General features: G+C 44.0%; 2 protein-coding genes across 2 annotated transcripts in view; both read left to right on the top strand.

Annotated features, from left to right (window-relative positions):
• GLP2R (glucagon like peptide 2 receptor) overlaps positions 1-20,891 on the top strand; it is a gene marked incomplete at its 5' end in the record, with an annotated part of 144,815 nt that extends 123,924 nt beyond the window's left edge. The window contains 4 exon segments of the mRNA XM_073606793.1: positions 7,284-7,372; positions 11,431-11,569; positions 13,983-14,024; positions 19,609-20,891. Of these exon segments, the coding sequence (XP_073462894.1) occupies positions 7,284-7,372; positions 11,431-11,569; positions 13,983-14,024; positions 19,609-19,938 (600 nt within the window). The 3' untranslated portion in view covers positions 19,939-20,891.
• An 18,669-nt stretch (positions 20,892-39,560) lies between these two features.
• RCVRN (recoverin) lies at positions 39,561-67,808 on the top strand. Its single transcript, XM_073606790.1, has 3 exons — positions 39,561-40,263; positions 46,295-46,406; positions 66,925-67,808. The coding sequence occupies exons 1-3, from the start codon at positions 39,883-39,885 to the stop codon at positions 67,038-67,040; spliced, it is 609 nt and encodes a 202-aa protein (XP_073462891.1). The 5' UTR covers positions 39,561-39,882; the 3' UTR covers positions 67,041-67,808.
• The last annotated feature ends 4,281 nt before the right edge of the window (positions 67,809-72,089 follow it).

Below are 72,089 nucleotides of genomic sequence, written 5' to 3'. Positions count from 1 at the left end.
GATACATCTTTATTAATTTTATTATTCATTTTTTCACATCCGTGGAAACTTTTTGTCACTATATTGCTCATTTGCACATGTTTATCATTATTAATATTTAGACACTTTTTGTCACGTTTGCACATTGTATATTTTGCACAGTGCTCTATTTCACGTGTTCACTTTATATGAGTACTTTATAGTTTTTTGAGAGTGTTTTTTATGGTTTTATCACTGTATTTTCTAGTGAGTATATCTTTTGCGCTAGATCACTTTTATTGACACATTTTTTTAGGGTTGGTGACTTGTGATTCACTTTTAGGTTTGGCAGCATTCGTTTTATCTTTCACTAGAGCTGTGTCACTGGTTACATTTACCGCTTACTCGCAGTAGCGCAAGAGACACTTTCACATGATCAGACAGGGATGCCAGGATGGAATCTCGCCAGGTGAAGGAAGCCGGGTCTCACGCCAGTCGTTCACCCGAAGTAGTGGGGAACCCGGCTGATATCTCCCTGGATGTCTATGAAGCGCAGCATGGAGCGCGGCTTGGCGGGATGACGCCACCGGAGACCATGATGCCTGAGAAGGGGGGGTTGCATGCCCAGTCATGGCATATAGACATGTGCATGACGAACAGATTTGTTTAATTTAGTTTAGTTTAGATTTGTTAACCACTTCAATACCGGGCACTTTCCCCCCTTCCTGCCCAGGACAATTTTCAGTTTTCAGTGCTGTTTAAATGACAATTGCGCGGTCATGCTACACTGAAGCCAAACAGAATTTTTATCATTTTGTTCCCACAAATAGAGCTTTCTTTGGGTGGTATTTGATCACCTCTGCGGTTTTTATTTTTTGCTAAACAAACTAAAAAAGACCAACATTTTTGAAAAAAATAAGTTTTTCTTAGTTTCTCGTTTTCTCCTTCACTGACGGGCACTGATAAGACTGCACTAATGGGCACTGATAAGGTGGCACTGATGGGCACTGATATGTAGAACTGATGGTCACTGATAGGCGGCACTGATGGGAGCCGATAAGCTACACTGATAGGCAGCACTGATGGGCACTGATGGGCACTGATAGGCAGCACTGATGGGCACTGATAGGTGGCACTGATAAGCGTCACTGATAGGCGGCACTGATGGGCACTGATAGATGCCACTGGATAGGCAGCACTGATGAGGAGCTACTGACAGGCATTACTGATGGGGCATTGATTGGCACATATATGGGCACTGACAGGCGTTACTGATTTGGCACAGACTGGCAGCTGATGGGCACTCCCTGTCAGCGTGAACCAAGGAAAGCCGTTTACCGGCACTTCCTGGTTCACGCTGTGATTGGTCACAGCTGATCACGTGGTCACAGGACATGTAGAGGGCACGCACAGGACATGTAGAGGGCACGCACAGGACATGTAGAGGGCACACATGGGACATGTAGAGGGCATGGCTGGGACATGTAGAGGGCACACACGGCTGGGACATGTAGAGGGCACACACAGGACATGTAGAGGGCACACAGAGGACATGTAGAGGGCACACATGGGACATGTAGAGGGCACACATGGGACATGTAGAGGGCACAAACGGGACATTTAGAGGGCACACACGGGACATTTAGAGGGCACACACGGGACATTTAGAGGGCACACTCAGGACATGTAGAGGGCACACACAGGACATGTAGGGGGGACACACAGGACATGTAGAGGGCACGCACGGGACATGTAGAGGGCATACACGGGACATGTAGAGGGCACGCACAGGACATGTAGAGGGCACACACAGGACATGTAGAGGGCACGCATAGGACATGTAGAGGGCACGCACAGGAAATGTAGAGGGCATGCACATGACATGTAGAGGGCATGCACAGGACATGTAGAGGGCATGTACAGGACATGTAGAGGGTACAAAGGACATGTAGATGGCATGCACAGGACATGTAGAGGGCACGCACAGGACATGTAGAGGGCACGCATAGGACATGTAGAGGGCACACACAGGAAATGTAGAGGGCACGCACAGGACATGTAGAGGGCACGCACGGGACATGTAGAGGGCACGCACGGGACATGTAGAGGGCATGTACAGGACATGTAGAGGGCACACACAGGACATGTAGAGGGCACGCATAGGACATGTAGAGGGCACGCACAGGAAATGTAGAGGGCATGCACATGACATGTAGAGGGCATGCACAGGACATGTAGAGGGCATGTACAGGACATGTAGAGGGTACAAAGGACATGTAGATGGCATGCACAGGACATGTAGAGGGCACGCACAGGACATGTAGAGGGCACGCATAGGACATGTAGAGGGCACACACAGGAAATGTAGAGGGCACGCACAGGACATGTAGAGGGCACGCACGGGACATGTAGAGGGCACGCACGGGACATGTAGAGGGCATGTACAGGACATGTAGAGGGTACAAAGGACATGTAGATGGCATGCACAGGACATGTAGAGGGCACGCACAGGACATGTAGAGGGCACGCACAGGACATGTAGAGGGCACGCATAGGACATGTAGAGGGCATACACAGGAAATGTAGAGGGCACGCACAGGACATATAGAGGGCACACAGAGGACATGTAGAGGGCACACATGGAACATGTAGAGGGCACACACAGGACATGTAGGGGGGACACACAGGACATGTAGAGGGCACGCACAGGACATGTAGAGGGCACACACGGCCAGAACATGTTGAGGGCACACACGGGACATGTAGAGGGCATGGCTGGGACATGTAGAGAGCACACACAGCCGGGACATGTAGAGGGCACACACAGGACATGTAGAGGACACGCACAGGACATGTAGATGCCACACACAGGACATGTAGAGGGCACGCATGGGACATGTAGGGGGCACGCACAGGACATGTAGGGGGCACACACAGCACATGTAGAGGGCATGCACGGGACATGTAGAGGGCATACACGGGACATGTAGAGGGCACACACGGGACATGTAGAGGGCACACACGGGACATGTAGAGGGCACACACGGGACATGTAGAGGGCACACACGGGACATGTAGGGGGGGGACACAGGACATGTAGAGGGCACGCACGGGACATGTAGAGGGCATACACGGGACATGTAGAGGGCACGCACAGGACATGTAGAGGGCACACACAGGACATGTAGAGGGCACGCATAGGACATGTAGAGGGCACGCACAGGAAATGTAGAGGGCACGCACATGACATGTAGAGGGCATACACAGGACATGTAGAGGGCATGTACAGGACATGTAGAGGGTACAAAGGACATGTAGATGGCATGCACAGGACATGTAGAGGGCACGCACAGGACATGTAGAGGGCACGCACGGGACATGTAGAGGGCACGCACGGGACATGTAGACGGCACGCACGGGACATGTAGAGGGCACGCACGGGACATGTAGAGGGCATGCACGGGACATGTAGAGGGCACGCACGGGACATGTAGAGGGCACGCACAGGACATGTAGAGGGCACGCACAGGACATGTAGAGGGCACGCACAGGACATGTAGAGGGCACGCACAGGACATGTAGAGGGCACGCACAGGACATGTAGAGGGCACACACAGGACATGTAGAGGGCACGCACAGGACATGTAGAGGGCACGCACAGGACATATAGAGGGCACACAGAGGACATGTAGAGGGCACACATGGAACATGTAGAGGGCACACACAGGACATGTAGGGGGGACACACAGGACATGTAGAGGGCACGCACAGGACATGTAGAGGGCACACACGGCCAGAACATGTTGAGGGCACACATGGGACATGTAGAGGGCATGGCTGGGACATGTAGAGAGCACACACAGCCGGGACATGTAGAGGGCACACACAGGACATGTAAAGGACATGCACAGGACATGTAGATGCCACACACAGGACATGTAGAGGGCACGCACGGGACATGTAGGGGGCACGCACAGGACATGTAGAGGGCATGCACGGGACATGTAGAGGGCACACACGGGACATGTAGAGGGCACACACGGGACATGTAGAGGGCACACACGGGACATGTAGAGGGCACACACGGGACATGTAGGGGGGGACACAGGACATGTAGAGGGCACTCACGGGCCATGTAGAGGGCACACACGGCTGGGACATGTAGAGGGCATGGCTGGGACATGTAGAGGGCATGGCTGGGACATATAGAGGGCACACATGGCTGGGACATGTAGAGGGCACACACAGGACATGTAGAGGGCACGCACGGGACATGTAGAGGGCACACACGGGACATGTAGAGGGCACACACGGGACATGTAGAGGGCACACACGGGACATGTAGAGGGCATGCATGGGACATGTAGAGGACAAGCACAGGACATGTAGAGGGCACACATAGCTGGGACATGTAGAGGGCACACATGGGACATGTAGAGGGCACACATGGGACATGTAGAGGGCACGCACAGGACATGTAGGGGGCACACACAGTCGGGACATGTAGAGGGCACACACAGGACATGTAGAGGGCACACACAGGACATGTAGAGGGCACACACAGGACATGTAGAGGGCACACACAGGACATGTAGAGGGCACGCACAGGACATGTAGAGGGCACGCACAGGACATGTAGAGGGCACGCACAGGACATGTAGAGGGCACACACAGGACATGTAGAGGGCACACACGGGACATGTAGGGGGGCTACACAGGCTATGGGGCCTGTCATGGGTTGTATCACACAGTCAGCTGCTTTGTCTGTTAATACATTTGCTCCAGGCTGTCTCTCTCTCATTTCTTTTCAAATTTCTACAAATATAAAAATGAACCCGGACAAATGTCTTCTGTATAAAGATTTCATCATTTGGTAAAAGTTACACGATTTAAAAAGAAATTCCCAAATTTTACTCCTCCATAAACCAGGCCTAATCCTTTAGACCTCGTGCACCCTCATGGGTATTTGCCCGGCTCTCCTGAGCCCCTTTCACCTGGCAGGAGAAAAGCAGCGTCAAAAACGCGCCTAAAGCCACGTTTAGTAAATGCACTTAGGCGCCTTTTGGCACTTTTAGGCGTGTAAAGTGCTTGTCATTAATTTATTTAATTGGCCAGAATAAAATTTTTGTGTCCCCCCGTCGGAAGATTTTCGCTCTATTGCTGTTCTGAGGACAACCCAAAATTTGGGATTCACTTTCACTTTCAATGAGAACGGTAAAAATTAAAAATAGAGAGAAGGAATCTCAGGGGCACAAACAGCAATAAAAAAACCTGATAGGTGTTCCAATCCATCTTCGTTCATTCCAAAATTTAAAAAAAGAAGTTTAGCCTATAAATATTTGGGAACTGGGTGATGAGAGATCAAAGTTCGGTACTGTATCCTATATGAACAAGAAAGTAAAAAAAGAAAGGGCAGGCGGGACTTTTAGACCCCTTTCACACTGGGGCGGTTTGCAGGCGGTATTGCGCTAAAAATACCGCCTGCAAACCGCCCCTAAACAGCCTCCGCTGTTTGTTCAGTGTGAAAGCCCGAGGGCTTTCACACTGAAGTGGTGCGCTGGCAGGACGGTGAAAAAAGTCCTGCAAACCGCTTCTTTGTAGCGGTGAAGGAGCGGTGTATTCACCGCTCCTAAACCGCTCCTGCCCATTGAAATCAATGGGACAGCGCGGCTATACCGCGGCAATACCGCGGCTATAGCCCCGCTGTACGAGTGATTTTAACCCTTTTTTGGCCGCCAGCGGGGGTTAAAACTGCTAGCGGCCGAATACAGCTGCAAGAACGACGGTACAACAGCGCTAAAAATAGCGCTGTTGTACCGCCGACGCCCCCACTGCCCCAGTGTGAAAGGGGCCTTAAGGTACCAAAGGATATATTAGTCAATCAAAGTAGAAAAATATAATAATTTTATTTAAACAATTCTATAAAATTGCAATAAACATTTACAAGAATCACATATTATCTCTTTTGACATGTACAACCACTTCTTACTCTACATGTTTCACCCAGAAGAGCTTCTTCAGGAGTTTTTGAAAGTGTTGCATGAAGTTATATATATACTATAAGAAAAACAACAATTGTAAATGATTATGCTTGAAAATTGCCATGAATAAAATCGCATGGCATGTCAATAAGACATACCTGTATGTGTTTTGAAGAAAAATATTTATACAGTGGAACCTCAGATTGCGAGAAACACGGTTAACGAGCATTGCGCAATACGAGCACTTGTATTTTTAAAAATCGTAACTCGGTTTGCGAGTGTTGTCTCGCAAAACGAGCACGATTCAGGCCAAAGCGTGTGCAGTACCGCATTTGGCCTGAGGTGGGGGGGGCACCATTCGGAAATGCATGGAAAGGCCCGAGGACAGCTCGGCTGACCTCGGCAAACCTCAGGGAGCGGAGTCTTTCCGAGGTTTGTTGAGGTTAGCCGAGGTGTCCTCGGCCTTTTTCGGCCGTTTACGAGGTTCTCCGGCGCCCCCCCCACCTCTGGCCACATGCGGTATTGCATGCCATCGAAGTCAATGCGGAACAAATTATTTTAGTTTCTATTGACTTCAGTGGGGAAACTCGCTTTGATATGCGAGTACATATCAAAGTTTGTTGAGGTTATTGGTTTGTTGAGGGTAGCCGAGGTGTCCTCGGGTCTCTTTGGCCGTTTACGAGGCTCTCCGGCGCCCCCCTCACCTCTGGCCGCATGCGGTATTGCATCCCATTGAAGTCAATGCGGAACAAATTATTTTAGTTTCCATTGACTTCAATGGGGAAACTCGCTTTGATATGAGAGTACTTTGGATTACGAGCATTCTCCTGGAACGGATTATGCTTGTAATCCAAGGTTCCACTGTACATTATACAAAGTACATTTTATACAGAATAATGGTAAACTGAAAAATATACATTCTAAAAGCACAGGATTACAGCCTAATAACATTTGTTCCCCAACACCCCCCCCCCCCCCCCCCCACCCAACCCCCTGTTCACACATAACAAATGTACATGATTTTTCATGGAGTGAATGGTTGTGTAAATTCTTTATAAATGTCCTAGGAAACAGGTGAAGAAAAATAAACACTCTGGTATATACTGTATACCAGGCAATGAAGTACATATTGAAAACAGTTCATGATTTCGCTTTAATTGATTTTGTATATTGCATTCTTTGCACCTCAATACATTTCAACCTTTGTGAAGGTGCAGAAATATTTCTTCTAAACCGCTTTGAGGTCTTCACAAAATCCATATACAATTCTATCTACATTATAGAACGTAATTCTGTAAATGTAGCATAACGTAACCCAGGCCGGTGTCTTCTGTCTGTCTGCAGATAAATTTCATGGTGTACATCCGGATATTACATCTTCTACATATGAAGCTGAAAGCCCAACAGCTAAAGTTTACCGATTACAAGTACCGGTGAGTAAGAACAATCATAAAATGTCCTGATAAGGATATTCTGTAGTTAATACTGATATCTAGTAGACATGTGCTAAAAAATTAGTTTGTTTTCGTTTCATTCGTTTTTTGCTTTTTTTTCGGAAATTCATTAATTCGGAAATCCGAAAATTCTGATTTTCAAATTTCAGAATTTCAGAATTTCGAATTTTCGGAATTTTCGAAATTTAGAATTTTCGGATTCCCAAATTTTCGAATTTACGAATTTCAAATTTTCGGATTTTCGAATTCCGAATTTTCGGAATTTGAAAATTCAGAAATTCGAAAATCTGGAAAAAAAAAAAGAAAATCAGTAAAATTTGAAATAACTAACTATTAAATTTATAGGTATTGGAATTTCCTTTCAAATTTGGCTGTTTGGGAATGTAACAAATACGAATTTATCTGAAGTTAAGAATTATCCAAAATAACGAATGCCGCATCTAAACAAATGGAATGGAGCAAATGAATAATAAATAATAATAATAAAAAGGTTTTATTATTAATGTTATTTATTATTATTAGATCGTTACGTTCCAATTATTTAGATATGGCATTCGTTATTTCAGATAATTCGTAACTTTGGATAAATTCATACTTGTTACATTCACAACACAAATTTGAAAGGAAATTCCAATACCTATAATTTAATAGTTAGCTATTATTTCAATTTTACAGATTTTCTTTCTTTTTTTCAGATTTTAAAATTTTCGGATTTTCGAATTTTTTAATTTCCGAATTTTCGAATTCCAAAAATTCGGAATTCAGAAATTCGAAATTCGGAAATTTGAAAATTCGGAAATTCGAAATTCTAAAATCTAAAATTTGGAAATTTGGAAATTCAGAAATTCGTATTTCTGAAATTCGGAAAATCGAAAATTTGTAAATTCGAAATTCGGAAATTCGTAATTTGTAAATTCGAAATTCGGAAATTCGTAATTTGTAAATTCGAAATTCGGAAATTCGTAATTTCGGAAATTGAAAAATTTGGAAATATTGGAATTAACCAATTTGTCAGAATTCATTAAAAAACGAATTACGAATTGCACATGTCTAATATCTAGTAGTAACAGAAGTATTATTAGTAATAGCCATTGTTACCTTACTGGTAATGGATGTACTCCTAGTGGTGGGCAGTAGCTAATCTTCAGACGCAGTCATACCTGAGGTAATATTAGTAGTAACACTTCTGGTACTGGGGGTATCATTAGTAATAATTTCAGAAAGAGTGAGAAGTAACAAAAGTGATGATTGTGGTTGTCGTACAAAAACAGAATGTATAGTTCCAGCAGTCATAGTGCCTCTAGTGGTAGCAGAGGAGTAGTGGTGGTGGAGGTATTAGTTATGATATTGATATTTGTAATGGTAAAGTTAATATTATTAATAGTGGTGGACGGTGTACAGATTGTACTCTTTCTATCAGTAGTCTTACCAGTCCAACACACCTTTACCAACCAAATATATTGGAGGGAAGTAGGTGGGGAAGGGCAGTGGGCGAGGGAGGGAAATAGATACAGTGCCTTGCAAAAGTATTCACCCCCCTTGGCTTTTTACCTATTTTGTTACATTACAGCCTTTAGTTCAATGTTTTTTTTAATCTGCATTATATGTGATGGATCAGAACACAATAGTCTAATTTGGTGAAGTAAAATTAGAAAAGTATATACATAAAACTATTTGCCAGAAATAAAAAACTGATAATTGGCATGTGCGTATGTATTCACCCCCTTTGTTATGAAGCCCATAAAAATCTCTGGTGCAACCAATTACCTTCCGAAGTCACATAATTAGTGAAATGATGTCCACCTGTGTGCAATCTAAGTGTCACATGATCTGTCATTACATATACACACCTTTTAGAAAGGCCCCAGAGGCTGCAACACCTAAGCAAGAGGCACCACTAACCAAACACTGCCATGAAGACCAAGGAATTCTTCAAACAAGTAAGGGACAATGTTGTTGAGAAGTACAAGTCAGGGTTAGGTTATAAAAAAAATATCCAAATCTTTGATGATCCCTAGGAGCACCACCAAATCTATCATAACCAAATGGAAAGAACATGGCACAACAGCAAACCTGCCAAGAGATGACAGCACACCAAAACTCATGGACCGGGCAAGGAGGGCATTAATCAGAGAGGCAGCACAGAGACCTGAGGTAACCCTGGAGGAGCTGCAGAGTTCCACAGCAGAGACTGGAGTATCTGTACATAGGACGACAATAAGCCGTACGCTCCATAGAGTTGGGCTTTATGGCAGAGTGGCCAGAAGAATGCCATTACTTTCAGCAAAAAAACAAAATGGCAAGTTTTGAGTTTGCGAAAAGGCATGTGGGAGACTCCCAAAATGTATGGAGGAAGGTGCTCTGGTCTGATGAGACTAAAATTTAACTTTTTGGCCATCAAAGAAAACGCTATGTCTGGCGCAAACCCAGCATATCACATCACCCAAAGAACACCATCCCTACTGTGAAACATGGTGGTGGCAGCATCATGCTGTGGGGTTGTTTTTCAGCAGTCGGTACTGGGAAACTGGTCAGAGTTGAGGGAAAGATGGATGGTGCTAAATTACAGGGATATTCTTCAGCAAAACCTGTACCACTCTGTGTGTGATTTGAGGCTAGGACGGAGGTTCACCTTCCAGCAAGACAATGACCCCAAACACACTGCTAAAGCAACACTTGAGTGGTTTAAGGGGAAACATGTAAATGTGTTGGAATGGCCTAGTCAAAGCCCAGACCTCAATCCAATAAAAAATCTGTTGTCAGACTTAAAGATTGCTGTCAACAAGTGCAAACCATCCAACTTGAAGGAGCTGGAGCAGTTTTGCAAGGAGGAATGGGCAAAAATCCCAGTGGTAAGATGTTGCAAGCTCATAGAGACTTATCCAAAGCAACTTGGAGCTGTGATAGCCGCAAAAGGTGGCTCTACAAAGTATTGACTTTAGGGGGGTGAATAGTTATGCACATTGACTTTTTATGTTATTTTATCCTATTTTTTTGCTTCACAATAATAATAAAAAAAAATCTTTAAAGTTGTGGGCATGGTCAGTAAATTAAATGATGGAAATCCTCAAACAATCCATTTTAATTCCAAGATGTGAGGCAACAAAACACGACCACCTCACCATCAGCCTCCCGGAAAATCAGTGTAGGCACTACGGTAGTAAAGGAAAAACAGTAGGCAGGGCAGGGTCGCAGGTGGGGGGGAGTACAGTAGGCAGTAAAGGGCCATATGCAAGGAGGCAAAATAGGCAGAGAAAGGCAGAATGCAGGGAAGTGCGGTGGGCAGGAAATGGCAGTGGCAGTAGATAAGGAAGGACAGTAGGCAGTGGATTGCAGTGGGCAAGGTAGAGCAGTAAGCAGGGAAGGGATAATGGAACTCATGCCACCTTATTCCCCATCACACAGCCCATCATTGGGATTGGACATATTGTAATAAATACAGTGGAACCTCGGATTACAAGCATAATCCGTTCCATAATCCAATGTACTCGCATATCAAAGCGAGTTTTCCCATTGAAGTCAATGGAAACTAAAATAATTCGTTCTGCATTGACTTCAATGGGATTCAATACCGCATGCGGCCAGAGGTGGGGGGGCGCCGGAGAGCCTCGGAAACGGCCGAAAAGGCCCGAGGGACACTTCGGCGGACCTCGGCAAACCTCGGAAAGACTCCGTTCACGAGCCTTGCCGAGGTTTGCCGAGGTCAGCCGAACTGTCCTTGGGCCTTTCCGTGCATTTCCGAATGGCACCGATCGTCGACTTTCGGCTCTGCTCGGCTCCGTCGCCCCCGAACCTCAGACCAAAAGCAATACTGCACACCACTTTTGGCCTGAATCCTGCTCGGGTTGCAAGACAACACTCGCAAACCAAGTTAGGAATTTTAAAAATACAGTGCTCGTTAACCGCGTTACTTGCAAACCGAGGTTCCACTGTATCTATAATTTGTGCTCTTTGATTGATCGCCATCTAGTGGAATCAGAGTAAATGATGTTGTACACGGTTACCTTTTTTTTTTTTTTTTTTTTTTGTCTCTTAAGATTCGCTAAAGCAACGCTCATCCTCATCCCTCTGCTGGGGACACACGAAGTCTTCTTCACCTTTGTCAGCGATGAACACATTAAAGGGCTCACCAAACACATCCTGCGCTTCATCCAGCTGACTCTGAGCTCCTTCCAGGTAGACGCTGATGGGAATCCAGCGGTTGTGCAGGGAATGGGGTGACTTTTGTCATTAATAAAGGGGAAATATAAGGCAACTAAATTATGACAGACAGAGGAAACCTATCTACGATGTTTTGTATGACTGGAGAAGCATGCTCTCTTAGAGAAGGGAGGAAGCTAAGCACTGAGAAGGAACCCTGACTCACCGTTCAGAAAGACTGTACATGCGTATCCTCACCATTCTGCCTGTCCTACTTCTACTTGGGTCCATTTACTTTTCTGCATCACGGTAAAGCATGTGTTACCACACTGAGTGATAAGACACACATTACTGCAATAAGTAGTAACATATGTAACATGCAATATGGGCCGTACACACAATAGGATTTTCCGACAACAAATGTTGGATGTGAGCTTGTTGTCGGAAAGTCAGACCGTGTGTAGGCTCCATAGAACATCAGTTGTCGGAATTTCCGCCAACAAATGTTTGAGAGCAGGTCTCCCAAATTTTCCGACAACAAGATTTGTTGTCGGAAATTCCGAGCGCGTGTACACAATTCCGACGCACAAAAGTTCCATGCATGCTGGGAATCAAGCAGAAGAGCCGCACTGGCTATTGAGCTTCATTTTTCTCGGCTCGTCGTATGTGTTGTACGTCACCGCGTTACATAGTTACATGGTTAGTAAGGTTGAATAAAGACACCAGTCCATCGAGTTCAACCTGAGCAAGTGTGGGTGCGTGTCTACAACTATTCCTATTTTTATCTAAGGTACCCATATAGCGCTGTGTCAATTTTTACGCAGCGCTCCACACATATATCGCACACTCACATCAATCCCTACCCTTAAGGAGCCCACAATCCAAGGTCCCTAACATTCATATACTAGGGCCAATTTTGGACAGAAGCCAATTAACCTACCAGCATGTCTTTGGAGTGTGGGAGGAAACCAGAGCACCCGGAGGAAACCCGCGCAGGCACAGGGAGAACATGCAAACTCCAGGCAGGTAGTGTCATGGTTGGGATTTGAACCATCGACCCTTCTTACTGCTAGACGAGAGTGCTACCCACTACACCACTGTGCTTCCGAACGTTCTTGACGTTCGGAATTTCCGACAACATTTATGTGACCGTTGTGTATGCAAGACAAGTTTGAGCCAACATCCTTTGGAAAAAAATCCATGGATTTTGTTGTCGGAAAATCCTATTGCGTGTACATAGCATTACAGTGTTGTGCTGCCAGTCATAGGAATCCTATGCACTAAAGCGACACCTGCACCGTAATGTGTCCCGCAAGGCATTAGGTTGTGGAGTGTTGCATTGGGAAAAAAGGGCCATTATTGCTGCCCTATTGCCTTAACGCAACACACATTAACACACAACATAACACCAAATAGATACAATATCACTTCTGCCTTAAGGTATGGCACCAGTCTTTTTGGGGAGGTTCTCGCTAGATTCCAGGCATCTCCAGCACAGGACCCAGGTCATGGTCTTCTAAGTTCCACTTGGCCTTGCTGCCCATCCTTAAGAACTATGCATAAAAACTGAAAAAAAAGGGAGACACACCAGCCTTGTGCATTAACCGAGACACCATTTATTTAAAAATAAAAAGTAATGTATTCACAAAGAAATGTAGAGCATCAAGTCCACCAAAAATTTCCAACAGATCAACCAAAATCGGTAGTGCACCACTAGATGACCCGAGAGGATGTCCCAGAGTTCTGCAGTCACTAACGTGCTGGTAGAAGAAGAGAGGACACCCTTGAAATGCATTAACATCTGCTGAACTCTGGGACGCTCCTCTTGATCCATCTACCAATTTTGGTTGATCTGTTGGAAATTTGCTATGGGCCTGATGCTCTCTATTGTTTGAGAGTATATTTCTTTTTATTCTTAAATAAATGGTGTCTTGGTTAATGTACAAGGCTGGTGCCCCCCTTCCCCCTTCCCCACCTTTATTGGTGTTTTTATGTACAACATAACACATGTTAATGCATGTACAGTAAAACCTTGGTTTGAGAGTAACTTGGTTTGAGAGCGTTTTGCAAGACAAGTAAAATTTTCCATTATTTCTTATGGGGAAATTTGCTTTGATATACAAGTGCTTTGGGTTACAAGCATGTTTCTGGAACGAATTATGCGCGTAATCCAAGGTTTTACTGTACATTAACACACCACAAAGAAGTAAATGGGCTGCCAAGATCTTTCTCACTCTTTTCCACAAGCACATCCAAAGGATGATGAAATCTCAAATTGTTCATGTATGAGAGAAATAAACACGGGCAATCAGCATTTATTTGACTTGGTAAGGCTGTTTTATACAGAACTGGAAAATTCTGTGATAGGATTATAAAACATGAACAATTTTAGTTTTATTTATTTTTTGGTTAATTTGAATGAATCATCTCTTTTTATTCTTATTTTTAGGGCTTTGTGGTTGCCTATTTGTATTGTTTCACCAATGGGGAGGTAAGTAAATGCTTTACGGGTTTTTTGCATTTTCAGCCAAATGTTAAAGTGTATCTAGAACCATTTGTTTTAGTTTTGGATGCACTAAGAAAGGGTTTTTATCGTGCCCCCACTGAGGAGATTCACCCTGTATTTTTGTCCTGGTGTCACCACTGTGCCCATAGAGAAAGTGAGGGAAAATACAACATTTGGAATTGTCACCAGAATAAGACTATCTTCTAAACTTCCAAATTTTCCAACTATCTTAAAGGAGATTTTGCCTCGCTTTCTAGAGATTTTATCTAATTTCCTGTTTGTTTAAAGGACAGGAAGGGAAAACTCGCCAGTGGGACTGTCACGGACAGGGGTCCATATCCACATGGAGAGAGACAGTACAGAAAATAAAGGAGTGTGCCTGAGATTGTGGAGACACAGGTGTCATGGAGGTTCTCAGTGCTCACTGGGGTCACAAAATGACTCAGGATGCATAGGAGTCTAGGGAGGCACAGGGGTCACTGGGGTCACTAGAGACAAAAGAGTCACTGGAGACACAGGAGCGCTGGGGTCGTTGGAGGCACGGAGATCACAAGAGTGCACAAGGGTTACAAAGCCACTGAGGGTACAGGAATGTTGGGGTCTCTGGAGACACTGGGGTCAAAAGAGTGCGCAGGGTTCACTGATTCCCTGGAGGCATAGGAGTGCACAGGGGTTACAGAATCACTGAAGGGGCAGGAGCACTGGGGTTATTGGAGACATGGGGGTCACAGGAGTGCACAAGGGTCCCAAAGTCACTAAGGGCACAGGGTTGTTGGGGTCACTTGAGACACTGGGTGCTCAGTACAGGGTTCACAGATTACCTGGAGGCAAAGGAGTGCTCAGGGGTCATTGGAAGCAAAGAGGTGCACAAGGGTTGCTAAATGCACAGGGCTCACTGGAGGCATAGGTGTGCACAGAGGTCACTGGAGGCATAGGCGTGCACATAGGTCACTGGAGGCATAGGCGTGCACAGAGGTCACTGGAGGCATAGGCGTGCACATAAGTCACTGGAGGCATAGGCGTGCACAGAGGTCACTGGAGGCATAGGCCTGCACAGAGGTCACTGGAGGAATAGGCGTTCACATAGGTCACTGGAGGCATAGGCGTGCACATAGGTCACTGGAGGCATAAGTGTGCACATAGGTCACTGGAGGCATAGGTGTGCACAGAGGTCACTGGAGGCATAGGTGTGCACAGAGGTCACTGGAGGCATAGGTGTGCACAGAGGTCACTGGAGGCATAGGTGTGCACAGAGGTCACTGGAGGCATAGGTGTGCACATAAGTCACTGGAGGCATAGGTCTGCACATAGGTTACTGGAGGCATAGGGGTGCACAGAGGTTCGCTAAATGCACAGAGCTCACTGGAGGCACAGAGGTGCACAGGATTCGCTGGAGGTACAGGAGTTTACTGGGGTCGCCGAATGCACAGGGCTCAATGGAGGAACAGGGGTACACAAGGCTCACTGGAGGCACAGAGGTGCATAGGAATTTGCTAAATGCACAGGGCTCACTGGAGGCACAGAGGTGCACAGGGGTTGCTAAATGCACAGGGTTCACTGGAGGCACAGGGGTGCACAGGGTTCACTGGAGGCACAGGGCTCACTGGAGGCACAGGGGTGCACAGGGTTCACTGGAGGCACAGGGGTGCACAGTTGTCACTGGAGGCACAGGGATGCACAGGGTTTACTGGAGGCACAGCAGTGCTAAGGGGTCACTGGAGGCATAGGGGTGCATTGAGGTCACTGGAGGCATAGGGGTGCACAGGGTTCACTAGAGGCATAGGAGTGCACAGAGGTCGCTAAAGGCACAGGGGTCATTGGAGGCATTGGAGTGCACTGGGGACCCTGGGAGAGTAGCCCCATCTGTAGTCACTAGGCCCACGACCCCCCTCCCCCCAGACCCTGTGACAATAGCCCATCAGTGGTCACTAGACTCTCAGATCCCTTCGAACTCTGGAAGAGTAGCCACATCAGCAGTCACTAGGCCCTTAGGACCCCTTAAACTTTGAGACAGTACACTACACTACACTACTCATCTGTAGTCACTGGGCCATCAGATTCCCCCAGACTGTGGTGCAATGGCCCCATCTGTAGTTGCCAGACTCTCAGATAACCCTTCAACCCTGGGACAGTGGCCCCATCTGTAATCACAGTCCACAACAGTGGCTCTATCTGTAGACACAGCCTAGAACAGCCTCTACAATCAATGTCTTCAGACGTTTTGTGTCTATACTCAATCCCTCTCATGTGTCTGAGCTGTTTGTAAAATAAAATGTACATAATGCTCTGCAGTTAGCAGCGATCCCTCCGGCTCCCCCAGGGTTAATTAATCCTTAGCACAGTAACAAGCGTACACAGATTACACTCAGCCGAGGAAGTTGAGTCATTGATCTATAAACCGCCTTCTTCATTTACCCTCTTATCGACATCATCTGTTTTCTTCTCATTAGGATCCAGTAATTAAATGCTAATATTGATTCTGCGACTTCTATCTGGGCTTGACTAGAAATCCAAGGCTTAGAGGAGAATCTGGATGATGGGCCCCTCCAAATTCTCCAGTGAAGGACCCCCAGTTCCTCCAGGGAGGGTGTGAAATGATCAGTTCATTAGATAGTTTGATAAAATTGTGTCTCTGCTTGATGGCAACGGGAGGACAGAGAGGACCTCCACCTAGACAATTACACTGAGCAAAATTATAAATGCTACACTTTTGTGTTTGCCCCTATTTATCATGAGCTAAACTCAAAGATCCACGACTTTTTCTATGTACACAAAAGGCCTATTTCTCTCAAATATTGTACACAAATCTGTCTAAATCTGTGTTAGTGAGCGCTTCTCCTTTGCCGAGATAATCCATCCACCTCACAGGTCTGGCATATCAAGATGCTGATTAGACAGCATCATTATTGCACAGGTGTGCCTTAGGCTGACCACAATAAAAGGCCAGTCTAAAATGTGCAGTTTTACTGTATTGGAGGGGTCGGGGGGAGGGGGTCCGAAAACCAGTCAGTATCTGGTGTGACCACCATTTGCCTCATGCAGTGCAGCACATCTCCTTCGCATAGAGTTGATCAGGTTGTCAAAAAGGGGGCCCAAGCACCTGCTAAGCAGGAGGGCCGGCTGTGCTGTCTTATTGCAGAAACCAGTCCTTTTCTGCCTCCCCCTGCAGGGCTGCCAGCTTCTCCTCCTCTTTCTCCCTCCTGATGCACTGCGGGGGGATTGGTCTTAGCACATGTGCCCCTTTCATCTGTGGTCGGGGGCCCCCCCTGTGTGCCCCTTTCCTCCACAATGCTGCCGGCTTCCCTCCTCCCCTCTCCCACTGGCAGCTGCTACGTGCACACAGGGGGATGTTTCAGAATGGGGAGCAGGGGAAGGGGCCAGTAAATGTGTAATTTGCTGGCCCCTTCCTTTCCGGAATGCACACAGTGAGCAACCGGTACCAATCACTCCTGTGTCCATTCATTAGAGTTTGTGAATGAGCAGGAAGCCTCAGAGCACTTCCTATTCATTCATCTGTGCAGATGAGAAAGGGATTGATACATCTATGTCCTCAGGGGGGCTGTTAGAAATCACAGGGCCCTATACAGCCTACCTAACAGCAGCCTTGCTCATACAACTCAGGTTCATTGTGCCCCTTCCCTTTTAGCTAATGTTGATGGCTCTTTATATATAAGGCATTATGAAAATATTCACTTATAAATGTCACAGATCAGCAGCAACTTTTAGATGGAGCAAAATTGCCACACTCCCCCCTACCATCCCATTGCCATTTTTGGAGCTTCACCGCTTTATCACTGCTACAATATTGGCATAGAAGCGAAACCACAACTCATGTTACATTGTAGGAATAGTCAAAGCCCAGTCCCTCCATGTATATACAGGGCACCTAGAAAGTATTCACAGCGCTTCACTTTTTCCACATTTTGTTATTTTACAGCCTTATTCCAAAATGGATTAAATTCATTATTTTCCTCAAAATTCTGCAAACAATACCCCATAATGACATAATGAAAGAGGTGTGTTTAAAATCTTTGCAAATTTATTAAAAATAAAAAATGAATAAAATCCCATGTACATACGTATCCCAGCCTTTGCCATGACACTCAAAATTGAGCTCAGGTACATTCTGTTTCCACTGATCATCCTTGAGATGTTACTACAACTTGATTGGAGTCCACCTGTAGTAAATTTATTTGATTGGACATGATTTGGAAAGGCACACACCTGTCTATATAAGGTCCCACAGTTACCAGTGCAAGTCAGAGCACAAACCAAGCCATGAAGTCCAAGGAATTGTCTGTAGACCTCAGAGACAGGATTGTATGGAGGCACAGATCTGGGGAAGGGTACAGAAAAATTTCTGCAGCATTAAAGGTCCCAATGAGCACAATGGCCTCCATCATCCATAAATGGAAGAAGTTTGGAACCACCAGGACTCTTCCTAGAGCAGGCCGCCCAGCCAAATTGAGTGATTGGGAGAGAAGGACCTTAGTCAGGGAGATGACCAAGAACCCGATGGTCACTCTGACAGAGCTCCAGCGTTTCTCTGTGGAGCGAGGAGAAGCTTCCAGAAGAACAACCATCTCTGTAACACTCCACCAATCAGGCCTGTATGGTAGAGTGGCCATACGGAAGCCACTACTCAGTAAAAGGCACATGACAGCCCGCCTGGAGTTTGCCACAGGGCACCTAAAGGACTCTCAGACCATGAGAAACATAATTCTCTGATCTGATGAAACAAAGACCATTCAGGACAAACTCTTTGGCCTGAATGGCAAGTGTCATGTCTGGAGGAAACCAGGCACCGCTCAACACCTGACCAATACCATCCTTACAGTGAAGCATGGTGGTGGCAGCATCATGCTGTGGGGATGTTTTTCAGTGGCAGGAACTGGGAGACTAGTCTGGTTTGAGGGAAAGATGAATGCATCCTTGATGAAAACCTGCTCCAGAGCGCTCTGGACCTCCAACTGGGGTGAAGGTTCATCTTCCAACAGGACAACGACCCTAAGCACACAGCCAAGATAACAAAGGAGTGGCTACGGGACAACTCTGTGAATGTCCTTGAGTGGCCCAGCCAGAGCCCAGACATGAACTCGATTGAACATCTCATGAGAGATCTGAAGATGACTTTGCACGGATGCTCCCCATCCAACCTGATGGATGGAGCTTGAGAGGTCCAAAAATAGGTGTGCCACGCTTGTAGCATCATACTCAAAAAGACTTGAGGCTGTAATTGGTGCCAAAGATGCTTCACCAAAGTATTGAGCAAAGGCTGTGGTACTTATGTACATGGGATTTTTTTTTATTTTCAATAATTTTGCAAAGATTTCAAACAAACTTCTTTCACGTTGTCATTATGGGGTAGTGCTTGTAGAATTTTGAGAAAAATAATGAATTTAATCCATTTTGGAATAAGGCTGTAACATAACAAAATGTGGAAATAGTGAAGCGCTGTGAATGTATATAATTGGTCCAGCGCTTTTGTATTGTCCAAAACAACATGCCATAAAGGTTGTATTCAGCCCAAACTTCTCCTTATGCAAACACTTTCCTTATTTCTCTGCAGGTCAAAACAGAGCTCCGTAAACAATGGAACCTCTTCCTCCTCCAGTATTTTCCGTGCAAAAGCTGTTTCTTCAGGAGTCAAGTCAAGTATAAACCCAAAGCTGCTAAAAACTCAAACGCATTTTTCACACACAACGGGGTCTACCAGAATGGAAAAAAAAAGAGCAAAGTCCAGCTGCTTCCGGCCCCCAGCAACCTGACCTCTGACCTGGACCCCAACCACAGCGCCACCCTGCAGTACTTCCGGGGAAGCGTTTCCGAGAGCAGTGATGGCGGCTTAACACTGGGAGAGACATTTGAGGAGACGGTGGAAGAAAGTGAGATTTGTTAGGGGCAAAATTATGATTTTAGAACATAGTTGTAGAAGAAGGCAGAGAATCGACGTACCAAGGAATTAACCAGGAAAATCAACAGGACCTCAATATGAAGGATGACTCCAGAAATGGATCACTTTTGAAAAGGAATTCTAAAAACTATTAAGAGGCTGATTCAGAATGTAGCAGTGGCCAGATAGAAACGTTAAAACTAAGATTTTGAATGTTTTTATTGGAAATTTAAATTTTTTTTTTTGTATATTTTGCCATATTGCAAGAAAATATTTGTGTATATTAGTTTGTTGGTGACCTTATAGGCTCTTGACCCCACTTAATACTGTAGAGTCAGGATAGGCCATTTTGGAATGTTTACCTTGTATGTCCTTAAAATCTTTAATTAAAACTAAAATTTTTCTACACATTTATTGAATAAATATCACAGATTTCGTAAAGTAATATGTAATATATGTAGTGAAATAAAATAATGGAATGTCCTGTTTGTAATTTTGAGATTATTTTTTAAATTTTTGGCCTATTTTTTTTTTTTTTAATTTTTTGCATAAAGTAAAATACTTTGGAATTTTAAAAATTATGATTTTTTTTGTAAACTCACCTCTTCACTTCCCCAAATCATTGAACACAAAAAGGACAATGGAAATATATTCACACATTTTCTCTGCAGTTTTCGTGTTTGTGGTGGTTTACAGTTTCTGGTCAGCGGATTCTATTTCTACTGTAATTACAATGTTTATATTTCCTACAACTTGCACATTATATGAACTTTGGGTATTATTGTACATTTTTTATGAATTAAAGGTAAAGATTATACGATTTTGTGTAATTAAATTGTAGATATTTCTGTTTTGTTTTTTTTTTTTTTTTACAAGATTTTTAAATTGTTTTTTTAAAATGTTCACAAACCAATTTTATGGTCACTTAAAAAAATAAAATTAAAAAAAATGTTAAAAAATGTGTGATTTAATTGTAATTGGTCTCTAGTGAATGGATAGCTGCATTCTCAGTGATGTCACCGCTCTCTAGTGAATGGATAGGCTCCATTCTCAGTGATGTCTCCAGTCTCTAATGAATTGATAGGCTGCATTCTCAGTGATGTCACCGGTCTCTAGTGAATGGATAGGCTGCATTCTCAGTGATGTCACCGGATTCTAGTGAATTTATAGGATACATTCTCAGTGATGTCACTGGATTCTAGTGAATGGATAGGCTGCATTCTCAGTGATGTCACCGGTCTCTAGTGAATGGAAAGGATGCATTCTCAGTGATGTCACCGGATTCTAGTGAATGGATAGGATACATTCTCAGTGATGTCACCGGATTCTAGTGAATGGATAGGCTGCATTCTCAGTGATGTCACCGGTTTCTAGTGAATGGATAGGCTGCATTCTCAGTGATGTCACCGGATTCTAGTGAATGGATAGGCTGCATTCTCAGTGATGTCACCGGATTCTAGTGAATGGATAGGCTGCATTCTCAGTGATGTCACCGGTCTCTAGTGAATGGAAAGGATGCATTCTCAGTGATGTCACCGGATTCTAGTGAATGGATAGGCTGCATTCTCAGTGATGTCACCGGTCTCTAGTGAATGGATAGGATACATTCTCAGTGATGTCACCGGATTCTAGTGAATGGATAGGCTGCATTCTCAGTGATGTCACCGGTCTCTAGTGAATGGATAGGCTGCATTCTCAGTGATGTCACCAGTCTCTAGTGAATGGATAGGCTGCATTCTCAGTGATGTCACCGGATTCTAGTGAATGGATAGGCTGCATTCTCAGTGATGTCACCGGATTCTAGTGAATGAATAGGCTGCATTCTCAGTGATGTCACCAGATTCTAGTGAATGGATAGGCTGCATTCTCAGTGATGTCACCGGTCTCTAGTGAATGGATAGGCTGCATTTTCAGTGATGTCACCGGATTCTAGTGAATGGATAGGCTGCATTCTCAGTGATGTCACCAGTCTCTAGTGAATGGATAGGCTCCATTCTCAGTGATGTCACCGGTCTCTAGTGAATGGATAGGCTGCATTCTCAGTGATGTCACCTCTCTCTAGTGAATGGATAGGCTGCATTCTCAGTGATCTCACCAGATTCTAGTGAATGGATAGGCTGCATTCTCAGTGATGTCACCGGTCTCTAGTGAATGGATAGGCTGCATTCTCAGTGATGTCACCGGATTCTAGTGAATGGATAGGCTGCATTTTCAGTGATGTCACCTCTCTCTAGTGAATGGATAGGCTGCATTCTCAGTGATGTCACCGGATTCTAGTGAATGGATAGGCTCCATTCTCAGTGATGTCACCCGTCTCTAGTGAACAGACAGGTTGCATTCTCAGTGATGTCACCGGTCTCTAGTGAATGGATAGGCTGCATTCTCAGTGATGTCACCGGATTCTAGTGAATTTATAGGATACATTCTCAGTGATGTCACTGGATTCTAGTGAATGGATAGGCTGCATTCTCAGTGATGTCACCGGTCTCTAGTGAATGGATAGGCTGCATTCTCAGTGATGTCACCGGATTCTAGTGAATGGATAGGCTGCATTCTCAGTGATGTCACCGGTCTCTAGTGAATGGAAAGGATGCATTCTCAGTGATGTCACCGGATTCTAGTGAATGGATAGGATACATTCTCAGTGATGTCACCGGATTCTAGTGAATGGATAGGCTGCATTCTCAGTGATGTCACCGGATTCTAGTGAATTTATAGGATACATTCTCAGTGATGTCACTGGATTCTAGTGAATGGATAGGCTGCATTCTCAGTGATGTCACCGGTCTCTAGTGAATGGATAGGCTGCATTCTCAGTGATGTCACCCGTCTCTAGTGAATTGATAGGCTGCATTCTCAGTGATGTCACCGGTCTCTAGTGAATGGATAGGCTGCATTCTCAGTGATGTCATCGGATTCTAGTGAATTTATAGGATACATTCTCAGTGATGTCACTGGATTCTAGTGAATGGATAGGCTGCATTCTCAGTGATGTCACCGGTCTCTAGTGAATGGATAGGCTGCATTCTCAGTGATGTCACCCGTCTCTAGTGAATTGATAGGCTGCATTCTCAGTGATGTCACCAGATTCTAGTGAATGGATAGGCTGCATTCTCAGTGATGTCACCCGTCTCTAGTGAACAGACAGGTTGCATTCTCAGTGATGTCACCCGTCTCTAGTGAATGGATAGGCTGCATTCTCAGTGATGTCACCGGATTCTAGTGAATTTATAGGATACATTCTCAGTGATGTCACTGGATTCTAGTGAATGGATAGGCTGCATTCTCAGTGACGTCACCGGTCTCTAGTGAATGGATAGGCTGCATTCTCAGTGATGTCACCCGTCTCTAGTGAATTGATAGGCTGCATTCTCAGTGATGTCACCGGTCTCTAGTGAATGGATAGGCTGCATTCTCAGTGATGTCACCGGATTCTAGTGAATTTATAGGATACATTCTCAGTGATGTCACTGGATTCTAGTGAATGGATAGGCTGCATTCTCAGTGATGTCACCGGTCTCTAGTGAATGGAAAGGATGCATTCTCAGTGATGTCACCGGATTCTAGTGAATGGATAGGATACATTCTCAGTGATGTCACCGGATTCTAGTGAATGGATAGGCTGCATTCTCAGTGATGTCACCGGTCTCTAGTGAATGGATAGGCTGCATTCTCAGTGATGTCACCGGATTCTAGTGAATGGATAGGCTGCATTCTCAGTGATGTCACTGGATTCTAGTGAATGGATAGGCTGCATTCTCAGTGATGTCACCTGTCTCTAGTGAATGGATAGGCTGCATTCTCAGTGATGTCACCGGTCTCTAGTGAATGGAAAGGATGCATTCTCAGTGATGTCACCGGATTCTAGTGAATGGATAGGATACATTCTCAGTGATGTCACCGGATTCTAGTGAATGGATAGGCTGCATTCTCAGTGATGTCACCGGTCTCTAGTGAATGGATAGGCTGCATTCTCAGTGATATCACCGGTCTCTAGTGAATGGATAGGCTGCATTCTCAGTGATGTCACCGGATTCTAGTGAATGGATAGGCTGCATTCTCAGTGATGTCACCGGATTCTAGTGAATGGATAGGCTGCATTCTCAGTGATGTCACCGGTCTCTAGTGAATGGATAGGCTGCATTCTCAGTGATGTCACCGGTCTCTAGTGAATGGATAGGCTGCATTCTCAGTGATGTCACCGGATTCTAGTGAATGGATAGGCTGCATTCTCAGTGATGTCACCGGATTCTAGTGAATGGATAGGCTGCATTCTCAGTGATGTCACCGGTCTCTAGTGAATGGATAGGCTGCATTCTCAGTGATGTCACCGGATTCTAGTGAATGGATAGGCTGCATTCTCAGTGATGTCACCAGTCTCTAGTGAATGGATAGGCTGCATTCTCAGTGATGTCACCGGATTCTAGTGAATGAATAGACTGCATTCTCAGTGATGTCACCGGATTCTAGTGAATGAATAGGCTCCATTCTCAGTGATGTCACCGGTCTCTAGTGAATGGATAGGCTGCATTCTCAGTGATGTCACCTCTCTCTCTAGTGAATGGATAGGCTGCATTCTCAGTGATGTCACCAGATTCTAGTGAATGGATAGGCTGCATTCTCAGTGATGTCACCGGTCTCTAGTGAATGGATAGGCTGCATTCTCAGTGATGTCACCGGATTCTAGTGAATGGATAGGCTGCATTTTCAGTGATGTCACCTCTCTCTAGTGAATGGATAGGCTGCATTCTCAGTGATGTCACCGGATTCTAGTGAATGGATAGGCTCCATTCTCAGTGATGTCACCCGTCTCTAGTGAACAGACAGGTTGCATTCTCAGTGATGTCACCGGTCTCTAGTGAATGGATAGGCTGCATTCTCAGTGATGTCACCGGATTCTAGTGAATTTATAGGATACATTCTCAGTGATGTCACTGGATTCTAGTGAATGGATAGGCTGCATTCTCAGTGATGTCACCGGTCTCTAGTGAATGGATAGGCTGCATTCTCAGTGATGTCACCGGATTCTAGTGAATGGATAGGCTGCATTCTCAGTGATGTCACCGGTCTCTAGTGAATGGAAAGGATGCATTCTCAGTGATGTCACCGGATTCTAGTGAATAGATAGGCTACATTATCAGTGATGTCACCAGTCTCTAGTGAATGGATAGGCTGCATTCTCAGTGATGTCACCGGTCTCTAGTGAATGGATAGGCTGCATTCTCAGTGATGTCACCGGTCTCTAGTGAATGGATAGGCTGCATTCTCAGTGATGTCACCGGATTCTAGTGAATAGATAGGCTACATTATCAGTGATGTCACCAGTCTCTAGTGAATGGATAGGCTGCATTCTCAGTGATGTCACCGGATTCTAGTGAATGAATAGGCTGCATTCTCAGTGATGTCACCAGATTCTAGTGAATGGATAGGCTGCATTCTCAGTGATGTCACCGGTCTCTAGTGAATGGATAGGCTGCATTCTCAGTGATGTCACCGGATTCTAGTGAATGGATAGGCTGCATTCTCAGTGATGTCACCGGATTCTAGTGAATGGATAGGCTGCATTCTCAGTGATGTCACCTCTCTCTAGTGAATGGATAGGCTGCATTCTCAGTGATGTCACCGGATTCTAGTGAATGGATAGGCTGCATTCTCAGTGATGTCACCGGATTCTAGTGAATGGATAGGCTGCATTCTCAGTGATGTCACCCGTCTCTAGTGAACAGACACGTTGCATTCTCAGTGATGTCACCGGTCTCTAGTGAATGGATAGGCTGCATTCTCAGTGATGTCACCGGATTCTAGTGAATTTATAGGATACATTCTCAGTGATGTCACTGGATTCTAGTGAATGGATAGGCTGCATTCTCAGTGATGTCACCGGTCTCTAGTGAATGGATAGGCTGCATTCTCAGTGATGTCACCGGATTCTAGTGAATGGATAGGCTGCATTCTCAGTGATGTCACCGGTCTCTAGTGAATGGAAAGGATGCATTCTCAGTGATGTCACCGGATCCTAGTGAATGGATAGGATACATTCTCAGTGATGTCACCGGATTCTAGTGAATGGATAGGCTGCATTCTCAGTGATGTCACCGGTCTCTAGTGAATGGATAGGCTGCATTCTCAGTGATGTCACCGGTCTCTAGTGAATGGATAGGCTGCATTCTCAGTGATGTCACCGGATTCTAGTGAATGGATAGGCTACATTATCAGTGATGTCACCGGATCCTAGTGAATGGATAGGCTGCATTCTCAGTGATGTCACCGGTCTCTAGTGAATGGATAGGCTGCATTCTCAGTGATGTCACCGGATTCTAGTGAATGGATAGGCTACATTATCAGTGATGTCACCAGTCTCTAGTGAATGGATAGGCTGCATTCTCAGTGATGTCACCGGTCTCTAGTGAATGGATAGGCTGCATTCTAAGTGATGTCACCGGTCTCTAGTGAATGGATAGGCTGCATTCTCAGTGATGTCAAAAAATCGCCGCCATTACTAGTAAAAAAATTAAAAATGCCATAAATCTATTCCAGGTTTTGTAGACGCTATAACTTTTGCACAAAGCAATCACTATACGCTTATTGTGATTTTTTTTAACCAAAAATATGTAAAATATATAACAGCCTAAACTGAGGAAGAAATTTTTTTTAATATTTTTGGGGGGGATATTTATTATAGCAAGAAGTAAAAAAATATTGTTTTTTTTTTCAAAATTATTTTTTCATTTATAGCGCAAAAAATAAAAACCGCAAAGGTGATCAAATACCACCAAAAGAAAGCTCAATGCGCAATGGTCAGTTAAAGCGACGCAGTGCCGTTTTGTAAAAAATGGCCTGGTCATAAAGGGGGGAGGTAAATCTTCCGGTCCTTAAGTAATAAAAGTAATGCAGTGCCTTATTGCAAAAGATGGCCTGGTCATGAAGGTGGGCAAATCTTCCGTAGGTCAAGTGGTTAACATATGTAATTTAAAAGGTAATCAATTACCAGCAGAGAAGCCCCCAGCTCATTCTAATGTGACCGCTTTCCAATACCCCATTACAGCGAGCTCAGGAGTAAAAGATCAATAAGGTGGGCCAAGTCCGTAAAGAGATCTCATTTACCAAATATTTGCAAATTGGGTCATTTGAATTCTCTCCGTATTCCCCCAACGAATGACCTGAAAACACAGATGGTGACTTAATCCACCTAGCATCCCATAGCATTTGTTAAAGCAGAATTAAGGGACTAATGCTGCCTACACAAGACGTAAGCAGATTACTCTACTGGTTCTTGTATGTGGATGATAATTGTGCAGTCTGCTGTAATAAGGGTTATTATCCTCACCACCAAAACCGCATCAATTCTGAGTAGAAAGGCTGAGCGCAATGAGTGCGGCATCGGAGGAGCATCCGGAGTCCAGGACGGAGCAATAGAGCTTCCAATGGGCCAATGAACGAAGAGCATAGACTTACACTATATTGCCAAAAGTATTGGGACACCTGCCTTTACACGCACAGGAACTTTAATGGCATCCCAGTCTTAGTCCGTAGGGTTCAATATTGAGTTGACCCTCCCTTTGCAGCTATAACAGCTTCAACTCTTCTGGGAAGGCTGTCCACAAAGTTTAGGAGTGTGTCTATGGGAATGTTTGACTATTCTTCCAGAAGAGTATTTGTGATTGTAATTCATCCCAAAGGTGTTCTATCTGGTTGAGGTCAGGACTCAGGAGGACAGTCAAGTTCCTCCACCCCAAACTCGCTAATCCAGGTCTTGATGGCCCAGCGCTCCAGTAAGCAAGGGGGGGGGGGGCAGAGCAGAGAGAGATTGATGCCCCATACACACGATCAGAAATTCCGCCAGCAAAAGACCGATGAGAGTTTTTCGTCGGAAAATGCGACCGTGTGTATGCTCCATCGGACTTTTGCTGGCAGAATTCCAGCCAGCAAAAGATTGAGAGCATGTTCTCTATTTTTCGGTCGGAAAAAGTTCCTATCCCAAAAATGTGTTATAGGGCGTACACACGGTCGGACTTTGTTCGGACATTCCGACAACAAAATCCTAGGATTTTTTCCGACGGATGTTGGCTCAAACTTGTCTTGCATACACACGGTCACACAAAGTTGTCGGAAAATCCGATCGTTCTGAACGCGGTGACGTAAAACACGTACGTCGGGACTATAAACGGGGCAGTAGCCAATAGCTTTCATCTCTTTATTTATTCTGAGCATGCGTGGCACTTTGTCCGTCGGATTTGTGTACACACGATCGGAATTTCCGACAACGGATTTTGTTGTCGGAAAATTTTATCTCCTGCTCTCCAACTTTGTGTGTCGGAAAATCCGATGGAAAATGTCCGATGGAGCCCACACACGGTTGGAATTTCGGACAACATGCTCCGATCGGACATTTTCCATGGGAAAATCCGACCGTGTGTACGGGGCATTAGTCTGTATGCAATTCGGACGAGCTCTGAGAACTGAGCGATGAGCGGCGTTTGATCGCTCGGTTCTCAGTGGAGAGGCCCATAACACGATCGGACTTTTTGACAACAAACATGCAAATTAGCTGTTTTAAGGCAACATCTGACCGTGTGTACGCTCCATCGGACAAACTTTTTCGGTTTTCATCGGACAAATGTTGGCTGTGCGAACAGACAAACAAAAGCCCGAAGGCGGCAAGTCCGATTGTGTGTACACAAAACCATCGGACTTCAGTACAAAGTAAAACACGCATGCTCAGAACCAATGCAAAAGATCAGACAACAATACACAAGTTGACCAAAGGGTGGCGCCGGAGAATTGAACGTCCTCTTTTGAAGTGTCGTCAGTATGTTGAAACGTCATTACGTTCGTGCTTGTTGCCTAAAAAGTCCTTCCGTGTGTATGCATACCAAGTTCACGGCCAACGCCCTTTGTACAGAAATCCACAGAAAAGTTTGTATAAAGTCCAATCGTGTGTACTAGGCTTTAGAGGCGCCGGGAGACCGATGCAGCATCCAACTAGGTAAGGCAGGCCATACATGGGTCGAATTTTGAGAGAATTTTCTTTCGAAAATCTTATCTAAGAATTTTCGTTCGTATTTCGCACCATTAGTGGGGGTGCAGCAACAGGACATGTTGGAAATTTTTTGAAAAACGAACGATTTTCTAATCAATAATGGGAGAATCGTGTGAGAAATGTAATTGAAAAAGAAATGCGCATGTGCAAGAAAAGAAAATTCCCGGAAAGAAAAGAAGATTCCCAGCCACAAAAATTCTTTTCTGTAGCAACATGAGGTGAAATTGAAGGCTTGGTTGGCCGAATTTTGAAATCAATGGTGGCGCCACCGGATCACAAAACGCACAAATTTCTGATTTTCAAAAGAAAATTCTTTTGAAATTTGACCATTTATGGCCAGCCTAATGCTGGCCATACATTATACGGAATATCGGCCGAAATTCGGTCATTTAGACTGTTCGTTCATTTTTCGGCCAGTTAATGAGCACAAAATTGATAATCTTTGGGACATTTTTGAGCCGAAAAAACGAAGGAAATTTTCTGCCGAATGAACAATAAATTGAAAGGTTAATGTGTTTCTTGTCCGAACTGTTTGCACTAGGTATATGTAAAAAACAAAAAACAAAAAATGCATTAATTTATGTCTGCTGAACGATTTATCAGTCACTACATGATGGCATTTATCGTTTGCGCTCACGTCCAAATGTTCTTTTTTCGAAAATAGGTTCGGCCGATTTTTTGTATAGTGTATGGCCAGCATAAGTATGATAGGGGGAAAAAAACTCCCATACTTCTCTTCTAGGCTGGGTTCACACCTATGCAAATTCGCAGAAAATGTTAAAATCTATTACTTTCAATCAGTCTGGTTCACATATGTGCATTGCATTCGCACTCCGCATTGCCCAAAAGCCCCGTATGTATCCAAATTTCTGAATCACAATAGTAACGGATTTCAAGAATCTAAAATAAATTATACCAAAACGAATTATCCAAATTCGAATTTGAAAATGAATTTGAAATGGAAACATTGCAATAAAAACAGTATAAAAGTGAAATAAGATGATGATTCCTACTTATAGGAATCCTTTATAGAATAGAATAGAAAAAATAAAATAGAATAGAGAAAAAAATAATGGAATAGAATAGAATAGAATAGAATAGAATATAGAATAATAGAATAGAAAAGAATAGAATAGAAAAGAAAATATAGAATGGAACAGAATGGAAAAGAAAAGAATAGAATATAAAGGAATAGAAAATAAAAAAACTAAACAAATTTTCGTTCTTGCACATCTGTACTAGTTTCTACTTACTCCTCTATTCTCACTAATATCTCCATAGATAGATATCAACAAGCCCAACACAAGTGGTCTTCACCTCTTCTCCAGCTTGCCAACCAAGACTGGTCGGATTGTGAAGATCCGTACAGGGGTTCAGTGATTTCCTCTAGGCACGGACTAATACAGCTGAAACTTTACCACCATAGCCACGTCTCACCTGTTAGATTTCATAAAATGGGCCTAAAATGGCCCCGGTGGTCAACTCTCTTTATATGGGGAGCCTCAATTGCGGCACCCAATATCACCAAAGGCCGAACCAAATTCAATGAATATTCAGCGTCAAGACAGCAGAGACACACAACAGGACATATTCAGATGTTATGGGCATGATACAAGAGACGATCAGAGACTGTGGACATGGTATAGGACAGGGGTGGGCAGTTCATTTTCCCAAGGGGCCACATGAAACACTGGGTTGTGGAGGGCCGGGCTTAATTCTTCTCAATGTTAATATTGGACCTGGGAAGGTCTGTAAATACGTCAATTTATAGAAAACTAAACCTGGTATGAAGAGAAATAGCTACAACTGCTTGGGAAATAGGTCTCTTTAAGATGTGTGGCCGGGGGTAGTAAAAACAGGTGGCCGAGCTGCGGATTTGACGCCCACCCAGACTATACAATAACAGCTGGATGGGGCTGGTCCTGGCAAATTTTAAACTTGGGCTGCAGATTCGGACAAGTGGCACAGCTTGTTAAGCTCAACCATTGAGGCAAGTGGCATGCAGACAGTGGAGGCATCGAGGGTCGGATAGTGACAGCTAAAGGGCTGGATGTGGCCCTGGGGCTGCAATTTGCTCAGGTCTGATATAGGAGATGGCCAGAGACTGTTGACATAATACAAGAGATGGTGAGGGACTGTGTCTTTTGGACACAGCTGATCACAGATCGGGGTAAAGAGCCAATCACAGCGGATCTTAACCATGTGACCAGCTGTGTCCAATCATAGCTGATCACAGTGTAAACAGGATTTGCCGGTTATCGGCAGTCCCATCCTCACTCTGACCACACCAATCAGTACCCATCAATGCTGCCAATCAGTGCCCATCAGTGCTGCCTGTCAGTGCCCATCAGTGATGCCTATCGTTGCCCCCTATCAGTGCCCATCAATCCCACCTATCAGTGCCCATCTGTGCAGCCTCATCAGTGCCTCCTCATCAGTGCCCATCAGTTCTGCCCATCAGTGCTGCCTATCAGTTCTGCCTCTCAGTGCCTCCTCATCAGTGCCCATCAGTGCCGTCCCATCAGTGCCCATCAGTGCAGCCTATCAGTGCCTCATCATCAGTGCCTCATCATCAGTGCCGCCTCATCAGTGCCCATCAGTGCTGCCTATCAGTGCCTCATCATCAGTGCCGCCTCATCAGTGCCCATCAGTGCTGCCTATCAGTGCCTCATCATCAATGCCCATCAGTTCTGCCCATCAGTGCTGCCTATCAGTTCTGCCTATAAGTGCCTCCTCATCAGTGCCCATCAGTGCCGTCTCATCAGTGCCCATCAGTGCAGCCTATCAGTGCCTCATCATCAGTGCCTCATCATCAGTGCCGCCTCATCAGTGCCCATCAGTGCCGCCTATCAGTGCCTCATCATCAGTGCCTCATCATCAGTGCCGCCTCATCAGTGCCCATCAGTGCCGCCTATCAGTGCCTCATCATCAGTGCCCATCAGTGACGCCTCATCAGTGCCCATCAGTGCTGCCTATCAGGGCCTCATCATCAGTGCCCATCAGTGCCGCCTCATCAGTGCCCATAAGTGCAGTCTATCAGTGCCTCATCATCAGTGGCCATCAGTGCCGCCTCATCGGTGCCCATCAGTGCTGCCTATCAATGCCTCATCATCAGTGCCTCATCATCAGTGCCACCTCATCAGTGCCCATCAGTGCTGCCTATCAGTGCCTCATCATCAGTGCCCATCAGTGCAGTCTACCAGTGCCTCATCATCAGTGCCCATCAGTGCTGCCTCATCGGTGCCCATCAGTGCTGCCTATCAATGCCTCATCATCAGTGCCGCCTCATCAGTGCCCATCAGTGCTGCCTATCAGTGCCTCATCATCAGTGCCCATCAGTGCCGCCTCATCAGTGCCCATAAGTGCAGTCTATCAGTGCCCAGCCGTGCAGCCTATCAGTGAAGGAGAAAAATTACTTGTTTGCAAAATTTTATAACAGAAAAAAAAAGAAAACTCTTTTTCTTTTTTCGGCCTTTTCAGTGGCGATTAAAAAAACCACCAAAAGAAAACTCTATCTGTCTCAAGAAATGAAAAAAAAATTCATATGGGTACAGTGTTGCATGGCCGCACAATTTTCATTCAAAGTGTGACAGCGCTGATAGCTGAAAATTGGCCTGGGCGGGAAGGGGGTGAAAGCCCGGGAGGTAAGTGGTTAATGCAAGGAATGCATTAAAGTGGAGTTCCACACAAAAAAAATGTCATTAATGTGCATGAAATAATAGAAAAAAAAAATATTTGGAGAAAAATTTTTTTTTTACTCACCTCTTTTTGCCTGTTGCTATGCGGTCCTTTGAAATCTTCCTCCTTCATCACCTCGGCTCCTGACGTCACTTCCCTCGGGGCCTCCGCTCGCTACTGCTCCTGGGAGATGTGTGCCATCATTTCCCAGGAATCAGTGGGCAGCGCCGAGGGCTTTCGGTGCCATCACAACGGGAGCGGGCACTTCCAACGCCGCCGCCCATTGTGATGGCAACCTGAGTAGTTGACGGCGCTGGGATGACAGAATACGCATGCGTGAGATCGGGGAGAGAACGGGTGGTGCTTGTGGGCTTCACATGCCCACCAGCAAGATGAAAACGGCCAGAAGACTGTTATCAAAGTTCTTTTTACAGATGAAACCGGACATCGGGGGACAAATTTTACACAAGGCGCGAGTGTTACAATGCCATTTGAAATGCTTGTGAAAGGTTAAAAAAAAAAAAAAAATGATTGATTGTAGTTTAGGCTTTAGAACCACTTTAATCATACGGGGTGAAGATATGTATGCTTGAATTTGAAGCGATTTCTTCTGTGGAGCCACCATATAAGCCAGGAATCGCACCTTCCTGTATTCTCAGATGGTTAACTACAAGTATAGAAATGGGCAGAAAAAAAAAAAAAAAAAACCTTCTAGCAGAAGTTTAAAATAAACCGAGAGTAACAGGAGCGTATGCAATTTTGGAACGGTTTATTATAATTTTCTTCAGATTGTCTGCAGACTTGCTTGATGAGCCGCAATTATTTTCCTTGGAAACGTGAAAGAAAAGTCACATTCGCTGCAGAATAATGACAGGGATTTACAGGAACGGTGAATGGGTTTGATGAGAAAAACTTTCCGTCACCAATCAGCCCCGTCAATTCCCTATAAACGGAGACGTCAAGACACAATCACCGTCTGAGGTGTTTTGTTGCTCTGATTGTTGTGCCGAGATTTTTTTAACATTTACAGAAAACATTAACGCGGCCACCAGATACGTGATTGAAAATGTCATGGCGCTCCGTATTAAAACAGATCTGCCCTGTTCATGATGGCCCATGAGAGCGATCGGTATAAACCAAGTCAGGAGAGAAATATGGGAACTACCATTGCTGAATTCTTTTTGAAGGTTCAGGATCCAGATCAGTCTTTCTCAATCTTTTTACCCCAGAGGAGCCCTTGAAACCCCTGCTTAAACCAATTTATAGGAGGTCAGTGAGCCTTTTATATTGGTGGTGGGCAGGGGCGTTGCTAGGTCTACAAAAGATCTGGGGCTAGAGCCCATAGCAGCGTAGTAAAGAAAGTCATGCGCTTGGGCGGGCATACACATTTATATACAGTGTATATATCCCCAGAGAGCCCCCCACTTACATCAGGGTCCCCAGAGAGCCCCCCACTTACATCAGGGACTCCAGAGAGCCCCCCACTTACATCAGGGTCCCCAGAGAGCCCCCCTTACATCAGGGTCCCCAGAGAGCCTCCCCCTTGCATCAGGGTCCCCATTGAGCCCCCCCTTACAACAGGGTCCCCAGTGAGCCCCCACTTACCTCAGGGTCCCCAGAGAGCCCCCCACTTACATCAGGGTCCCCAGAGAGCCCCCCCAGAGAGCCTCCCCCTTACATCAGAGTCCCCAGAGAGCCTCCCCCTTGCACCAGGGTCCCCAGAGAGCCCCCCTAGCATCAGGGTTCCCAAAGAGCCCCCCCTTACATTAGAGTCCCCAGAGAGCCTCCCCCTTACATCAGGGTCCCCAGAGAGCCTCCCCCTTGCATCAGGGTCCCCATTGAGCCCCCCTTACATCAGGGTCCCCAGAGACCCCCCCTTACATTAGGGTCCCCAGAGAACCTCCCCCTTAAATCAGGGTCACCAGGGAGCCTCCCCTCCACTTGGGGACCCCTGCAGAGACTCGGGGCTATGGGCCCCAGATTCGGGGCTATAGCTCCAAAAGCCACCCACTAGCGACGCCACTGGTGGCGGGCAGTGGTAAGAAAGTCAAAATGCCACCCTTACAGACAGCTAAAAAGATCACGGGTGTCATGCAGCTGACTCTGCCAAGTAGTGTTGACCCCAGAACTATGCAGGTACCATCAGATGAGTGGTCAATCAGCCAAAGCTCAAGGAACCCCCATCAAACTCAGAAGAAACCCTGGTTGAAAATGGCTGCTCCAGACTTTCATCCCGGTCCTTCCTTTAACCTCCCTGACGGTATTCCCGAGTGTGGCTTGGGGGTTAAATTTCAGCACCATTAGCGGTAACCCCGAGCCACACTCGGGATTGCATTGCAGGATCCTGGTACGGTATACTTACCTTGTCCCCAGGATCCTGCGATGTCCCCCCGCGGTTTCGGCGGGCTCTGTCCTCCTCCCAAAGCCGAAGCCTCTCTGTGCCAGGCTCCGTTCCCTGCGAGCGCTGCGACGCACGGGGGCGGAGCCTGGCGGCAAATTAAAAAAAATGTCAAAATCATAACACTTACAGATTACAGTACTGTATGAAATCAATTCACATCCCTTTTGTCCCCAATGCTTTGTCCAATGCCCTGCATGCAGTTTTATATTATATATACTGTTCTTTCTGCCTGGAAACTGGAGATTGTCCATAGCAACCAAAAAGTGTCCCTTTACGTTAAAAGTGGCTTTAGACCACCTAGAAAACAGTGATAGTAAATTAGAACACTTACAGAATTGAGCGATAGTGAATCGTGGGGAAATGTATTATTTTATTATTATTAAATTATTATTTTTTTAAATTATTTATATTTATGTTTTATTTATTTATTAAATAATATTTATTTATTATTATTTATGTAGCATCAGGAGGTGAAATTGTTTATTATTATTTATTATTATTTATTTATTATATTTATATATTATTTATTTATTATATTTTTACATATATTTATATATATTTATTTATTTCCATGCAAAATAATGTTACCGCTTTCAGCACCTAAAATCCGACATAATCATACTGCCAGGGAGGTTAAACCCTTCTTGCCCAGAGCCATTTTTGTGTTTTTTGCACCCATTAAAATTTTTTTTTTTTTTTATATAAACTTTATTTTATAAAATGTTTCATTTTACACAACATATACAAAAAAAAAATAAAAAATCTTGCATATATTATAGGTACAACCATACAATTGATTCGTAATTCTCTATCCTATATATAGGTCCATGCTTGTATCTTTTGTTTTCCCACTCAATATAGCAATCCAAAGTCCTAAAGTTATTTTTATCCAAACTCATTCGTAACTGACGAACATTAACTCAAACAAACCTTACCCGCTACTAACCCCCCCCCCCCCCCAAAAAAAATAATAATAATAATAATTTAAGGCCTGAAAATTACGTAAAACCCCCAAGCATTATAAACTTTCTGGAAGCAGACAGCCTGGAGACTAAAATAGTGGTAGCTCCAATTTTTTAATGTTGAAAAATAATGGGGAGAGCTGGGCACTTTGGGGCACATGTACCAAAATAGAAATTAAAATACCATTTGATGAGGAGCAGCTTTTAAAAAAAAAGGCTTAAAGGGCAACATTAAAGAAACATAATTAATTTAAATAACATAATTGGGGGATGCCATAAACCTGTACATGATGCGGGATCCCATTCGATGTAGCTAAAGCAAAAGTAAAATTTTCAATAAAAAATGTAATTGCTGCTGAATGAAATTTCTCAGCCACTTTCTTTTATACCAGACCCTTATATTTGATGAGGGTCGGGCATGGGTTTTAAGGGGTACCCCAAAAGCCATACCCAAGCCTTATATGAGAATGCAAGGAAAAGTGAGGTCCACACCTCCTAAGCCATACCAGGCCGTACCACCACTAAATTTTAGTCCTCCTGTAGCAACCAGAGGTTGGTGAACATGCTGTACAGCTGTAGCGCCCTCCTAGATTAGGCTACTAGAGTGGTTCATGTAAATTTAGTCTTTTTTGCTCCTCTGTAGTCATTGGGGCAGATTGTGATTGTTTTTGTCTGTTCTGGGTCTTGCTAGCTGCAGGCGCAACTACTTCTCCTTTCCTTCTAGTAGGTTCTAGAATATAGTGGGCTGGAAGAGGCGGACCCCGTGCTCGAATATTTATGGAACTCTAGCCAATCCCTGGGGTGGTGTGCCCAGAAGATGGAGAGAGATCCCATAAATAGTTTGAGGCCTGGAGCAGCAGAGTTATTGTCCTGGAGGAGGAGATCCCAACCTGAAGGGCCAGCTGAACCCTGAGGATAGTGGGTGCCAAGTAAAGGGGGCGCACCGAAGATCCGGTCTTGAGATTCACAGCACAGCATCTAGCTAATATTGCATAGGAGGTAACCAGGTATCTGGAGACACAGTGAGTAGAGACCTGGAATTGTGAGCCTAGTGACTGTATGCTGTTTAACCCCTTGTGTGATTGAGAAAGTGGGATTTGCCCTGCTGGGAATCCCAGAAGTGCTTGTGTTTCTAGTCTCTGCCAAGAGGAGAGATGTCCCTGAAGAGAGAAGACAGATAAGAAAGAAAGTCCTACAAACATTTGGTGCACTAAATTCTGTAGTATCCCAAAGGTTCCCCGCGCCCCATCCAAATTTAACCAGCAATAAAGCCTAAAAAGACATCCACTGCCTTGGGTATTGTGTGTGAGACTGAGGGAGCTGCTGTGTGCCTGGCTGCCTTGCACTCACTTGGGAATAGAACCTGGGACAAACCCATGGGGGCAGTCAGGGATTTGCGCTACACAGAAAACAACCAGAGCTTGCGGTGAACCCACTGTTTTGGTAACGGGGTAATTACAATCTGGTTGGGGTTTCTCTGATTGCAAACCTTATTAATTTCAATCAAAAAGAGGTGGGGGCCACAGCTGCTACCTTGCCTAGTCCTAATCAGTCTTTGCTCCACCCCTCAATCATTATGGCTCCATCTGAGGCTTCATTCAAAGATAGAGTGTCCTAAAGGAAGAAGGCATAGATGGCTGTGCTCTCTTAGTGCTTAGTGCTCTGAGTTTCCTTTATCCAATGTGTGTACCCTGTATAAAATGTTTTTTTGCTCAAACCCATCTCCAGCCTGTTTTCTGTTTTATTTGCAATAGTTTTGCATTCCTGAGTGTAAAAAAAAAATGTAAATGCACTACTTACATTCTCCACGTTGCAGCACTACTACCCTCATCCTCCTAAAACATAGGCTGTCACCCCAGGTGAAATCATACCCAGCATCATCGAACCTCTTCTGTTGAACCCAGGCTATTAAGGGCAGGAGGAACCTGCTGCAAACCCACAAAAATATATTTCTCATCAGCCATGTTACATCAATAACTCCTGGTGGGTGCCATCCCTCCCTGTTTCATTATTTAATCAATCAATGCTTAGACAATCTCTTGGACCATCGATCTCAAAACCTGAGAGCTTCTCTAGATGGAATCTGGAACTTTTCAAGACGTCTTCCTGCACCTGCTCATCTAACATAAGATTGATCAAGTTCATATATGAGCTATATGATGAGCAGGACGTCAGCATACAAACACATAAGTGGATTTACGTCCTTTATTTTTAGACTCGAAGCTTAGCGATGAAGAGCAGGGTTGATTTTGAAGCCATGTTAAAGAGGCCACATAATAAATCTTGGCCACCGCCTCTCCTTTTGGGCAGAGGTTCTTTCAGGTCAGCTTTAGGAGAAGCACATCAGGGGTTGGTTGACTATAATCAACGTTTCGGAAGAGCTCTAATATTGAATTATATAATATATCAATATCAAAAAAAATGTGTGGCATCCACAACTTTCTACTGATTGTTGTTTTATCTACCCCCTAAGCATCTCACTCTGTATTTTTTGAAGGAACGGAATTTACCATCGCGGTTTCCGCAACTTCTGGTTCACTGTTATGTATACTGTTTTTTTGCTGTTTTCTTTTGTATATATTGCAAATATCAATAAAAATTATTGAAAAAGAAAAAATGTGTGGCAGGTGTTCAGTTATGCCCCGTACACATGGTCGGACTTTGTTCGGACATTCCGACAACAAAATCCTAGGATTTTTTCCGACGGATGTTGGCTCAAACTTGTCTTGCATACACACGGTCACACAAAGTTGTCGGAAAATCCGATCGTTCTGAACGCGGTGACGTAAAACACGTACGTCGGGACTATAAACGGGGCAGTGGCCAATAGCTTTCATCTCTTTATTTATTCTGAGCATGCGTGGCACTTTGTCCGTCGGATTTGTGTACACACGATCGGAATTTCCGACAACGGATTTTGTTGTCGGAAAATTTTATATCCTGCTCTCAAACTTTGTGTGTCGGAAAATCCGATGGAAAATGTGTGATGGAGCCTACACACGGTCGGAATTTCCGACAACAAGGTCCTATCACACATTTTCCGTCGGAAAATCCGAACGTGTGTACGGGGCATAAGAAGCTAAAATGGAAGCCAAATATTTTTTACACATTAAATGCTTAATTGGATATTATTGCAGAATGTGGGGGTGTGAATACATGAGGAATCTACTGTCTCTGCAATTTTTTTTTTTGCCTTCTGTTTATAACCCCTAAAAAGCATGCAAAGCCCAGATTTAAGATTAGATTACAAGTATATATGATAGAAAAAGTACATAATTATCTGTACTTTTTCTGTTATATATACTTGTAATCTAATCTTAAATCTGGGCTATGCATGCTTTTTAGGGGTCATAGACAGAAGGCAAAAAAATAACATTGTTATGCTAATGTTAGTGTCCAGTCCATAGGTGAGACTTTAGTAATCCTAAATAATCACAATTAGCAGCATGTAATACTGAGCACTATGAAAATCCAATGAGATAAAGCCTTGGAGATAAAGCCATGGCATAGTAACTCATTCCAATGTCTGGTTGGTTGTCCTAATCCAAATCCAGGTCAAAATAATGCAGGCAATTTGTAATGAGTTACACAACATAAAACTGGAGTAGGTAATCTTCCTAACCTGTATCACGATAAGTAAAATATTGACCCAAAGGAGAGAATGGTGATGCTTTGGCAACTAATTGAAATTCTGAAGTCACAGAGTCAATATCATTCTCTACATGGCGCCTAAATCCTCGTAATCCCAGAAAGGCTTTATCTGGATTTAGGCTCATGAAGAATGCCTTGCTCATTACCTTCTTGTGTTTGGTCTTGTAGGACAAAAGGGAAGGTCTGCCTTTAGTTCCTAGACTTCTAATTTTTCCATCATGGGTAACACCAAAAGTGGTGCCCTTTCTAAAGAGATTTTGGAGGAGTTGCAGCTGAACACCAAATTTACCCAGGAGGAACTGTGCACCTGGTACCAGTCTTTCCTAAAGGAGTGTCCCAGTGGCAGGATTAGCAAGAAACAGTTCGAAAGCATTTACTCCAAGTTCTTTCCAGACGCTGACCCAAAAGCTTATGCCCAGCATGTCTTCAGAAGCTTTGACGCCAACAACGATGGCACGTTGGACTTTAAGGAATACATGATAGCGCTACATATGACCTCATCTGGCAAAGCCAACCAGAAACTGGAGTGGGCCTTCTGTTTATACGATGTGGATGGTAATGGGACCATCAACAAAAAAGAAGTGCTTGAAATCATTACGGTATGGTGTTTATTTTTATTTGTGTCTTTTACCCTGCTAAATGCCATGTTAAATATCCAATGCCAAGGAAAATGTAAAGTTCTATTAGGTGACCTGGCTATGTACCACATAAGGTTCAGTAGAATGTTAATTTTAATCGAAGTACAAAGAGAGGATCATTATGTTAACAATGAACTTAATGTCAATTAAAAAGAAATACAGAGCCCCTAATGTGTCTGTTACATTTAGTAGCAAGTTAGGTTGGAATTACTTTTATTAATCAATATATGCAAAATGGCCACCCAACCTTCCCCAGAACTTCAATCCAGAGTCCCTGTTCTGTAAAACTGTTATATTACAAAGTGTCCAAAGTGTTAAACCCTAAACATTTTTCTCCTTTAGGAAAATAGTTAACCATTTTTTGAAACACTCTACCATACTTTTGGTGGTAATTTTTTTTTTCATTGAGTATTCTATATTCACCTGGTATATATTTATATATAAGACCTCCTCCCCCCCAATACCATACAGAGTGTATGCATGATAAGCTCCTCCATTTCTTATTTGCCCTTCACTGCACTCAGTTCAGTTTCACAACATCCTCTTGGTGAACTGTTACCCTAATCTGAACTACACATTCTAGATGAGGTCTTACTAATGATTTGTATAGGGGTGAATTATCTCTTGCTTTCTCTTTTGAGCTAGAGAGTATCATGCAAGGTTTAGGAGCAGCAGATCAGCTGTCTGGAAAGAACTCGGAGCATATAGTCCAGCTTTTCTCAACCAGGGTTCAAAGGAACCCAAAAGTTTCTCCAGAGGTTGTTAGGAACAAAGGGCAACTTCTGCTACTCAGGCAAGTTACCAATGAAATCAATGATCTTTTTGGCTATTTGTAAGTGGATGGATTATTCCCTGCTGACCCCAAATATAGGGAACATTCTTCTCCTTAACCATCACACTAATGTACAGTGATCTGTAGATGCAGTCATGTTTAGCAGGGGTTCCCTGAGACTAGGACAATATTTCAAGGGTTATTACTTGCTAAAAAGTTTGAGAAAGACTGATATAGTCATTAGGAATGAGCAAGTTTAAGAGTTTTCATTTCGCCAAATTTTGGCAATATAAAACACGCAACATTACAAAAATGATCAGATACACAAAAGAAGAGAAACAATTTTTTTTAAAAAACAGCTAAAGTAACTAATTTTGTTAAGCAATTTTCACCTAAGCAAGTCAATAAGCAAAAAATGAGATTTTCCACTTCTGTAAAAATCACGGTGAGACCCGAAATTTTACTGCAAAATTTGTTTGCTAAAAATCCCACTGCTTATCCATAACAAATGTATTAGAGTTGATTTACTAAAGGCGAATAGGCTGTTCATTTGCAAGGGAAGTTGCACTTTGCAAGGGAATTTGCCTCAAGGGCTTAGTAAATGTAGTGAAGTTCAACTTTTATGAAGAACAATTCATGAAGAATCCACTTTTCAGTTTCTCCTTCACATTCGGGCGCCTCTGCTGATACCGCTTTCCCGTTTTTTGGGGCTGATACCCTGTTTCCCCGAAAATAAGACCTAGCGTGATCGCCGGTGATGGCTGCAATATAAGCCCTACCCCCCAAATAAGCCCTACCCTGTTTCCCCGAAAATAAGCCCTACCCTGAAAATAAGACCTACAAGGACTTTAACTAGGGCTTATTTGGGGGGTAGGGCTTATATTGCAGCCATCACCGACAATCACGCTAGGTCTTATTTTCGGGGAAACAGGGTAGACCTCCCATGGTGAATACCCAATCGCGTTCAAGGAAACTTAACAAAGAACATTTTTTGCATGCATATGATTGGATGATAGAAGTCAATAGAGCTTCACCTCAATCACTAAGCTCTGGGGAAAGTTCCCTTGCAAAGTGAACAGTCCATTTGCCTTTAGTAAATCAACTCTTTATCTTTTAGGAGAACCAGACCTCCCGCTATAATCAAGACAACCAGTCCCTTCTCTCCTTTGTCTTCAATGTGCGTATTTTCTCCACATTGGACATCCCTTATCATAGACATGCTTAATGACCCGGTGTCTCCAGAAAAGCTTGTAAATTGTAGACCTCTTCCGCGGATCAAATTACACATCTGCAGACATGGGAACAATGCTTTAAATCAAAAAATCCCTATTTGTATGAACAAGTTGAAGAGTTATAGGCCTAAAACTGAAATTGCGGTCCCACTTATAACCCTTGGAAGTCTACAGGATGCTCTGAGGAAGCTTCCATCATTCAGATTAATAGCTACCCAAGGTGCTCCATTCATAATGCACTCCATCTGTGTGTTGTTGGCATTGAAATCTTCCTCAGCAGTTACTAAGCTGCATATAAAGATGTCTTTACAGTAACATAATCCAATGACCCGTATAGTAAGTATTTTAAATTCTGCATCATCGAGTTCAAAAATGTTCGAAGTTCTAAAATCCAGAAATATTACTTTTAAGCAAATAATAAAAAAAAAAATGACACCCATATTAACAAAAGAACACATTAATTTGCCAGTAAGCATTTTATAGCACCATTGCCAAACTTCGTCTCTAGCAAATGTTTTCCCTTAATTAAAATGTCTTTAATAATGTCATGAGATAATGAGATAATAGCTTACATCTTATTTTTATGTTAATTTCTGGAAGAATTATACATGGAAAGTGTTCAGAGAATCAGTGTTAATTATTTCATGACATTAGTTATAAATCAGAAGGGTTTTATAAGACAGAAAGTATAAAAAAAATCAAATAATCAGATAATTGATAGTAAATGTTTATTTCTTTCTATTTGCAGTTTCAGTTTTATTGCTATCTGTTCCGGGAATACTAGACATTTAAACCAGGATCTATTTGCTCTTTTGAAAATGTTCCTTGATTTGGGTATTTTTTGCAGATTCTGGCAGAAATTCAGTTTACTTTAGTTTGGTTTTGTTGCAAAAATTCTAGACTGTTCCGAATTAGTTTTGGTAAATGTGTAAATAAAAAAACAACATGTGCCTGAAAAAAAGTACATATAGCTCATCTGGCCTATGATCGCCTCTATGAACTTATGAAACATTAATTTATGTGATCCCCACCCCTTCCAGCTGAGCTGCACTGAGGTTTGCCCTCTCCCCGTCAGATTGTATTCATAACAGAAGACCCATGCAGGGACTTTACTGTGAGAATTCACTTTTGGTTCACTTCTGGTAGGATAGCTCCAGGCCTGAACAAGCATGCAGCAAACATAGTCAGACCTATTTATTTGCATGCTTGTGTCTGGGTCATTGAGTCAGAAGCTATTGAAACCATTGGATCAGCATGACAAGGAGGGAACTACCATTTTAAAGGAGAGGTCAATAATAGTTGCCTCAATATGGATTTATTCTAATGCCGCGTACACACGAGCGGACTTTTCAACCGGACTGGTCCAAAGGACTATCTGACGGACTTTCGGCGGACTTCCAACGAACGGACTTGCCTACATACGATCACACCAAAGTCCGATGGATTCGTACGTGATGATGTACGACCAGACTAAAATAAGGAAGTTGATAGCCAGTAGCCAATAGCTGCCCTAGCGTCGGTTTTCGTCCATCGGACTAGCATACAGACGAGCGGACTTTTCGATAGGAACTGGGTCCGGCAGAGTTCCGACATAAAGATTTGAAACATGTTCCAAATCTAAAGTCCGTCAGATTTTTGAACGAAAAAGTCCGCTGCAGGTCCGTCGGACCAGTCTGGTCGAAAAGACCGCTCGTGTTTACGTGGCATAAGCCTTGCAGCTCAGTTGGACCTGTTACTAAAGACTAAAACATTGTTCTGCACTGGTGGGCTTCAAAAAGACAATCCTCAGAGATTACTAACTAAAATCAATTTGTAAGCAGAGAAACTGACTGCACAAGCCCATTATTTACTTTGGGATAAACTTTGTGAGATGGTTGACCTACCTGCGCTGTACAAGGATTTTGCACCAACAACATCACAATGGAGGATTTTGAGGTGAGGGGTGAAATTTGTTTGCAAAATTGATTTCAGGTTCATCAAAATTGTGCCTCCAATTAACTCCAATGCCAAAAACAGGGAAAAAGCTCATCCATGAAGGGATGGGTGGGGTTAAGATTTTTTTCCTTTGGTAAAATTTTGGCAAAATGAGTTGGTGATAATTGTAGGTGAAATTTTGCTAAAATTTCCCCAAAGCCATAGTCAATTTTTTGGAAATTTCACTGAAGCTGACCCACTTCTGCTCGCCTTACACAACATATTAGTTCCATTCCTGAATCAAGACAAACTAGAATGATCAGTGGATAAATATTTGTTAGGCCCAAACCATCAAAATGATTTGACATAGAATGAGATTGCTTACATACCAAACCCAACAATAGAAAAGCCATTCTCTACCAAGGTTCCATGGAGCCCTTGGGTTAATCCAGAGGTTGCTAGGGGTTCCTTGAGCTGGGGTTGACTGGCCACCCATTTGATAGGGCCCAACAATAGAACAGCCATTCTAAACATAGGATTCATTGAACCCTAAGGTTAATCCAGAGGTTGCTAGGGGTTCCTTGAGCTGGGGCTGATTGACCTTCCATTTGATGGGGCCAGCAATAAAAAGCCATTCTCAACCAGGGTTTCATAGAACCCGAATGTTAATCCAGAGGTTGCTAGGGGTTGCTTGCACTGGGGCTTATTGACCACCTATTTGATGGGGCCCAACAATAGAACAGCCATTCTCAACCAGGGTTTCATGGAACCCTAAGGTTAATCCAGAGGTTGCTAGGGGTTCCTTGAGCTGGGGCTGATTGACCTCCCATTTGATGGGGCCAGCAATAAAAAGCCATTCTCAACCAGGGTTTTATAGAACCCGAATGTTAATACAGAGATTGCTAGGGGTTCCTTGCACTGGGGCTGATTGACCACCTATTTGATGGGGTCCAACAATAGAACAGCCATTCTCAACCAGGGATTCATGTAACCCTAAGGTTAATCCAGAGGTTGCAAGAGGTTCCTTGAGATGCAGCTGATTGACCTATTGGATAGGGCCAGCATTTGAACAGCCATTCTCAACCATGGTTTCAAGGAACCCTAAGGTTAATCATGAGGTTGCTAAGGGTTCCTTGAGCTGGGGCTGATTGACCTCCCGTTTGATGGGGCTAGCAATAGAAAAGCCATTCTCAACCAGGGTTTCATGGAACCCTAGGGTTAATCCAGAGGTTGCTTTGGGGTTCCTTGAACTGGGGCTGATTGACCACCCATTTGATGGGGCCCAGCAATAGAACAGCCATTCTCAACCAGGGTTTCATGTAACCCTAAGGTTAATCCAGAGGTCGATAGGGGTTCCTTGAGCTGGGACTGATTGACCTCCCTTTTGATGGTGCCTGCATAGTTCTAGGGCCAATTCCACTTGGCTGCTTGACACCAATGATCTTTTTAGCTGTCTGTAATGGGTTGTGTTCTGACCACCACTGTAAGTGGTGCATTCTTGCCACTGGCCACCAACAAATGGGGCATTTTTCCCACTGACATTACTGGGTTTTAGCAATGGTTCCCCAAGACCTGAAAATTATTTTGACGGTAAAAAAATATCAGAAAGGCTGCAATAGAGGGAAATACAGGCAGGTTATAATGATGATGATAATGATAATCATTGTTATTGATAATATTTTGTAACAAATCGAATTAAAATATTTACCAGTGCATCCAGCTGGTCATATTATAATGCCAGACACAAATATGTAACCTTTTTTAAATTTTACATAAAAAAAGGAGGATTATAACCAGTTTTATGTACAGTAGAAGTAATTTGTTCCTCCTTTGAATCATTTCATACAAACACAGAGATGTGTAAATCTTTGGTGAATAAATGGGGCGCCCCATACGGCGCCTTACACCTTTTCTCATTAATGCTCGTATTACCACAAATCCACCGCATCCGAGCTGCCGCCAAAGATATGAGAACAGATTTACATCAGGACAGTATGAATATCTGCTGCCGACTCTCACAATATTTCACCGATGTTCTAGTTAAGTAGAAGATAAATTTTTTGCTCCTTTTCAGGCAATATTCAAGATGATTAATGCCGAAGACCAGAAGCATCTTCCGGAGGATGAGAATACCCCAGAGAAGAGAACAAATAAAATATGGGTCTACTTTGGAAAGAAGGACGATGGTAAATTTCATTTCACATAGAAAGTAGAATCTCCTCTATATTTCTCAAACAAATTGATCTAATATTTCTAGTATGTTCCCCCAGCTATTGCAAATCTTTGCCAGGGTGGGAGTGGGGGGATTACCTCGTTCCAAAAAAATAGGTCAAAGACTTTCCAAACTAAAATATTTGATCACGTGATGATTTTGTATACGGCCTGTGTAGGGTGACCATACAGGTTGAAGGCAATGTCTTAGTCACTCTTCTGGGTCAGGATGTTGCCGTCCGTTCCCTGAACATGCGTATACCTTGGCAGATTTGGTCAGAGGTTGAACCAGAAACTATTTTGAGTATTCCTTTAAATCAGTTTTCCAGCTAATCACAGGCATAAGAGAAAGAGAGGTTGTAGGATTTCAAACTTTCTTTTTAATTAAAGGCCAGCTTTGCAAGTTTTGGGCATTTCAATGCCAAATGATGGTGTCACCCTTCTCTTACGAATTATCTCAAATTTAGAATGGCCAAATAATTGGAAAGCCAAGTCTTACCTTAATTATAGTCTTATGGGAGGGATGGAGATACAAACTTCTAAAGGGAAATATCCCCATTGTGGGAGGACCAGAGACACAAACTACTGGGAGAAACCTGGTTATTGTGGGAGGGGCAGAGATACAAACTACTGCAGGGAAATCTCACCATTGTGGGAGGGGCAGAGACACAAACTACTTGGAGAAATCTCATCACTGTGGGAGGGGCAGAGACACAAACTACTGGGAGAAATCTCATCACTGTGGGAGGGGCAGAGACACAAACTACTGCTACATACCAGTGTGGGAGGGGGACAGAGATTACTTGTGGAATAATTGGATTTCTTAGGGGATTTTAGCTGCCTGCAAGGGATCCTACCCATCAGTGTCCGAGAAGACACAAAAACAACACAACAAGCAAACCTCCTAGTTATTGTATATTAATAAATCACAGCTATTGCTATTCTTTTTTGTGAGGTTTAAAAGGATTTTTAAAACCTACAACAAATGCCCCTTTGCAAAGCAAGCAGTTAAAGTGTGACTAGAGGCAAAACTTTTTTTTTCACACTGGATAGTGTAAGGAAGGGTTATAACCTTGAGAGGGGATATGATTTCAATTTACAAATACTGTACTGGTGACCCCACAATAGGGATAAAACTTTTTCGCAGAAGAGAGTTTAATAAGACTCGTGGCCACTCATTACAATTAGAAGAAAAGAGGTTTAACCTTAAACTACGTAGAGGGTTCTTTACTGTAAGAGCGGCAAGGATGTGGAATTCCCTTCCACAGGCGGTGGTCTCAGCGGGGAGCATTGATAGCTTCAAGAAACTATTAGATAATCACCTGAATGACCGCAACATACAGGGATATGTAATGTAATACTGACACATAATCACACACATAGGTTGGACTTGATGGACTTGTGTCTTTTTTCAACCTCACCTACTATGTAACTATGTAACTATGTAACCCCAGTCATTTTTCTTTTTTTTATGCCATGTCGGGGTGTCACCAGAACTAATGCCCCCACTGGAAGATTACCCCTCTATTAGTGTTCTATGTCAGTGTAAAATCTGGGATTTTCTTTTACTTTCACTTTAAATAGCGGTAAGCAGGACAAATAAAGATGGTGCACTTCTCTAACGAGGTCACAGATGGCAATAAAAACTGAAGGGGTTCTTATCCCTCTCCACTATCCAAAACAAAAACAAAAAAAAGTTTTGCCTTTAGTTACACTTTAATACCTACCTTTCTCCCTGCCTGTGCCACCTAAATTCTCTGGGTTGAAGAGTGAACCTTGCTGAAAGATGCTTCCTGGAGTATCTGAAGATGCCATCACCTGCTTTGCTCTATGAGAGGGATCTCCAATCCAGTCTTTCCAAACAAAGGGCCAGTTTTCTGTCCTTCAGACTTTAGGGGGGCAAAACTTTGCTCAATGGAAGTAGAAAATGTCCTGGTGTCAGGGATGTAACCAATGTCCCATCATTGGTATCAGTGTGTGGAATAGTGACCCATCATGGTGTCAGTGGGAGGAATAGTGCCCCATCATTGGTATCAGTGGGAGGAATAGTGCCCCATCATTGGAATCAGTGAGAGGAATACTGCCCCATCATTGGTATCAGTGGGAGGAATAGTGCCCCATCGTTGGTGTCAGTTGGAGGAATAGTGCCCCATCATTGGTGTCAGTGCGAGGAATAGTGCCCCATCATTGGTGTCAGTTTGAGGAATAGTGCCCCATCATTGGTGTCAGTGCGGGGAATAGTACCCCATCATTGGTGTCAGTTAGAAGAATAGTGCTTCATCATGGGTGTCAGTGGGAGGAATAGTGCCCCATCATTGGTATCAGTGGGAGGAAGAGTGTCCCATTGTTGGTATCAGTCGGAGGACTAGTGCCTCATTATGGGTATCAGTGGGAGGAATAGTGCCCCATTGTTGGTATCAGTGAGAGGAATAGTGCCCCATTATTGGTATCAGTTAGAGGAATAGTGCCCCATCATTGGTATCATTGAGAGGAATAGTGCCCCATCATTGGTGTCAGTGGGAGGAATAGTGCCCCATCATAGGTATCAGTGGGACGAATAGTGCCCCACCCATCATTGGAGCACAGATGTGTCAGGAGGAAGGTGTTTCTCCTGCTGTGATTCTGAGGCTGCTGCCGGTGATCCGTGTGAGAGGGGGGTGGTGGTGAAATCTCTGCCAGCCCTCCTGGCCCCTTTATGGGGAAGCCATGGAGGCCAGCAGGGCCTCTCCTGCTGGAAGCGCGCAGCCATCTCCTGGGCCATCGGGTGACATGCCTGCCCCTGTACAAGCAATGGCTGGTGATATCTCTGCCATTGGTGAGGATGAAGGTTCGGAGGCCATTCAGGAGCGAGTGGTGGCTGGGTTTAAAGCCCTGAATAGGTAAAGAGACAAGCTCTACAAACTAAGAGCAGAGCTGAAGGGCTTGCGAAGGCAGCGTGAGGGCTTGCACAGCAGGAACCGCGGATCGATGGATTCAGAAATCCAACTGGCTAAGGTCCGGGTGGAACACCAGGAGACCATTGTGTCCATGATGGAAGGAAGAGATGGGCCTTTCAAGTAGAAGTTTGGCAATGATCAAAGGTTTAAAAGGATGGCAAAGGTGGAGGAGAAGACCCCCAGTTCTAACCCCCTGATCCCTCAGGGAGAGGTAAGCAGCCCCGTGCATTCCCAGGAATCAGGAGGCATGCTGAGTGCCATCCAGACAATGGAGTCTCCTATGTGGGGGATCAGCTAGCGTTTGGCGATGAGAATATAACTGATGATGTGCCTGATAATGTCAAGACCCAAGCAGGGGATAAAACTGTTTTTGTGACATCTAGCACCATGACTGATGCTGAAAGTGTGCCCAGTGACAATCAAGTTGCTAATCCTGTGTGTAGCAATGCTGTACCTGCTGATGCTGCAGTGCAGCAAAAGTTGCATTTAAAAAATGATATTCCTGCAAAGGAACTACAAGTGTCAGCCCAGCCTGTTAACCCTCCTTTAGCTGAGTCCAAAGTTGTTTGCCCCATAGCTGCTGAAGACTCTACAGTGCAGCTTCAGGAGACAGCTGGTATTGCAGCAAAAACTGTGACCATTCCTGATGGGAAATTGTGTGTGACTGATAGCAATCGTTCAAGCACAAGTGTGATGGACAATCGCCCCAGCTCAGTCCAAGCAATTAATAATAATATACAGACTAATGTTATATCAGTTTGGGGCCTTGACACTGATAAGCCTACATTTGCTGAGGTGGTACGCTGTGCTCCTGGTAACTCCACTTCCAAGCGGGTTTTTCCCCCTACAAGCTACCACTTTGAGCACCCCAGGATCTGGTCTTGGGTCTCTGGCTTCTGGGGGTCCGAGACGAAATGTAGTCATTCTTAAATGGGAAGGTGGTGCAATCCCTCCAGCACGGCATGCGTGGTGGACATGATTTTGGAGATGGGTTGTGGGGCAAACGATCTGTATGCCCTAATACATGTAGCTGGGAGCCAGGAATATACTATTAGCTTCACCAGACCAGAGGGTCTTGACCTGTTCTGGGTGCGATATGAGGCTCGGTGCAGGTCAAGACCCAAATGGGAAGGTCTGGCCCCAGTTGCAGTTTTACAGTGTTCAACAGTGAAAAAGATCACGATTATTCTCACTAATGAGAGCATCCCTGCTCGGGATCTAGAGGTATGGTTAAAGAATTATGGTGAGGTTTTGACTAAGCCCGATAAAATCCTTGATGAACGTAACATCTGGACTTGGAGTTGGTCAGTAACAGTCAGATTGGCCAGGGATGGGAATGTTGTCCATCGCCTGCCCTCCTCAGTTTTTATAGGGAGGGATAGGATGACTATTTTCTACCCTGGTCAGCGCAAGCTGTGTCACCGCTGTGGAGAAAAGGAGCATTCTGTTCAGCCTTGAAATGTTCAGTGTGTCGGTGTCAGGGTCATGTGGCTAAGAACTGCACCGAGATGATAAGGTGCAACCTGTGCCAGCGCCTTGGTCACCCCTATAGCCGATGTCCTGAGGCCTGACACAATATGGCGAAGGAGGTAATAGATGACCTTTCGGGGCTGGACAGGTTGGAGGGTGAGGCCCCTGGTGTACCATCCTCCTCTGCGGTGACTGACTACCACAGTCCTGTTCAGGATCCCTCCCAAATTCCTGTGGCCACCCCTTCTCTGTTTGTAAGTACTACTTCTGTATCTGTCTCTGTGTCCCCCCAGCCTACTGTACCCGCTCCTCTTGTATCAGGACCTTCCAAGTCTGTGCTCCCCGAGTCAGTCAGACCCCAGGAGTCTTCCCCTCCTAAGTCTGACTTAAAGGGAGCCCCCCCCCCACCAGGAGTGGTAGCAAGTACTAAAAAGGGTGCATCTTCTTCCTCTGTGAAGATTTCAAAGAAAAAAGCAAGAGATGAGGGCGTCTCTGAAGCTGACCTGCAGTACCTGGAAGAGAGAAGGAAGGTCGGGCAGCGGAAGAGGCAGGCGGTGAGGACGGAACGGGGATGGGAAGCTCCAGTGCCCGTCTCCAACCGTCATAGGGCCTCTAAGTTAGATATTTCCTCATCTGGGGCTTCTTCGGAGCAAAAATTTCAGATTCAGAAATGGAGTTGGAGGTGGCCTCAAGAAAGAGAGAGGCTTCTGTTGATGAGCAGCAGAGGGGAGCTAAGAAGCAATCCACCAAATAACCCAAATGGCGGCTCCCCCTCCATTAAAAGTGGTGACAATAAATGTTGCCAGCATTAAGTCAGTAAGAGCTCGTTCTATGGCCTTCGTTTTGTTCAGCCAATTAGATGCTGAAATTTTATTTTTGCAAGAGACTAGGCTCACCTCCTTTATTCATATGGCCAAGAGAGAGTGGAGGTATGGTCCATCTTACTGGTCTCTTGTGGCCGTGCCTTACGGCAGTGTGTCGATGTTGTTTAAAACCGGCAAGGTAACTGTCTGGCGGGTTATTGAGTTGGAGATTGGGAGATGTATGGTCTTAGACGTCCTTGTGGGAGGGCAGGACCTGCGCCTAATTACAGTTTATGGGCCGCACAGAATGTGGGACGGGAAAAGCCTTTTTACAAGGATCAAGCCATTTCTTTTTACATCCCGGCAAGTGGCCTTGGAGGTGACTTTAATACAGTAACTAGGCCCAAGGACAGGAAGGACTTCAAGGACAGGCTGGGATATGATAGCGTTTTTTTTTAAATAGTATGGTTAGGGATGCTGGTCTTGTGAATGTGCACATTAAGCACCAACCGGATGACACCAGGTTCACCTTTCATCGAGGTAGTAGTCAGAGTAGGATAGATAGTTTTTTTTTTAAGGAGACCTCTGCTTTCTCGCCCCCAGTGGTGCAGGCAGTAGAGTTCTCTGATCACTGTGTGCTATCTGTGGTCCTGAATGCTTCAGACGCCCCTCAGAGGGGCAAGGGCATCTGAAGATTGAATTTGACACTTCTCAAGGAAAACATGTTAGGAAATCCTTTGAGGAATTCTTTCAAGCACAGGTGACCATTCTGGACTTTTTTTTAGCAGCAAGGCTGAGTGGTGGGAGCTGACCAAAAAGAGGATTGCTGGATTCTTCAGGGGCCTAGCCAATAGAAAACAGTTTAATAAATACATAACCTACCAATGTTTAGGGAGGAAGCTGGATACTCTTGTCTCAAGAGGAGGAGATCCTGGGGCAATCTCCGAAGTGAAACTCCTTCTCAGGAAGTGTCAATATGACGGCATGCCTCTTTGGTTCTGGAGAGGGACTACGGGAAGTACCACTTGCCTGACCCTTACCAGAACTGCAAACAAGGTGTAGCTGTTAAAAACGATTGTTGGCCTTAAGGACAGTACAGGTTCCTTGACAAAGTCCAGGTCAGGGATTCTGGAGGTCATGAGGTCCTTTTATGCTGACCTTCTTGGGAGAAAAGAGCTTGTCTGTGACAGGATGGAAAGCTTTTTGGACTCTACTCCAGGTCTAAATGATGGAAATGAACCATGGATGAATTTGACAGAGAAGATCACAGTTGAAGAGGTGATGAGGGGAATTGAACAGCTTGCCATCAAAAAGTCACCTGGACCGGATGGCTTGACAGCTGAGTTTTACAAAACCTTTAAATCTATTCTGGCCCCACATTTGATAGAGGTTTTTAACAGTTGCTTTGCTGAGGGGGTGCTTTCACCTTCCATGAGGCACTCGGCTGTGATTCTTGTTTCAAAAGGTAAAGATCCTTCGATGTTTGAGAATTGGTGCCCCATCAGCCTTCTCAATGTCGATAGAAAGGTGCTGGCAAAGATATTTTTCTGGCGCCTATCGTCAGTAGCAGAGTCTTTGCTTTCTTACCATCAGCACTGTTCGGTCCAGGGTAGGAGCACCTTCACAGCGATTTTAGCTGTCCGGGAGGCCTTGAAGTGGTGCAGGGCTGCAGGCTGGGGAAAGTATTTGCTGGCATTGGATCAGGGAAAGACTTTTGATCGTGTTAACCATGAGTACTTGTGGTTGCTCCTTAGTAAGTAAGGTCTGCCGGGTGGTTTTGTTGATTGGTTGAAAGTCTTGTATAAGGGGGCAGAAAGTTTTCCTCTTGTTAATAGTTGGGTTGGGCAGTCCTTTAAGGTTGGCTCTGGGGTGCGCCAGGGTTGTCCCCTGAGTCCCCTGCTCTATGTGTTTGCAATCGACCTCTTCATCAGGAGGCTAGAGAGCAGCATGTTGTGTGGGGTACCAGTGGGGCTCCCGGGTGAGCCACCAATGAGGGTTGTTGCCTATGCGGACGATGTGTCGGTGATTGTCACTGGGACTGATGAAGCAGAGGAGATGGTCTCTCTGACATCACGTTACTCTGAAGTATCTATCCAGGAGGGAGGGTGGCTTAGGTATGGTCAACCCAGTTATTTTCTTTTCGCTGCTTTTTCTCAAGTTTAACATTGGTAATATGCTTGCAGTGGAACCTCCTGGATGGGTAGGCATATTTAGATCTTGGTTTAGGACTTTTCTACGACTTTGGGAAGAAGGTGGCCAAGTGAAGAATCTAAGGGGTCATCGTGGTCAGCTACCAGCCTATGTCGCTTAGTGCCTGAAGTTACTGCGGCAGTGGCGATTGTTGGCTGAAGATCTTGGATCAGTTCTGAGGAAAGTCCTTATGAGTCGAGTCTTGAGTGAAGTCTTTCATGACCCACTGGCCTTAAGGGATTGCCCAAGCCCTGTTTTGAGGGCAGGGTTAAGACTAATTAATTTGGATAGAGTCCCCCTTAAATTTAGGGATCTGGCCTGGTTGTGCTTCCATGGGAGGCTCTATGTTCGGGGCAATTTGAAATTCTGCAGTGAGATGGATCATAGCTGTCCTCGGGAGGAGTGTGCAGGTGAAGAGGAGACTATGGACCATTTTCTGCTTTGTTGCCCTTTTACAGGTGTACAAACAGGTGGGGCGAGCCCTCAGTGTTCCTTTCCTCTCCAGGCTGGGTTATGCTGAGTGGGTGTACGGAGCATTCAATGGTGGAGTGTTTTGGTTTTTTGGTGGAGTTTTTTTGCTTGGATGCACTTTTTTAAGTTAGCCTAGTAGTACATTATTTCACCTGGAACGCACGGTGTCAGGTCAGCACTCAGCATAAAATCCTTCTTGTTGAGGTGGTGGTGTATGACATTTTGTATGAGGTGGGGAGCTTGAGAGAGACAAGTGGGGTCAGAGGGCTTGGTTGAAGGCGTGGAGGGGTTTCAAGCCTCCCTGACTGCCAGGAGTTTCTTTCCCGGGTGTGGCTGTCTGTCTCTTATCACCCTAGATTTGATCATTTATGATTATTTTTTGATAAATGGCGATGTACATGATGGTGATGGGTGATGGTGATCGGTTTTGCCTCTTAGGCCCTCTCTGCTGCTTTATGTAAATAGTTTTCTTAAAATGTTTTGGTAGTGGACTATGTATATATTGTGTATATTCCGAACATGGATGTGTATTCCTTTGATTTCTGTTGAAGTTTTGTACTATGGTTTTGTTTTTTACTTTTGTATAAAATTAGTTGCTTGATTCTTTTCAATAAAAGATCAATAGCGCCCCATTGTTGGTGTCAGTGGGAGGAATAATGTTCCATCATTGGTGTCACTGGAAGGAAAAATGCCCCATTGTTGGTGTCAGTGAGAGGAATAGTTCCCCACTGTTGGTGTCAGTGAAAGGAATGATGCCCCCTTGTTGGTGTCAGTGGGAGGAATAGTGCCCCGAGGGCCAGATAAGGCCAAGCAAAGGAGCACATTCGGCCCACGGGCGCAGTTTGGAGACCACTGCTCTAAAATACAGGGGGTAGTAAGCCTGTGAGACACTGAGCAGCTCTGAATAATCCAGCTCAGATCCTCTGCTTACAGAGGAGCCAACTAAATTTGCCTAGCAACCTACATACATTAGGAGGGTGCTACATATATATATATATATATATATATTATATATTTACCTATATTTCTGCCCTCTTCCTTAGAGATGCACTTCCCCTCCTGAATGACACCACATAGTAAATGGAGTACATACACGCACAGTTGCAGGCAACGCACAGACTGCATACTCATTGACAGCACAAAGACAAATCATCCAGGCAGTCAAAGCGCACATAGACAGATTGCACACTTGGTCACCAACATGTATGAGCTTGGATGTGTTCAGAATCCTAGTCCACACCCACATGAGAGAGCCCTCCAGAAAGCTGCCACTCTGCTGTGCCAGTCATAAGTGGCCGGGACATTCCCCGCTCTGCAGCCACATGTATACAGGTCCCTTGTATAGGTGCGGCAGTGGAGCTGGGAATGCCTGGGCTGCAGATGATTGGCCCAGTACAGGTGACAGCTTTCTCTCTTAAACCGGCGATGCGCAAAAAAAAAAGCGTCAGCAAGCAAACAAAAAAAAGTGCATGTGAAAACACACCCAAAAAAAGTGCACTTAGGGGTGTGTCTCTAGTGAACCTCCTAAAGAAGTAGGACTCCTCCCTGACCCCTCCCAGGACGCAAGGCTCCTGGCGGGCAAGACACACTCATGGTTCAACTAGCCAAAAGGCCTGGCGGACCCCTTTTCTCATGGTCAGCCAAAGCCCACCAACGAGCACTGGGGAGGGGGGGGGGCTGTCCCAGAGAGATATCCCTTGGTTCAGGGGAGGAAGGAACCTGATGGCCACACATCGCCCCCCTAGACTTCAGGGTACGCCCAAGGAACCATACCCTCCATCCAAGTGTAAAGGAAAAGAAAACACATACATAAGTGCAAAAGAAACACACTCATGTAGATAAATATATAAATAAATAAGTAGCAGGCAGTAGGTGCACTCAACAGGACCTACAAAAGGAAGTGTTTTTTGGAAAATACATCCTTTTGTAAGTCCTGTTGAGTGCACCTACTGCCTGCTGCTTATTATACGTACTTTTCTTCATGTATCGCCCCCAGACCAATATCCTTACAAGTGTAGCAAAGGCTCTAGCCTCTAGTCCTGGCAATACAGCCTTCTGGGATATTCCCTGTTAACAACACTTTAAATGGGTTTGCAAGGTAACTGTCAGCATAGAGTCCTTGACGTCACACAACCCATATTTTCAATCCACAGGGTAATGGCATCACTTTGATGAGACTTCACCAATAATATCTGGGATCTGGCAGTGTTACATCTTCTCCTTTGGCATTTACAGTGACAACATAATATTTGGCATCTTTCTTGTCCGGCCTATGGAGGATTACGCTGTCCAGATTATTTTGCAGCCATAGCCCCAGGTATCCATCACTGAATGGTATTCCCCTGACATTTTAGGTGATAACTTTAAAAAGTCTATCTTGAGGGGTATTTGAAGGAATTCATGGATGGCCTCATCCACCCATTGCGTTTCCTTCTCCAGAGTCTCCTCTTCCAGATGAGGAGGAATGTAGGGGTATAAATACCCATAATTTTCCGCTACTCTCCTGATAATTATGCGCTGTATCTTTGACTGCCTCGGCATGGTCTTAGGGTCTCCATTACCCAGATAGAACCTGCGCGTCTGAGGCACGCTGAACTGGGTATCCAGCAACCACCTCCGGCTTACGATCCGCTTTGGAACTTGGCATGGGCGTGATAGGCCGCTCCAGGGGAACCCATTAATTTCCCTTGATCCTCCTCAAAGGACCTGGTAATGCTAATCAGCGGTGATGCACTGGCTGACAGCACAATCTGCACGCTTGCAGTAGCAGTAGCAAGTGCTTCATCTTCCTACACATCACTGGTTAACTCTTTATCACTTTCTCCCAATTTCCCTGAGTAAAACCGGGTGTCCGAGAAGAGTTCTGACAGACCATCGGAGGAAATGTCCGAATCTGAGATGGTCAAACACTCCTCAGCTGGGATGTAGTTGCGCTTGACTTTCGCCTTGACTGGCACCCCTTCGACATCCCCTTTCACTGCTACTGGTGTCACTTCCCCCACAGGCACACCACTCTCTCTTTTTGCTGGCTTACCCGGTCCCGGTAATTTTCTCTCGGGCAACTCAGACATCAACTCAGTAGTCACAGTAGTCAGTGACGGTAGTCACTGAAGCAGGGTCAGCAGCTTTCTGCAGGACTTGGGTGACCACCGATGGGCTTTGGATCTCTCTCCCCAAAGGGACAGCAACATTCTTGTCGCAATCCATTTGTAAGATCCATGGGGGTAGGGTCAGAGGGACAACCTTGAATAGGAGCTCTCTACGGCATCCACAGACAATCCAAGGCCTCAACTGCATAGTCGAGCCAGAACACTTTCCACAAATCGGTCCAAGAGACTCATAGCCTCCAGCCGCATACAAAACAAGCTGGCCATTCAGTGGGTACCACACTCCGGTATCAGTCAGGACAGGTTTTCCGCCACTCGGGCCAAAGCAGACGCCCGGAGCGTACTTTCCCCAATCCGCCATCTCACTCACGAACTGCGCCATCTCTTTCACTAACCCACAATCAGACACACAGCAGCACTTCCTTATCCCCCTCTGCAGAGCGGGAGCTCCTCCCCCTGCCAACGGATTGGTGTAAACCTTTCCTGAGAACTGTGGCGCCCGCCTTCTTCTTGCTGCGACATGCCAAAACTGTAATGGAGTCAATTTTTGGGTGTGTATTAACCCTTACAGCACTGGTGGGAAGTGTCAAGAGACCAGGCTGATTCTTTCCCATAAGCAATGAGACTTGTTAGTTCTTCCCCACGTTAATAGCACACACGACAACACAGTCCATTAGAAGTGTAAAAGTTACTTGCCAGCTTCCCACGGAGCCAGACGAAATCTTGATGAAGCTGAGGCCGGTTGCTAAAGGCGACGGCTACAGAGATAACGCCACATTGGGCACCAAATGTAGCACAGTCTCTAGCCTCCTCCAGAACCTTCAGGGCTAAAGATAGCTGACATCCTTCTGTATGGGGTGAGTTGTGAGGCATAGTGGGTGCAAGGTGGATAAAGTTATTGGGCGCCAGACACTTCTTGGATGTAAATAAGGTTTTATTTCTCTTAACAGTCCTTTTCATATTTTGAGGGGGGAAGTGGGTTAGGGCCAGGACACCCTTGAGCAGTTGAAACTTCAATTGGCAGACTTCGAGACTTCAATAGGAAGACAGCAGGAAAGGCCCCCAGCAAGGTGCCACATCTGCAATTGCAGGATTGCTGTCTCCTATGGCAACAGTCTTTAACGGTTCCTAACACAAATTGTTACAGTCCTCTTTGCTTCACTACAACTTCTACTTGTAGTTCTCCAGCCCCTTGAGCTCCTGGTCTCTCACTGGACCCTCTGATTCACTGACTCGGAATCCCTGGAGCTCTCCAAAGCTTTGCAGTGGTATCTCCCTGAAGCACCACCCACGCTTCCCTGCTGGGTCCCTAGCTTGGTACTCCAGATACTTCTCAAGCTTCAACCCTATTAACCGGCTCGGTCCCTGGCTTGACTCACAAGGCTGCTCTGCAAGTGTCACCTCCACTGGTTGAGTCCCTGACTCGATCACAGCCTGAAGTTTCCCGATTCTCCACCGTGCTCGTTCGCTGAGAATGCTGCTCCGGTACTTGCTTCAGTTACTCACTGTGGTCCCTGGTAAAGGTGGTTGGTCCTTTAGTGGCGACAGCTTTCCTTCTACCTCCGACCATGACAGGTTCTCCAGCCGGCAGAACCGTCACTTTTGGTTGGACTGAAAGCCGCAATCTCAACCCTGTGCTGCCCTCATACTTCTGAATAGGCCCTCACACAGCCTTGCAGCCAGATGCCCCCAGAATAGGCCCAATTTCCGGCCTAGCAGCCCGGGGCATACGACACACGTCCACCCAGAGAGCCGTCCAGGTGGCACAGAACACAGATCACCTTACCTCACCCGAATACATAGGTTCTACCAGCAGGCCAAGGGATTCAAGAAAACCCCATTGGCTGAGATACCCCATATACCCATAACCTGACCTTGGGTTGCCCTTCTTGTATCTAGTATCACCAAGTACCCGGCCACCTAGGGGTAGAAGAGAAAAGTGCAACAAGGCCAAACTTAGGGAGGAATCAATGGATCTCTAGCAATTGACCAGGGTAACTACTCCTGGCAAGTAAATTTGTGAGGTGCTCCCTGACTAAACCCCAGTGTGCTACACAAGCATGTGCCCATCTCTACACTACCTAAATAAGTAAATAAACAGATGTCAGTGCAAGTGCATGGGCAAGGCCTTGCAGCCTGGTATCAAATATTGCCCTGATCTCAGCCAAAAAACCTAGCCCAGAGGTGCTGTGCAGAAAAATCAAGTGGTGACGTGGCCATGTGCTTGTTCTCACATTGGGTTTCTCAGGCCCATAGTGATACTGTGAGCACCCCTTGGGGCAACCAGATCCCAGGGGGCACTGCCATCACAGGTTCTCTGCCATCCCAACCCATAATCAGACCAAGTAGCATTATTCAAATCAGGAGGCACTGGGCTCCCCAGTACCTGCCACGCCAGGGAAGCATTACCGGCCCACACCTACCGCGGAGCACGTTCCAGATTCCTTAATCCATCGGGAAAGCCCATTGGGATTCCCATCGTACCAGCAGAGATACAGCCAGCCATTCCTACCAAAAGGCCAGATTGATGGTGGAGCACCCCTACCGGACACTCATAAGAACAAATACTACACATGATCTTAGCCAAAAGGCAGACAGCTTTCTGGAGAGCTCGCACATGTGGGTTTGGGTTAGAATCCTGAACACACCTGAGCTCATCCCTAGTCACCACACACAGGCAGAGTGCACACTGACTTGGAGTGCACAGAAAGGGGGAAACACTCATGACTAGGGTATAAAAGATGATTTTGTACCTATGACTGTTTGACCAACACTCCCCCTTTTACCTTACCCAAGTAACACACAAGACACCAAAACTGGAGTTTATTGGCCAAGGCAGCCTTTTATTAAACCAAATTGTATAAATAACATATACAAAACATACAAACAACAGTCAGTACAGTCTAAAAATTTGGAGCTCCAAGGTTCTTGTAGGCACCACTACTTCACATTCCTGCTTAACCAAACGTAGGCCTCCGGCCGCAAAACACCGACTTCGAGACATCACCATTACTGGGCACCACTACTTCAAGTACCTGCTTAAGAGGGGCGGCCCGTCCTCTTTCACGCCACGCCCCCTCTGTGAATAATGGATAGATTTATACATTGCATGAATCTATCCCTGGCCACCGCTGCCACCCCCTATTCAGGCGTCCGACCCCTTTCTGACGCCGGGTGCCTGAATTCCAGCAGCGGGGGTGTTTTTTTGAAGCGCCTGATTAGAGCCATGGGCTCTAATAGGCTTCAAAAAAGGTGGACTTGGAGCGCAGAGCATTGCACTCGCAGTCCACCCAGGCATGTTAGAAAAGCAAATGAATATTTGCTTTTCTAACACTGAACCGCCTCTCCGCCAATCAGGAGGCATGGGTCTAATACCGGTCACCTGATTGGCTGAAGGCACAGGTGATCCCATTGGCCAGCTAGCAGAAGCGAAGAAGAGACACCGGGAGGACACAGGAGCCAACGCCTGACCCGTGTCACCCATCCCACAGCTCACCGCCGTTACCTGCTGCCTCACCCACCACCAAGATGGGGTAAGTGCCGGTCAGACAGCGAGCCGGCGAGCAGGCGGGGGGGGCACAGTGGCTGCATATGATGGGCACAGAGGCTGCAATTGATGGTACACAGAGGCTGCATTTCATGGGCACAGAGGCTGCATATGATGGGCACAGTAGTTGCAATTGATAGGCACAGAGACTGCATTTCATGGGCGCAGGGGCTGCATATGATGGGCACATTGGCTGCATTTCATGGGCACAGTGGCTGCACATGATGGGCACAGAGGCTGCATTTCATGGGCACAGAGGCTGCATATGATGGGCACAGTGGCTGCATTTCATGGGCACAGAGGCTGCATATGATGGGCACAGTGGCTGCATTTTATGGGCACAGTGGTTGCATTTGATGGGCACAGTGGTTGCATTTGTTGGGGCACAGTGGCTGCATTTTATGGGCACAGTGGTTGCATTTGATGGGCACAGTGGTTGCATTTGATGGGGCACAGTGGCTGTATTTGATGGGCACAGTGGCTGCATTTGATGGGGCACAGTGGCTGCATTTTATGGGCACAGTGGCTGCATTTGATGGGCACAGTGGCGGCATTTGATGGGGCACAGTGGCTGTGTTTGATGGTACAGTGTCTGCGTTTGATGGCACAATGGCTGCATATGATGGGCACAGTGGCTGCATATGATGGGCACAGTGGCTGCATTTGATGGGCACAGTGGCTGCATTTGATGGGCACAGTGGCTGCATTTGATGTTTTTGTTTCAGTATTTTTCAGTTTGTTTGCGCCCCCCCCCCCCCCCCAAAAAAAAAAAATTTGGAGCACCAGCCGCCACTGCTGCTTAACCAAACTTAGGCCTGCACCCGTAAAACACTGACTTGGAGACAACACTACTACTAGGCACCACTATTTCAAGTACCTGCTTAACCAAATGTAGGCCTCCAGCCGCAAAACACCATCTTGGAGACAACACCACTACTAGCAGATATTATCCAAACAAACTACAGGGAGCCGTACCCAAGACGGGTCCCTACCTACATTGAGCAAATAAAGCACATATAAGGACCTTGTACCCCACCAGCTGTCATGACAGGCCACCAAGGGAACCAGCCCCAAAAAAATGCCCAAGAACCTAACCACAAGGGAGGGGGGAGTGGTCCAGATGTAGTCTCTCACCTGAGTGAAGACCTCACCAGGATTCTCCTACTGGTTGACCCCTGAAGCCTCACCCGTCTCCTCCACTTCATCAATCTGGTATATGTCCCCTTACCATATACTTTAAAACCTACCTAAAAACTCCTACCAGTCCAAAATACCCTTTTAACCCTGTCATGTCAGCCCTCCATCTAGGTTTCTTCTTCCTTACTCCATGCCTTACTTTCACAGCACCTATTACAGGGACAGTATAGTACAGTATAGTATACAGATGACAATGTAAAGTCAGAGAACAAATATTTTATATAACGCCACTTATTATTCTTGAAGTAAGTGCTGTTTGAAGAGCAGAGCACCGACCTAGTGGAATTACTATCTCTGCTCCTAACATAGCTCAATCGTCTTCTTGCATATATTGCATTGATGTACCCATGAGGGACGTTTGTCTGTAAGCTGGTGACCTCAGTCTAATAAAATATGGTGCTTTGGTTGGCACACGATATAATGAGCAACATAAAGGAGCTGGGAACAATATGTCCTCACCAAGATGTCTGCAGAGACACAATTATTTATTTAGAACTTTAATTTCAGTTATCCAGGTGAATAATTAGATGGTATTTCAAAGCTCCCGTGATTGCTGTATACATGCAATGAATACAATATTATCAGATGTTTGCTATCTCGGTACTGAACAGCAAAAATAAAAATGGCACAGTGTGCCTATAAAGGGCTTATTCCCGAATGATTTTTCCATTGAAATATAAATAATAATTTGTGCCACGCTTCACTAATACCACAAACACATTAAATCAGTCTGTGAAAATCCACCAAATTAATATCCAAAAACTATACCCTGTTCATATTATATCAAAGAACCATTATATTAAATTTAAATTAAAATTAACATTTTATTTTATTTTCTTATTTTTTATTTTTTTAAATGTAATATAATGGCTCTTTGATATAATATCAGCACGGTATAGAAGACTGTTTCTGGATATTAATTCGGTGGATTTTCACAGACTGGTTTTATGCGTTTATGGTATTAGTGAAGCGTGGCACCGATTATTATTTACAGTGCCTTGAAAAAGTATTCATACCCCTTGACATTTTCCACATTTTGTCATGTTACAACCAAAAACGTAAATGTATTTTATTGGGATTTTATGTGATAGACCAACACAAAGTGGCTCATAATTGTGAAGTGGAAGGAAAATGATAAATGGTTTTCAACATTTTTTACAAATAAATATCTGAAAAATGTGGGGGGTACATTTGTATGGCGCCCCTCGGAGTCAATACTTTGTAGAACCGCCTTTCACTGCAATTACAGCTGCAAGTCTTTTTGGGGATGTCTCTACCAGCTTTGCACATCTAGAGAGGGCCATTTTTGCCCATTCTTCTTCTTTGCAAAATATCTCAAGCTCTGTCAGATTGGATGGAGAGTGTCTGTGATCAGCAATTTTCAAGTCTTGCCACAGATTCTCAATGTGATTTAGGTCTGGACTGTGACTGGGCCATTCTAACACATGAATATGCTTTGATCTAAACCATTCCATTGTAGCTCTGGCTGTATGTTTCGGGTCGTTGTCCTGCTGGAAGGTGAACCTCCGCCCCGGTCTCAAGTCTTTTGCAGACTCTAACAGGTTTTCTTCTAAGATTGTCCTGTATTTGGCTCCATCCATCGTCCCATCAACTCTGACCAGCTTCCCTGTCCCTGCTGAAGAAAAGCATCCCCACAACACGATGCTGCCACCACCATGTTTCACAGTGTGGATGGTGTGTTCAGGGTGATGTGCAGTGTTAGTTTTCCGCCACACATAGCGTTTTTCTTTTAGGCCAAAAAGTTCAATTTTGGTCTCTGACCAGAGCACCTTCTTCCACATGTTTGCTGTGTCCCCCACATGGCTTCTTCCAAACTGCAAACGGGACTTCTTATGACTTTCTTTCAACAATGTCTTTCTTCTTGTCACTCTTCCATAAAGGTCAGATTTGTGGAGAACACGACTAATAGTTGTCCTGTGGACAGATTCTCCCACCTGAGCTGTGGATCTCTGCAGCTCCTCCAGAGTTACCATGGACCTCTTGGCTCTTCTCTGATGAATGTTCTCCTTGCCCGGCCGGTCAGTTTAGGTGGACGGCCATGTCTTGGTAGGTTTGCAGTTGTGCCATACTCTTTCCATATTCGGATGATGGATTGAATAGAGCTCCGTGAGATGTTCAAAGCTTGAGATATTTTTTTCTTATAACCTCACCCTGCTTTATACTTCTCCACAACTTTATCCCTGACCTGTCTGGTGTGTTCCTTGGCCTTCATGATGCTGTTTGTTCACGAAGGTTCTCTAACAAACCTCTGAAGGCTTCACAGAACAGTGGTATTTATACTGAGATTAAATTACAAACAGGGGGACTCCATTTACTAATTAGGTGACTTCTGAAGGCAATTGGTTCCCCTAGATTTTAGTTAGGGGTATCAGAGTAAAGGGGGCTAAATACAAATGTACCCCACACTTTTCACATATTTATTTGTAAAACATTTTGAAAAACATTTATCATTTTCCTTCCACTTCACAATTATGTGCCACTTTGTGTTGGTCTATCACATAAAATCCCAATAAAATACATTTATGTTTTTGGTTGTAACATGACAAAATGTGGAAAATTTTACGGGGTATGAATACTTTTTCAAGGCAATGTACATTCCAGTATAGCACAAGCATATGAGAGTTTGTATTGTGTGAGCCATTCACAATATTTTTTTTTTTTTATTCACATTTCATTCTTAGCTGCCCACAAGGATTTAATTACTATTAGACCCCTTTCACACTGGGGCATTTTTCAGGCGCTTTTGAATATTGAATTGGCCCACCCTTTGCAGCTATAACAGCTTCAACTCTTCAGGGAAGGCTGTCCACAAGGTTTAGGAGTGTGTCTATGGGAATGTTTGACCATTCTTCCAGAAGTGCATTTGTGAGGTCAGGCACTGATGTTGGACGAGAAGGCCTGGCTCACAGTCTCTGCTCTAATTCATCCCAAAGGTGTTCTATCGGGTTGAGGCCAGTCAAGTTCCTCCACCCCAAACCAGCTCATCCATGTCTTTATGGACCTAGTTAGCTAGAGTTCAATTTTTATCATCTGTTAGTCAAGTCCATCTAGATCTGCTATTCTATCTAACTCTGCTGCTGTCCAATGGTGTCTCTGTTGCACCTCCTTCCAGATTGGAGACCCCCTAAGACAGGAATTGTGTACCTGGCTGGATCACCAGGTAAAAAATAAAGTAAGAAGAAGCCTGGAAAATAAACAAATACAAAATGAATAACAAATAAATAACAATTAAAATAACAAACTAAATAAATAAATCAAATAAAAATGACAATCAAATAAATTAAATAATACAATTAAAATAAATAAATACATGAATGTAAAACATCAATTGAATAAATAAATACATATAATAAATACATAAAATAAAAAGAACAATAAATAAACAATAAATAAATAAAACATTTAATTAGCAATTAAATAAATAAAATAAAAAGAACATTAAGTAAATAAATAAAAACGACAATTAAATAAATAAACTAAATAAATTAAAAGGAAAATTGATTGTATGTACTCATGAGGGGTATTTGTCTGTAAGCTGGTGGCCTCTAATGAAATATGGTGCTTTGTTTGCCACACAATGTAATGAGCAAAATAAAAGGAGCTGAGAACAATATGTCCCCACAAAGATGTCTGCAGAGGCACAAATATTTATTTAGAACTTTAATTCCGGCTTAATCGAATAATCTAAATAGATAAAAAGAAAATGAAATAAATAAATACAATTAAAACGATAATTAAATAAATAAAATCAAAAAGAGTATTAAATAAATAAATAAAATAGAATTAGGTACATAAATAAAATAGAAATTAATAATGAATTAAAGAAATAAAATGAAAACATTAAATGAAATAAATAAATAAAAGAAAATGAAATAAATAAATACAATTAAAACAACAATTAAATAAATAAAATCAAAAAGAGCATTAAATAAATAAATTAAAAAAAATGACACTTAAGTACATAAATAAAATAGAAAGAAATTATTTAAAGAAATAAAATTAAAACAATAAACTAAATAAATAAATACAATAAAAATAGCAATAAATAAAGTTAAAATAACAAGTTAAAATAACAATTTAAAAAAAAAAACAACATTAGGTAAATACATAAATAAATAACATTTAAAAAAAAAAGAAAACAACATTTACATAAATAAAATGGAAAGAACATTAAATAAATAAATAAAATAAAAATGACAATTAAACACATGTTAAGGGCATCAAGGAACTAAGTAATGGGACTTTAGAGGCACAATGGTATTAAACTACAAAAAGTATATAAAAAGTTAAATTTTATTAATAATATACAAAAAAGCACAAAGAACGGACGTAGAAGTTTAAAAACACATCAGATATGGGCAATTAAATACATAAATAAAAAGAAAATTAAATAAATAAATACATAACTAAAAATAAATAAAAAAATAATAAAAAAAACATTTAAATAATAATTTAACATTAAATAAATAAATAAATAAATAAATAAATAAATAAAATAAAAATGACAAGTAAATACATAAATAAAAAGAAAATTAAATAAATAAATACATAACTAAAAACAAATAAAAAAATAAAAAAAAACATTTAAATAATAATTGAAAATAAATAAATAAAATTGAAATAAAATTGACCCAAAATAAATTAATTAAATTAAAATAAATTTGACCCAAAACCATTCTAGTTTCCAATCATGAAACAAATCCTCCCAGTCTACAATTTTTACACCATGATTTGCATTTTTCTTTCTACAGATAAACTGACTGAAGGAGAATTCATACAAGGAATCGTCAAGAACAAAGAAATTTTGCGTCTAATCCAGTACGAACCTCAAAAAGTCAAGGACAAGCTAAAAGAGAAAAAACACTAGCTCGGAACACGCAGAATTTTTTGAAAGACTGTTTGTACACCTTCACCGACGAGAGAATTGCTGAGTCTACCGAAAACGCAAACGGAAACTCTTCTTGCCCTTAAACTGTCTCTCCACCACTCGTGTCATGTAGGATTGCGTTGTCTGTGCTCTAATTAGTTTAACGAATAATCTGCGGATTACATCTGCAGCCTTCTTATACTCTGAAGGTCACTTACAGTAATCTTGTTGCATTTTAAACTGATATCCCTCTTGTAAGGCCACATTAAGCTAATAAAGGCGCTGAAGCCGCAGGAGGAAAACAAACAATACCAACAAAAATAAAAATGAATGCCGCAGGAGACAAAAATATTCAAAAAGTTTTCGTCAAGAAAAAAAAAAAAAAAGTGACACTCTGAAATAATGTTATTCATTATCTGCAGGTTGGTAGTGATGTAGTATGTACTGTAGATGTTTTGTTTTGTAAAAATGTTAATTGTGCAAAAAAGAAAAAAAAAGGTGAAAATAGATGAGGAAAATGTTCTTGTTAATCTCCTTGTTGATCATGTGGGGACTTTTTATGCTGCTGCACTGACATCATTGTTTTATTTGAAATAAAAATAAAGGCTAGTCTTAAAAAAAATTATAAAAAGGGATCTTTGAATAAATTTGTTTATCAAGCAAAATATATATATGAAAAGAATTGAAAGTGGAATTGAGTATTCACTTTAAATCAGCAAAATACATTCCAGGTGCAAAAAAAAAAAAAAAATACAAAGTCTTAGGCCCTATTTACATCTTTGCATTGCTGTATTACAGTGGCATTCATTTCACTTAGGGGCTCTTTCACACAGTGGCTGAAGGGCGGTAAAACCCCCCCGGCAGTGCTGGATTTATAAGGGGAAACTGCCCTGGGCCCCCTGACAGAAGGCGCCCCCCCTCTATACAATTTTTTTTTTTTAAATATTAAAAAATTATATAAAAAATATTATATATATTATATTATTATATAAAATAATAAAAAATAAATAATAATAAAATAATATAAAATATATAATAATACATTACTTTCTTTTATAAAATGTATCTTGGGAAGGAAACATTTTGCTGGCCATCATCATGGCAGCCACAGCACGAGCAGAAAAGCCTGTCGCCTGCCAGCATGCTGAAAAGAAGAAACTCTCTTGTGCAGGTCCCTGCTGATTCAGAGCTCTCCCTGCTGATTGGAGAGCTCTAGCTCTGCTCAGCAAGGGGCATGCCAGACCTCTGCAGAGCAGGGCTGTCTTAATAGCATCACGGGCCCCTGAGCAAAGTAATACTCTGGGGCCCCTACCAGCCTGCCCCAATTTACATTCCTACTCTCAAGAATTAAAGTATAAATAGTTGATAGAATTAACATTTATTATTTATTATTTATTTATTATTTATTAGTATTTGAATGATATTGTAGCTCATCCCTTTTAGATATGTAAATAGCACAGAGAGTAACCATTGGGATTATAGCAGTGCCAAGAAGCAGAAACGAGCTAAAACCTAACAAAGTTTATTTAACACATGATTAAAAAGGTATATAAATGTGATATATTTGTTTTACACATATCCAAAGGATATCACTTTGGCGTTTGGTAAAGGTGTAGTGTTTGATCCCAACATGTTTCGCCAAAATTGGCTTCCTCGGGGGATTCATAGAAGCTCAGGGCGAAACATGTTGGCATCAGACACTACACCTTTACCAAATGCTTAAAGTGAACACCACGTATCCAAAGGAGGGTTCACTTTAAGCGTTTTTTTTGGAAAAAAGGTGTAGTGTCTGATCCCGACATGTTTCACTGCGATCTTCTATGAATACCCTGAGGAAGCCAATTTTGGCGAAACATGTTGGGATCAGACACTACACCTTTACCAAATGCTTAAAGTGAACACCACGTATCCAAAAGAGGGTTCACTTTAAGCGTTTTTGGAAAAAAGGTGTAGTGTCTGATCCCAACATGTTTCACCGCGATCTTCTATGAATACCCTGAGGAAGCCAATTTTGGCGAAACATGTTGGGATCAGACACTACACCTTTACCAAACGCTTAAAGTGAACACCTACTGTGACCCTCCTTTGGATATGTGTAAAACAAATATATCACATTTTTATACCTTTTAATCATGTATTAAATAAACTTTGTTACGTTTTAGCTCGTTTCTGCTTCTTGGCACCGCTATAATCCCACTGGTTACTCTCTGTGCTATTTACATATATCTATTGGTATTTCCAATAAAAATTGATTTTAAACAATAAGAAAACATGCCATAAATCAAAGACTAATCAACACAAAAGGCATAGTATTGGTGGTGGTGGTGGGGGGGGGGGTCAGGAGGGCCCAATACTGGGATTGGGAGGGCACAGAACAGGCTCCGGGACGCTGCCATCCCGGGACAGCTTGGTAAAAAAGCATGACTGTCCCGGAACATCCGGGACGGTTGGCAAGTATGATGGCATGCAGGATTATCATGGGGCCCCCCATGCACCTGGGGCCCCTGGGCAGTGCCCATGCTTTAAGATGGCCATGCTGCAGAGAGACCATTGCCTCCACACAGAAATAAGAATCCTTCTCTGCAGCATGCTGGCAGGGGACGGGCTTTTCTACTCAGGTTGTGGCTGCTTTCTTAGGAAAAAAACAGTATAATCTCCTGCGCTTGGGTGTTTAGTCTCTAGTGGTGTGACCAACTCTTTAAATTTAGGCAATGCCTACAGTCTTGCACCCCCCCTCAGAACAATGGGTATTCTTGAAACTGAAACAGAAAAGAAAAAAGGAAGGGCGCACCGACCTTGCGCATTACCAATGATACATTTTCAATAAAAGCATAAAAGCAATGTTTATACTCACAAACGAGCACGTAAATAAGGCTTGTCAATTGGTGAGACAGTGTCTCCAAGCATCAGCAAACCGGACCAAGTGTTGAGGGGGTCAGATGATATCCCAAACGGCTGACGCGTTTCAAGCGCGCACCCTTTTCATCAGAGCCTAAACGGGCAAATCTTAGGAAAACCATTTGTAGGATTTGTATTGATGCATCTAAAATGTATTTAGCTGATTAAAACTGAAAGTTTTATGGAGCTTGACATTGTTCTTGTTTTGGGTTGTGTTTTAAATGAGAATTCACATTGGTAATGAACATGTAAATGTGGAATATTATATTGACGATGACAGATGACCCAGTTTGCTGTATATCTCTCTCTGATGATTCAAACGAACTTGGCTGAATGATATCTGTGATATTGATCATCCGCAATTAAATCAATTCTCTTTATATTCTGTATTTCTTTGCTTATTTGTATTCTCTGCTCACTTAATGACGGCAGTAAAATGAAGATACATTTCTCATGTTTTCTTTTTTTTTGTTTTATTTTAAATATGACTCATTCTTGTTTTTTTTTTTTTTTTATGAACCAGTTTTGGCAATCACTATATAAAAGATAAAAAGATAATTGTATTGAGTATTTACAATGTTTTTTCATTCTAAACTCCTAATTTCATACCACAAATAGTGATAAAGAATTGGTGTTCTTTTCTTAAAGTGGACCTGTCAGTATCTTTCAAAAAATTCCTGGCATGTCACAATATAGAGCAACAGTATCATTTCTCATAAAAGCTCCACATTTTATCACTAAAAGCTACCCTTGAGCTCCAGTTGATGACTTTGCCTAGGCTGATATAATGACGTAAGTCTGCTGCAGGCAGGAGGAAGCCTTTCCTTCCTCTCTTCCCAAGTGATCAGACTGTCACAGATGAGAGGCTGCAGCAGGAGCTGATCTGTGCCAGACATTTGTAAACACAGTACAATGCACAGGGCTCAGCAGAGAAGCAGAGTCTAAGTGGGAGTTGGTCTTCACCAGAGCTCCCGATGATGAAGATGGGCTGAGAACCCTAGTCCTGCATTTCTTTGCTACAAACTGAAACCAGGTCATTGCCCTCAGGATTGCCCCTGGAACAGAAAAGCTAGAGGAAGGGGACTGTGGAAGGGACGGGCAAGAGAGTAGCCAAGTCCAGGCAGGGGCCAAAACAGGCAGCATGCCTGAGAATAATCAGGCCCATGCAGGGGTCAAGGCAGGGACAGGCAAGAGAGTATTTGTGTCCAGGCAGGAGTCGAGGCAGGGGCAGGCAAGAGAGTAGCCAGGTCCAGGCAGGAGTCGAGGCATCAGACAAGAGAGTAGTCAGGTCCAGGCAGGAGTCGAGGCAGCAGACATGAGAGTAGTTGGGTCGAGGCACGTGGCAGGCGAGAGAATAGCCAGGTCCAGGAAGATGTTAAGGCAGAGGAGAGAGTTATCAAGTCCAAGCAGGGGTCAAGACAGGGACAGGTGAGAGAGTAGTCAGGTCCAGGCAAGGGTTGAGGCAGGGACAAGCAAGAGGGTAGCCAGGTCCATACAGGGGGCAAAGAAAATGGGGGACAAGAGAGTAGTCAGGCCAGGTAGATGCTGAGGCAGAAGGCAGGCTAGAGAGTAATCAGGTTCAGGCAGAGGTCAAGGCAGGGACAGGCGAGAGAATAGTCAGGTCCACGCAGGGATCGAGGCAGGCAGCAGATAAGAGAGTAGTAAGATCCAGGAAGGGTTGAGTCAAGGACAGGCCAGAGCGTAGCCAGGTCTAAGCAGGGGTTGAGGCAGCAAACGAAAGAGTAGTCAGGTTGAGGCAGGTGGCAGGTGAGAGAGTAGCCAGGTCCAGAAAGATGTTGAGGCAGGTGGCAGGCTAGAGAGTTATCAGGTCCAGGCAGGGGCAGGTGAGAGAGTAATTAGTTCCAGGCAGGGGTCGAGGCAGGTGGCAGATAAGAGAGTAGTCAGGCCCAGGAAGGGTTGAGTTAGGGACAGACCAGAGGGTTGCCAGGTCTAAGCAGGAGTTGAGGCAGCAGACGAAAGAGTAGTCAGGTCATGGCAGTGGCAGATCAGAGAGCTGCCAGGTCCAGGCAGATGCTGAGGCAACAGGTGAAAGAGTAATCAAGTCCAGGTAGGGGTCAAGAGAGGGACAAGCGAGAGAGTAGTCAGGTTCTGTCATGAAGATCCTGCCAGTAATCAGCGATCCAGACGCAG

Source organism: Aquarana catesbeiana, linkage group LG12 (genome assembly GCF_042186555.1).
Source record: "Aquarana catesbeiana isolate 2022-GZ linkage group LG12, ASM4218655v1, whole genome shotgun sequence".
Classification (NCBI taxonomy): Eukaryota; Metazoa; Chordata; class Amphibia; order Anura; family Ranidae; genus Aquarana; species Aquarana catesbeiana.
Note: the sequence above shows the minus strand (reverse complement) of the source record. Positions and strands in the feature narration are given on the sequence as shown.

Excerpts from the sequence above, each read along its gene's own strand:
- RCVRN (XM_073606790.1), top strand. The coding sequence starts at position 39,883 with ATGGGTAACACCAAAAGTGGTGCCCTTTCTAAAGAGATTTTGGAGGAG. Across the intron at positions 40,264-46,294 it reads AAGTGCTTGAAATCATTACG|GCAATATTCAAGATGATTAA; the intron begins GTATGGTGTTTA and ends GCTCCTTTTCAG. Across the intron at positions 46,407-66,924 it reads CTTTGGAAAGAAGGACGATG|ATAAACTGACTGAAGGAGAA; the intron begins GTAAATTTCATT and ends TTCTTTCTACAG.